The sequence below is a fragment of the Plecotus auritus genome (genome assembly GCF_963455305.1).
Source record: "Plecotus auritus genome assembly, chromosome: 2".
Lineage (NCBI taxonomy): Eukaryota > Metazoa > Chordata > Mammalia > Chiroptera > Vespertilionidae > Plecotus > Plecotus auritus.
In genome coordinates this window covers 120,235,595-120,307,683 of record NC_137771.1, presented here as the reverse complement: position 1 = coordinate 120,307,683, position 72,089 = coordinate 120,235,595, and positions in this window count along the sequence as shown.

Below are 72,089 nucleotides of genomic sequence, written 5' to 3'. Positions count from 1 at the left end.
CCTAATGATCCCTGGCTCTGGGTATTTATGCCCTATATAATCCCCTCCCATACTGTATCAGGATTGGTCTTGTGTGACATAAGAATATGGCAAAGGTGATGGTATGGCCTTACCTAAGCTAGATTTTTGTGGCTTTTGCCTCTCAATTTCTCTCTCTGATTATTACCTCTGAGGGACATTAGCTGTTGTGTTGTGAGGATGCTCAAGTAGACCTCTGAATCATCATGTGGCAAAGTACAGAGGCTTCCTGTGCAGAAAGATGAAAATAGACCACCAACTTATACCATACACAAGAATAAACTCAAAATGGATAAAAGACTTAAATGTAAGCCATGAAACCATAAAAAAAAAATTAGAAGGGGACATTGGCAGTAAAATCTCAGACACCTTATGCAGCAATATGTTTACAGATACTTCTCCTAGGACAAAGGAAACTAAGGAGAAAACAAACAAATGATACTACATCAAAATGAAAAGCTTCTGTACAGCAAAATAAACCATCAACAAAACAAAAAGGGAGCCCACTGCATGGGAGAAAATATTTGCTAATGATATACCTGATAAGGGGCTAATATCCAAAATATATAAAGTATTCATACAACTTAACAAAAGGAAGACAAACAATCTAATTAAAAAATAGGCAGAAGACCTGAGTAGACATTTCTCCAAAGAGGACATACAAGTGGCCAAGAGATATATGAAAAAATGCTCAAAGTCACTAATCATCAGAGAAATGTAAATTAAAATCACAATGAGTTATCACCTCACACCTGTCAGAATGGCCTCAGAGACTTATTTTAAAATTCTAACTCCAGAATATGTACAAAGACTTTGAAACCAATCTTTATGCTTAAGAGAGGTCAAATTCCAGAACTGCAAAATTCAAACTACAATCTTTCATTGTACGTTGGATGTAGTGATTATTGCTAAAAATGAAATAACAATACCTAATAATAAATCAAAGGACAAATTCTAACCATGCTGTGCCTCTCTGCATGATATGCCCCTCAAATTGAATAATTTTAAAGCTTGTGATGAGTGCAATCACTTGCTAGCTCTTGTCTTACCTTTTTTTTTTGTATTATTAATGCCAGGAACTGCCACTTCTTTCATTTGGCTGTATTCTGAGAACAGTGACTCAAACTACCCCCATTTGTCTCCAACCAGCCCTCCAAAACAACCATAACTAAACAGTATAATTATTAATGATTTATTTTTAAGAGTGGGTCACCTTGGTATAACAAGATTTTAAGAATCATGATAACATCAGCTAATGTTTTTTAGAGCTTGTGGTGTGACAGGCACTGTTCTAAATGTATTACCTGTATTAACTCATTCAGTCTACACAACAATTGGATCAGATTACAAAGATATAGATTGAATTGTGCCCTCTCTCCCCAAATGATATGTTTATGTCCTAATCTTTTAATGCCTCAAATATTTGGAGATAAAATCTTTTCAGAGGTAATCAAGTTAAAATGAGGTAATTGGGTGGGCTTTAATCCAATATGGCCAGTGTCCTTAAAAAGGGAAAATTTGGATATAGAAACAGACATACATAGAGAGAAGATGATGTGAAAAGACTCAGAAGACAACTACCTATAAGCCAAGGAGAAATGCTTGCAATAGATCTTTCCCTCACAGCCCTCAGAAGACACCAATCTTGCTTACACTTTGATTTTAGACTTCCAGCCTCCAGAGCTATTACACAATAAGTTTCTGTTGTTTAAGCCACCCAGTGTGTGGACTTTGTTTTGGCAGCTCTAGGATATTAACATAGTAGTACTGTTATTACTCCCGTTTTATGATTGAAAAAATTGAGAGACAGAGAGGTTAAACAACTTGTCCAAAGTTGTATAGCTAGTAAATGTGATAGGTACCCAGGCAGTCTGGCTCTAGAGTTTGTTCTTCAAAATAGCTAATAATTCATTTATTTCAGACAATGCCCTTGGTTCCAATTCACCTAAGAAGGGGAACATGCTCCTTCAGCAGGTGAGAAAGCCCCATTGGAGTGCACAAAGGAGAAATGAGTGCTTTGGGAGAGGCAAAGACCTCTATGGGAAATATACTATAGAGGAGATAATCTTTGAGTTGGGCTTTGAGAAGTCGAAAGAATTTTGGCAAGTGGCTAAATAGAGAGAGGTTTAGAAATACTTTTGCTTTGGCGAATGTAGTTGGACATGTAGGCGTTATCAGGTTTAATTTTAAGACTATATGAAAAGTGCTTTGAAAAATTTCTTGCATCAAATGTGAAAATACTAGTAGTTGTAGCTCATAGGCATTTTTTTCTGCTTTTCACAGTTATACTCCAATGGCCATTGGCTTAAAGTTTAATAAACCTGTGTGACCACTGGGGAGAAGTCTTGGCAACTTTACCTGAATTCTTAGGAACATTTGTATCTGTATCTCAGGTATCAGGGATCATAGGGGAGGCTGACTGAAGTCCCAGGATCAGTAAACCCACTGTAATACTGAGGCAGAGATGGCAAACTTGTAGTCTTTGAGATAGAGCTGGATCTTAGTCATGTTTGACTTTCACAGTATTGGCTAACACTGAAAATCAGGTTTTCTCATAATATTTAGGATTTCCATTTTATCTTTAAAAACAAAATGTTTGATAATATTCGGAATGAATGCCTTTGAAGGCTGCCTTTGTACATTGGTTAGGGCAGGTTATCCTAGACTGTGGTAACAATAGACCTGAGCATGTAATGAATCAACAGCTCTACTCTAAGCAGTGACCCAGGGACTCAGGATTCTTCTATCTCATGGCTTTGCCAGATTCACTGGGAAAAAGAGCTCCCTGGCATCTTCTTCACTTCAGTTGGGAGGGGAAAAAGAGTATAACTGAGAAGGAAATTTTTCATGGGTCAGGTCTGGATGCAGCATTAATTCCTCTGTCCATATTATACTGGCAAGAGCTCAGTCACATGGCCCACCTAATTATAAGGAAAACAGATATATAGTCTATTAGGAAGAAAATGAAATAGAGTTTGGTAACTACAGAGCAACCACATATGTGTTCTCTTGGTCACTGTAGTTCCCACCGAGCCTTCTTCACCAATTTGTTATCTATCTAGTGTCTGGCATTTGATTTTGTAATTCTCAGTTTAGGTATTGGGAGTTGCAGTGGAAATTACCTAAACTTTGAATCAGATAGGATTATGTTTAAAAATTGGTTGGCCACAACATTGTTTAAGATAATAGTACTTTAAAAGACATCAAAACACAGTGGCTTAAAGGAGATAGACATTTCTCTCTCACTTAAAAGTTCAAGTTGGTAGATGATCACAGGATGCAGGGGTGCTCTAATGCATGAGGTCATTCAGGGACCCAGGATCCTTCTATCTTTTTGCTCTGCCATCCCCTGAGGTGTTATCCTGTTCCATATGGTCGAAGATGGTTCACCATCACCAAGAAGGAAGAGGAATTGGAGGGAATGACTTGGAAACTAATCACATTCCTTCCTTCCATCCACATCTCATTAACCAAAATATAGTCATATAGCCAACAAATCTCCAAGAAAGGTTTGAAAATGTAGACCTTTTCCTGGGCATGTGTGTGCCTAGGTATAACTTGGGAACTTCGGTTATTAAGAGAAGAATAGGGAGGACAACTATCAGTAGGACACAGTCACTATTTGTAGACTTTGAAAAAAATACTTAATCTCTCTCTGTGATCCAAGTTATTTATTTATAAGAAGGTGGTAGATAATAAGACCTTCCTATATGAGTTAAGAATGTGTTTGGCTACAAAAACAGAAAACCTACCTACAGTGGATTAAACAAATAGAACTTCACTTTTCTTATATAACAGAAGATCTGAAGGTAGGTTGTTGTTTAGCAGGTTATTAATATTTGGGGAAATATTTTTGTGATCCTCCCTCTCTTCCATTCTTTGCCCCTCCCCTAGGGGCCAGTTACTCAAAGGCAGGAGGAAGGGGGAAGAGGACAGTATCATTTGCATCTTTCACTTTTATCAGGAAAAGAGAAAACCTTCCCAAGCTCCCAGACATCTGTTAGTGAAAAATACATATGTTCGAAAGAGTTAATCATTCTGAATCTCAGTTTCTCCATCTATTATATGGGATGCTTATACCTATCTTATGGGATTGTTGTGAGAATAAATGGCATAATATTGCTAATATGACACATGATAGATGCTCAACAAAGGGGAGGAATTATTATCTGAAGCAGTAGAACGAGCATCAGTTTTAGCAATGTGACTTTGATTAAGCTCTTTTCCCTCTTTGAATCTGTTTCCTCTCCTTGGAAAATGGAGATAATTCCTTCTTTACACGGATGTTGTGGAATTTTGTATTTTAAGAACCTAGCTCATAGAAGTAATTCTTTCAAAGTTTAAGTGGCAGCCATCCTGAAGTTACCTGAGGTAAGTAAGAGGCAACTGGAGATGCTGGGTACATATTGCTGAGCTAGCTTCTCCCAGCACACTAACCAAGGGTTGTGGCTGCATAACGATGATGAGAAGAGCAAAAACGCCAGTATGGAGACATGACAGGAAAGCCAATCATAGGTTAGATTAGTAAAGGAAGTGTAAATCTATGGGCATTTAGCTCTCTGCTCCTCTGGAGACAAGGACAGCTAGTTAGGTGAGGTTGAACAGGACTATGATTACCTACCTAGGCAGGAGGCTGTATCTTTCTCAACCACACAGGAGGTGAGCTTGGATAGACTAGGGGTGACAGCCAAATGCTGACAGTTTCTTGCAAGCAGAAAGCCCAGGGTAGGGCTCTGAAGGATGTCTTCCTTCTCAGGGAGGGCAAAAAGTGTGGTGGGCAGGAAGACGCGCGAAGTGGATGTAGGTGAGGAAAGCTTCATAAAGTACAAGGAGGCTGGAGGTCATTTCCTGGGGCAAAATTTGGGCAACTAGGGGAAGAGGAGGGGAGAGAGAAAATGGCAGCTGAATAGGCAGATGTGTTGTGTACCTCATCCTGGGGCCAGACTGGAAAAGCAACTAAATCGGAGAACATCCACCCAGAATTAACAAATTAGACATAGCTGAGGAGACAATTTAAACAAGGAAGGGCAGAGGACACCTGGAGAATGGTAGGAACGGGGATCTGGGCTGGAGAAGGCCAGCTGGCCAGCAGACCGAGTGGGCCGAGAGGGTCAGGAGGAAGCTGCAGTGCACCAAAGCCACATCCCTTGGCAACAGGTGTAACATCCAACTGTGGAAAGGTAAAGCCACAGGGCTGCTGGTGACTGGGGAATCTGGACATAAGACCACAGCAGTAAAAGGCTGAGGCAGCCCGAGCAGCGTGGTGCTGGGGGGAGAGAAACCCATTTCTGTGGTTGTTTCGGTGTTGTTTTGTCTTTGCTTTTATTTGCTAAACCTAGACAGTGGTCAGCAAACTGTGGCTCGCGAGCCACATACGGCTCGTGAGCCGCGGTTTGCCGCTCTGTTGACGAATGAGTTTGCCGACCACTGATCTAGAACATAGGACTTTTCAATTACAAACACTCACCCACGACTTCAGTGAAGGGAGAGGCTCAGACTTGAGGTGCCTGAAGGGAGGCTGGGGAGGGAAGCAGGGCAGGGAGCCCCTACCAGTAGCCACAAGGCAGGTAATACAGCCTGCCATACCCTGCCTGCATTTTGAGATATACAAAGGAAACAAAGGCAGAGGCCAACTTTATAAGTCTGAATAGGCCCAAAGAGCCCTCAGTAACTGGATTGGAAGAGGGTCCTGTCTGCCCTACAATTCTGGGAACCAGACTGATAAAAACTCCAGGTTTCTAGTCAACCTCATGGTCTCCATACAACAATCTCTGACCAACCAAGGGCAGAGTAATATTTTGGGCCACTGGCAGAGCAGTAGCTCTCGGTGAGGGAAAAAAACATCCATCTGATTCCCAGAAAGCGAAACAGCACCAACCCCACCTAAAGCCCTGCCAGTGATTAAGATTGACAGATGGCAGACAGGCAAAGGAGGCAGATTGGCCTCGCCTGCTTGCAGCCAAGGCTTGCTGAGACAGACACAAGCAGAGGAGCTGTGGATCACTTGAAGCTTCAACAGGGAGCTAAAAGCCAAAAGACAGTGCCTAACAGTGGTCAGCACCTAAATACTTAACAGGAAGCCCGGATTTGGCAGACAGAACAGAAGAGTGGGGTTCTAAACCAGCTCCCATGGGGCATCAAAACTCAGCTGAAGCAAATGACACTTCACATTTTTTAATTTTTATTTTAAAAACTTTTAATATTATTTTTTTACTTTTATTTTTTATTGTTATTTTATTTTATTTATTTATTATTTTTTTAAAATATATTTTTATTGATTACAGAGAGGAAGTGAATGGGAGAGATAGAAACATCAGTGATGAGAGAGAATCATTGATCAGCTGGCTCCTGAACACCCCCTACTGGGGATTGAGCCTGCAACCTGGGCATGTGCCCTTAACCGGAATCAAATCCAGGACCCTTCAGTCCACAGACCGACACTTAATCCACTGAGTGAAACCGGTTAGGGCTATTGTTATTTTATTTTATATGTTTGTTCACCTTTTTCTTCCTCACTTCTTTTTTCATCCTGTTTTTTTCTCCTTTCCCTATTTTACTTTTTCTCTTTCCTTTCTTTTTACCCCTTTTTAAAATTAGATCTTCTTTATTTGCTTTATTGATGTGTTATTATTATTGTAGTCTCTGTTGGCTAATTCATATATCTGATTTCCTCCCCTGCTTCTACTCCATTTCCCCTTCTCTTTTCTTTTTTTTAGCTACTCATTTTTTCCCCTTCTCCTCTCTTGCTCTTTTTTCTCCTAAATTTTAATTGGTTTCACTTTCTAAATTCAGGCCTATCTGCTCTCTCCTCTATTTTCCTTTTCAAAAAAATATTCTTCTTGTCCACTCATTCTCTTTATCCCTCCTCCATACTAAAACCTGATCCTTCCCCCTTCATCCAATTCCGTAACCTCATTTTCTGTATTTAAGCTCTTCCTCTACAGATTCTGCCCCATTTTTCTGGGTGTGCTTTGTTTGTGCTTTTTGGTTTATTTGTTTATTTTGTTGTGCTTTCTCCCAATATTGTTTCTTTCTTTTCTTTTTGTTTGTTTGTTTTTCTTGATATTATTTTTGCTCTCTTTTATTTTTCTTAATTCTCTTTTCTCTGGTGGCCACTTTTATTGGGGTTATAGGTGTCTTGTGTACATTCTTATTCTGTTCCTTCTGTGTTGTATCTTGTTGTGTTGTTGTTTTTTTGTGCTGTTTGGTCAGCACCTGCACAACAGCTGGCACAACATGGTAGAGAGCGAGCCACATAGTCAGACACCCTATAAATGGACAATAACTTCAAGACCAAATGATATCAGGAGAACCCAAATATCTCAAGTAGGGGGCCTTCCTAGAACACCCAGCCAAGAAGACCTGAGAGACTGCACCACTGGGTCCCACAAAACAACTACTACATAAGACAAATTCAAAAAATCTGGTTGCCATTGCAGCTTGATGTCTTACATAGAAACAATTACAAAGAAACAGCAAAAATGAGGAGGCAAAGAAACAACCCCCATATGAAAGAAAAGGAGAAATCACCAGAAAAAGAAATATCTGAAATGGATGCAAGCAATTTGTTAAAGAAAGAATTCAGAGTAATGGTTGTAAGGATGGATACAAATTCACCATGTGTAAGAATCAAGAGGAAATAAAGAATGACATAGCTGCATTAAAGAACACAATGGCAGGTTTTAACAGTAGACTAAGAAGAAGCTGAGGATTGAGTCAGCGAGTTAGAAGATAAGGTAGTGAAAAAGACCCAAGCAGATCAGCAACTGGAAAAAAAAACACACATGTAAAAAACAGTAAGAGAGTCTAAGGGAGATTTGGGTTAACACAAAACAAAACAACATTCACATAACAGGGGTGACAGAAGGAGAGGAAGTTGAGCAAGGAATAGACAACTAATTTGAAGAAATAATGAGAGAAAACTTCCCTGACTCTGGGAAGAAAAAAATCACACACATACAGGAAGCATACAGAGTCCCAAACAAGATGAACCCAAATAGATTGACACCAAGACACATTGTATTTAAATTTGCAAATGTCATCAACAAAGTAAGAATCTTAAAGGCTGCCAGAGAGAGACAGAAAATTACCTACAAGGGATCTCTTATTAGACTATCAATTGATTTCTCAACAGAAACACATCAGGTGAGAAGGGAATAGAATGAAGTATACAAAGTGATGAAAAGCAAGGATTGAATCCAAGAATACTCTATCCAGCAAGGCTATCATTCACAATTTAAGGGGAAATAAGGAGCTTTGCAGAGAAAAAAAGGCTAAGAGAGTTTCTTACCACCAAGCCAGAAATGCTAACAAGACTGTTGTAAAAAGAAGAAATAGAAAGGGAAGAAGGAACATAGTCATAAAGATGGAAAAAAACAAGTACCTATCAATAATAACCTTAAACTTAAATGGAATAAATGCTCTAATCAAAAGACACAGGGTAGCTGAATGGATAAGAAAACATGACCCATATATATGCTGTCTACAGGAGACCCACCTACAAACAAAGGACCCACACAGACTGAAAGTGAAGGAAAACAATTTTTCAGGCAAATGGAAATGAAAAAAAAAAAAAAAGCTGGGATAGCAACACTTATATCTGACAAAATTTACCTCAAAGTGAAGGCCATAAGAAGAAATAAGGAGGGTCACTTCATAATGTTAAAGGGAGCAATTCAACAAGAGGCTGTAATTCTGGTAAACATATATGCACCCAATGCAGGAGCACCCAAATACATAAAAACTACTTCTGGAAGATATCAACAAAGAGATCGACAGGAATACAATCATAATAGGGGATTTTAATACCACATTGACATCATTGGATATATCCTCTAGGTAAAAAATCAGCAAAGAAACAGCAACCCTAAATAATTCAGTAGATCAGATGGAATTAATAGACATTTTCAGAACATTTCACCTGAAAGCTACAAAATATACATTCTTCTCAAGTGCACATGGGACATTTTCAAAGAGGGAAAATATATTAGGACACAGGCTAAGTCTCTACAAATTCAAGAAGATTGAAATCATATCAAGCATATTCTCACATCACAATGGAATAAAATTAGATATCAACTATAATAAAAACAGTAAAAAACAATCAAATACCTGGAGGCTAAATAGCATGCTATTAAACAATGAATGGGTTACCAAAGAGATCAAAGGAGAAATAAAAAACATTCTGGAAACAAATGATAATGAAAACACAATAATACAAAATCTATGGGACACAATGAAAGCAGTCTTCAGAGGGACATTTATAGCACTACAGCCCTACCTCAAAAAACAAGAGAAATTGGTAATAAGTTATCTAACCCTACAACTTAAAGAACTAGAAAGACAGCAATAAGAAAAGCCCAGAGGAAGTAGAAGGAAGGAAATAATAAAGATCAGAGTGGAAATAAATGACATAGAGACCAAAAAAAAAAAAAAAAAAAAATCAATACCAAAGATAAATAGAACCAAGAGCTGGTTCTTTTAAAGGATATAAAAGATTGAAGAACCTCTAGCCATGCACACCAAGAAACAAAGAGAGAAGACCCAAATAAACAAATCAGAAATGAAAGAGGTGAATAACCGATCCCACAGAAATACAAAGATTTGTAAAAAACAAATGCTATGAACAACTTTATTCCAACAAACTGGACATCCTGAATGAAATGCACATATTCCTAGAAAAATACAATCTTCTAAAACTCAATAAGGAAGAGCCAGAATATCTGAATAGGCCCATAACTACCAATGAAATTGAAGCAGTAATAAAATAAACTTCCAGTAAACAAAAGCCCTGGTCTGGATGGCTTCACAGGGAAGTTTTACAAAACATACAAAGAAGAACTAATACCAATCCTCCTCAGATTACTCCAGAAAATCCAAGAGGAAGGAACACTTACAAGCCCTTTCTACAAAGCCAGCATTACCCTAATCCCAAAAGCAGATTACAGGCCAATATCCCTGATGAACATAGATGCTAAAATCCTCAACAAAATATTAGCAAATCACATCCAGCATCACATTAAAAAGATCATACACCATGACCAAGTGGGATTTATTCTGGGGATGCGAGGCTGGTACAATATTTGCAAATCAATAAACACAAAACATCACATAAACAAATTGAAAGACAAAAACCACATGGTCATACTAATTGATGGAGAAAAAGCATTTGACAAAATCCAACACCCTTTCTTAATAAAAACTTTCAGCAAAGTGGGAATAGAGGGATCATGCCTCAACATAATAAAAACCTTATATGACAAATCTACAGCCAACATCATACTTAATGGGCAAATACTAAAACCATTTCCCCTAAGATCAGGAACAAGATAGGGATGCCCACTTTCACCACTCCTGTTCAACATAGTACTGGAAGTGCTAGCCATAGCGATTAGATAAGAAGAAGAAATAAAAGCCATCCAAATTTAAAAAGAAGTAAAACTGTCATTATTCACAGATGACATGATATTGCATGTAGAAAACCCCAAAGACTCCATAAAAAACTACTAGATTTAATAAATGAATTCTGCAACACAGCAGGATACAAAATTAACACCCAGATATCTATGGCATTTTTAAACATCCATAATGAACTCACAGAAAGAGAAACTAAAAAAAACAATGCTATTTGCCATTTCAACTACTAGTAAAAAACTTAAGATGCCTAGGAATAAACTTAACTATGGAGATAAAAGATCTGTACTCTGAAAACTATCGGACATTGAAAAAAGAGATAGAGGAAGATATAAACAAATGGAAGAATATACCCTCTTCATGTATTGGTAGAATCAATATCATTAAAATGTGCATACTACCCAAAGCAATCTATAGATTCAACACAATCCCCATTAAAATAACAATGGCATATTTCACAGACCTAGAACAAACTCTTCAAAAATTTATTTGGAATGAAAATAGACCTCAAATAGCCTCAGCAATCCTGAGAAAGAAGAACAGAGTTGGAGGGATCACAATACCAGATATCAAGCTATATTACAGAGCCACTATTCTCAAAACTGCCTGGTACTAGCACAAGAACAGACATATAGACCAATGAAATAGAATAGAGAACCCAGAAATCAACCCAAACCACCATGCTCAATTAATATCTGACAAAGGAGGCAAGAGCATACATTGGAGCAGAGACAGTCTCTTCAATAAATGGTGTTGGGAAAATTGGACAGATACATGCAAAAAAATGAAACTAGACCACCAACTTACACCATACACAAAAATAAACTCAAAATGGATAAAGGACTTAAATGTAAGACAGGAAACCATAAAAATTGTAGAAGAACCCATAGGCAGCAAAATAGCAGACATATGTCATAGAAATATCTTTACTGATACAAATCCTAGGGCAATGGGAACTAAGGAGGAAATAAACAAATGGGACTACATCAAAATAAAAAGCTTCTGCACAGCAAAAGAAACCATCAACAAAACAAGAGAGTCCACTGCATGGGAGAACATATTTGCCAATGTTACATCCAATAAGGTTCAATCTCCAAAATTTTTAGGGAACTCATACAACTTAACAAAATGGGCAAAAGACATAAATAGACACTTTTCGAAAGTGCACATACAGAAGGCCCAGAGGCATATGAAAAAATGCTCAAAGTCATTAATCATCTGAGAGATGCAAATCAAAACCACAATGAAATACCATCTCACAGCTGTCAGAATGGCTATCATTAACAAATTAACAAATGACAAGTGCTGGTGAGGATGTGGAGAAAAAGGAACCCTAGTACACTGCTGGTGGGAATGCAGACTGGTGCAGCCTCTGTGGAAAACAATATGGAGTTTCCTAAAAAAGTTAAAAATGGAACTCCCATTTGACCCAGTAATCCCACTTCTAGGAATATACCCCAAGAAATCAGAAACACCAATCAGAAAGGATATATGCACCCCTATGTTCATTGCAGCACAATTTACCAAAGCTAAGATTTAGAAACAGCCTAAGTGCCCATCAGCAGATGAGTGGATTAAAAACTGTAGTACATCTACACAACGGAATACTATGCTGCTGTAAAAAGAAAGAACTCTTACCATTCGCAACAGCATGGATGGACCCAGAGAGCATTATGCTAAGTGAAATAAGCTAGATAGAAAAAGATAAGTATCAGAAGATCTCTCTCATTTGTGAAATATAATGAACAAACTATACTGATGAAGAAAAATAGATCCAGAGATATAGAAGCATTGAACATATCGTAAAACTGCATAGGGAAGGCAAGGGAGAGTAAAAGATCAACCAAAGGACTTGTATGCATGCATGTAAGCATAACCAATGGACACAGACAGTAGGGGGGTGAGGGCCTGTGCTGGGGGGCAGGAGCAGGCAGGGAGAGGTCAATGGGGGAAAAAGGAGACATATGTAATACTTTCAACAATAAAGAATTTTTAAAAAATCCTTGGAGGGGTTTGTTGTGAAAGAGATATTGATGGGGAAGATTAGACATAGTTCAGTGTTTACCCCAACTAGTCTGCTCCCCTCCCTCCCTTCTTCCCTCCCTCCCTCCCTCCCTCCCTCCCTCCCTCCCTCCCTCCCTCCCTCTCTTCCTTCCTTCCTTCCTTCCTTCCTTCCTTCCTTCCTTCCTTCCTTCCTTCCTTCCTTCCTTCCTTCCTCTTTCCTTCCCTTTTTTCTCCTTCTCTTTCCTTCTTTCAATAGCTTTACTAAGATAAAATTTATGTACCATAAAATTCACTCACTAAAGTGTAAATTTAACAGTTTGTAGTATATTTACAGAGTTGTGTAACCATTACCACTAATTCCAGAACACTTTCATCACTCCAAAAAGAAAACCTGTATCTGTCAGCAGTCATCCCCCCCTGCCCACCACCACCCTGACAACCATTAATCTACTTTCTGTCTCTACAGATTGGCCTATTCTGGACATTTATATAAATGAAATTATACAATATGTGGTCTTTTGTGATTGGCTTCTTCTTTCACTTAGCATAATTTTTTTAAGGTTCATCCATGTTGTAGCATTAATATTTCATTTCTTTTAATGGTTGAATATTTTCCCCTTGAATAGATATACCACATTATACTCATCCATTTATTCATTGGTGGACAGTTGGTTTTTTTCTACCTTTTAAATATTATGAATAATGCTTCTATGAACATTTGCCTAGAAGTTTTGTGTCAATATATGCTTTCATTTCTCTTACGTATATACCTAGGAATAGAACTATTGGGTTCTATGGTAACTCTCTCTAGGTTTAACCTTTTGAGGAATTGCCAGATTGTTTTTCACAGTGGCTGCACCATTTTATATTCCCACTACTATATATGAGAATTTCAATTTCTCTACATCCCTGATACCACTTGTTATTGTCTATTATTATTATTATTATTATTGTCCTATATAATAAAAGGCTAATATGCAAATTGTCCCCTCGACCTGGAGTTGGACCAGGGGGCAGGGCCGGCCGGCCAACCTCCCATGTCCCCTCCCCCTGGCTGGCCTGCCCAATCGGCCCAGATTGGGGCAGGCCAGCCAGACCCCACCCATACATGAATTTGTGCACTGGGCCTCTAGTTATTATTATATGCTAGTGGCATAGTCAGCAAACTGTGGCTCACAAGCCACATGCGGCTCTTTGGCCCCTTGAGTGTGGCTCTTCCACAAAATACCATGGGCTGGGTGAGTCTATTTTGAAGAAGTGGCGTTAGAAGAAGTTTAAGTTTAAAAAATTTGGCTCTCAAAAGAAATTTCAATCGTTGTACTGTTGATATTTGGCTCTGTTGACTAATGAGTTTGCCAACCACTGTGCTAGTGGGTATGAAATGGTACCTCCTTCTGGTTTTAGTTTCCAATTCTCTGATAGTTAATGATATTGAGCATCCTATCATTCTCATAAGAGCAAATTGAGTGACTCCTATAGGAAACACCATGGAGATCGTGCAGTTTTTGAGGGGAGGACAGGGGAAAAATCCTACTACATCCCAGAATGACTTCTGAGAGGAGACAAAGTTCATGTTCAGTTATTCAGAGAAGAACCAAGAAGAATCAGGAAGGGGGTGTTCTGAGTCCACTGCTTTCTCAGCTTGGGCTGGAGAGATTATTGTCTCTGCCAGGGCTGAAGGAGGGAGGCTCCTGCTCTAAGTGGAAAGTTGCTTTAAGAGGCAAGGTGGTTAATATAGTAAAGTATTCAATAGTGTTAAGGCTGCTCCATTTGACTTTGCTAGAAACAAGTTTTATGAACAAGGTCAAGAATTCATCAGGTGCCCTAGCAAGCCTTAGGCAGAATTAATTTAGTGTTTAAAGCTCTGGTTCCCTGCTTCTTGCTGAGTTCTCCTTTTCTATGAGCACAGATTGGTAATTAAAGACCCCAAATGGCTGGAAGTAAGCAAAGAGTTTCATGGCCATCTTCCTGGAACTAGATGGAACTGCTTCATGCTCCTGCTATGCCTGGGCCCCAAGGTCATTATAGGCTGCTTCATAGCAGGGGGGAGGAGAATTAGGGTGAGGGAGAGAAAATGAGCTATTTTAGCACTTGAGCTCTAGTTTTTTAAAGCACTGACTTCACCACTGCTTCTTCCCCCATGATTCCCACTTTTTTCCCTCCATAATCATGAAACAAGATAGTAGATGTGAGATCTTCATAAATCTTGCTTTAAGTGCAATTCACAAGGAATTGTCTGGGACAGTTCAGAGAAATAGGAAGAAAGAATAGGGAAAGTTTAAGACTGCCCTCTTACACTTCTGGCAGGGAGAACTCCCAAAGGAAAAGCAATAACTCACAGCTCTGCTGGCTGTTCTTTGAAGTGGGAGAGCCTGGTTTTTCCCCCCAAACCACCATCATCTCAACCAGCATTGTAATGATTCTAATGGGGAGGTTTTAGAAGGGGTGGGTGGTGAGTATAGAAGCTGGTTTGCACTGGGAACACCAGTTGTCTGAATGGTCTGCTCCTTTGAAATGTCTGCAGTTTTCTTCAAATAATTGCTAAGTGAAATATGCTTTCAGGTATTCTGAAAACCTCTTCAGACTTTGAGCAAATTTCCTAACTTGTGTGGTGACACCCATGTACTTAGAAAAATAAAAACCTGTAAGATCTATTATATTCTGTTCTGGGCAAATTCCCAGCCATGAAAGGCATGAATCATGTTCTATGGAGAAGGGAGTTGGCTGTATCTCTCACTTCGTGGGTTAAGGATGAGGAATGAGAAGGAATGATCTTAAAAGTCAGGAAGGAAAGTGGACACATGCATATGTTGCAATTTTGGACCATTCCTGATGTGCTGGGTATGACTTGAGATGAAAATGCTTGTGATATAAAAAAGAGGACAGGAGAAAATATTTTTTTTCTGAAGTGGTCTTTGATGGAAGGGAGGTGGGGTGGGGGAAAAGAACAAATGGTATGGGAATATATCTATATCTATATCTATATCTATATCTATATCTATATCTATATCTATCTATCACCTATCTTATCTATCTGAATGGTATTTTAACAGAGAAATGAATGGTTCAATCCCAAAACTAATTCCAAAGCTATAAATTTTCTTGGAACCAATAATTTATTTTCAATTTTAATTTTAAATAACTTCTTGTGCTTTTTTCCCCATTGTTTTCCCCAGACACCAACAGTTGACTATTAACTTGTCTTGTAGAGTAAAGGGATAGAAGGGAAGTAGGAGGCTGTGAAGAAGCTGCAACCAAGTTGTAATATTGGTGTGGTCCAAGAACCTAGAAATCAAAGACATTCCTGGTCATTTCTCTATTATAATTAATCCCTTTGGATTCTTAGAAAGATTAAAATAATTTACATGAAAAATTTTCTTCATCAAAGTCACTTTGTTAATCTACTTGCTGGAGGGAATCCATAGTTTCACTGAAAGTTAATGAGTTCTTAGATGGAAAATTGGAGTGTGCATAACATATTTGCAACATTTAGCAAAATTATGTGGGAGGTTAGAATGCTGTAACTATACTGACTATTTAAAAATGAAACTATTTATGTGCCAAAATAGATATGAAAGCATTCTTTCACATGAATAAGAAAATAAACACAATATTCTTAAAAGAGGTTGTAAAATCATGTTGCATTGAGGGTAAAGACAGTCATGTGTATATTATATATTCTAGTGAAATCCATGCTATTTTATTCTGCAAATGAGATTTGGAAAATTAAATACAGTTACACAATTGCCAATGTATACTTAAAAATCATAAAAAAATGTATGTTGAATTGCTTGTATATGTTTATTCTAAATATAGTCACTGACCATAGTTTTAAAACTCAAAGCAGGGCACACAGTATCATACACTAATTCATTTTGCATGCATTGCTTGAGTGCCTACTGTGTGCCAGGCACTGTACTAGTTTCTGGGTATATGATGATGAACTAGAGAATCATACAGACTAGTCACAGAGCAGGATATTGAAAATTGGAACTGCCTCAGAAAATCTAGATTGACTAATATAATTATGTAACACAACTTGTTGGATATTACAAATTTTCCTATATCCTTTGATTGAATTTAATGGGTAACTTTTTTCATGTGACAAAATATCAGCATTTGCACATATGTTTACACATGGGGTATAAAATAATGAGTGCATCTCATGGTTTATGAACTTTCATTAATGTTAATTCCCTGAAGCCTGCAATTTAGAAATGGCTTACATTCCAGAAGTTTATTTACAAGTCACTTGTTCGATGGTTGGCTTCCAAAGCCAATCTGCAAAAACCCATTTAACCTATAAAGTAGCTGAAATAAAGCACTGGTCTTATAATTAGAACTAACCACTATGTTTAACAATGTGTCAATTTGTGGTTCTAGAAGTGCATTTTTTTCTAAAAGCAGCATTGAGATGGGAGCAGGAACATTCCCCTGATTTCAAGATAATCAAGAGAGCTATCACCTAAGTAGGGGCAGGTCCAGGTTTTGTGGTGGCCTTGGGTTGCACCAAGTCTAGAAGGGCAGTGATGTAAGGGCCATATCTCTCTGTCAGAAGACATGAGTTAGGCACTGCCTGTAATTATGAGGAATGATAATCATACCAGGTCAAAAAGTGCCTTGGATACTCATGAATTGAGAAAACCCAATCATTTCAGATAAATTAAAACAATGTGTTAGGAAATCCACATGAACTTGTAATTCATCTATAGTAGTTAGGCTTAGGTTATACTTTAGTGAACACTTTGTGGTGACAAGGAATAGCCCTATGATCTTTAAATAAAGGCCACTAGCTTGGTCAATAATAATTGTCTTCTGTGGGGAACAAATGAAATGGGATTTTGATTTCTTACACTAGAACAGCTTGAAATAAAGTCAGTTGAGAAATGAAAGTGCATATCTGAGCTCTACACAGTAATTTCCCTCTAGAATCTCTGTCAAGGAGAGGCTCTGAATCTGACTTTTCCATAGCCTCCATGGCCCTAGGCCCTTATCCTGATGAATCTAACCAGAGGTGTTTTCACATTCAATGCTCTAAATGTTTTGGTTCTGAAAAGAATGCAAAGGCTATTATTTCTAAGTATGCATCTATAAATAGTGCTAATTAAAGAGCCATCTACCGCATTGGGCAATAAGAAAGAATGGTAGTTATGAAATATAGGGGTGGAGTGCAAAAAACTAACCAAATGCTGTGTGTTTGGAGTTCTGCAATCTGAATCTAAGATAATGCATGATAAGAAAAAGTCCTAAGGTGTCTTTTCTTATTCATGGTCCGGGGTATTTCAAAGCAAGAAATAGAAAATGTGGACTTATGAAGTATATCAGTAGGCTCTGTGATCAGAAAAATAGAAGCCAAAGGAGGAAAACTGATCTAGAGAATTAGTTACTTAGGAAGTGGAAGACCTGAGTAGCCAAATATAAAATCCAGAGAGAAGTTCCAACAGAAATTAGCAACAATAGGAAGCTTAAAACTGGAGAGACACCTTAAGACTGGAAAGGCAATAAGATGAAATTGGGTCACCTACCCCTGGCTTGTATGGCTCAGTGGTTAAAGCACTGGCCTGGCCTGGGCATGGAAGGGTCATGGGCTCAATTCCCAGTCAAGGGCATGCACCTGGGTTGCAAGTTCCATCCCTGGCCCATCAGGGTGCTTGAGGAAAGCAACCAATTGGTGTGTCTCTCACATTGAAGTTTCTCTCCCCTTCTCTCCCTCCCTCCCTCCCTCCCTCCCTCCCTCCCTCCCTCCCTCCCTCCCTCCCTCCTTCCCTCCCTTCCTCCCTCCCTCATTCCCACTCTCTCTAAAAATCAATGGAAAAAATAGCCTCAGGTGAGGATTAACAAAACAAAACAAAACAAAACAAAACAAAACAAAACAAAAACAAACAAACCAAACCCAGGGTCATATAGTGGGAAGTAGAACCTCAGTGGAGGCTTCCCAGTTGGAGATGAGACCACATAACTGGTGCTAGAAATAACACAAGAAATATAGAAAATACCCTGGTTTCTTTCTTCCTTCCACCTTCATCTAGTGGCAATGCCTTTTATTGGCTGACCTAATATGGAAACCAGATGTCAAAGGAACCTGGGAAATGTCGTTCCCTACCAAAACAGAGTACTGGATTCTATGAGGAAAACTGGATGTGGACTGTAGATCACAAATTATTTAAGTTTAATATAATGCAAAATGTTAGCAAATCATCTTGGAATTAGTAACCCTTTATATTATCAACCCTGCATTATTTCCATAAGGTGACTATAAAATGTTACTGTATCACCAATGAAATTCCTGAACTTAAATTTTAATATTTTAAATATGGTAGTTATTTGTTAATACAGGCACATGAAACAAAATTCAAAAGTTACATAAAGAGGAGAGATGTTGGTCAAGATACAAAGTAGGTAAACTCTGTGCTTAACCTACTCCCAAAACCACATCAAAGTTATAACTAAATTATAGAAAAACCATCATTGAAAACCACCTGAAGACTATCTGAACAGATTACCTATAACTAGGGGTATAAACAAGAAGCTGTAACAAGACTGGCAAGAGGGGCGGAGACCAGGAAGAAACATGTCCCACACTGACAATGTGGCAATTAAGAATTGGGAGAGAGATCTCAGCTGCAGGGGTCCCCCTAAAAAGTAAGGTGCCCTAGCCCTACACCTGGGTCCCCAGCTCAGGGTACCTGTGCCAGGAAGAGGAGTCTATGACATCTGGCTGTGAAAACCAGTGGGGATTGCATCTGAAGGACAGGGGGCTACTGGGGCCTGAGACAAACCTCTTAAGAGGCCTACGCAGAGACTCGCTGGCTCACAAACTCACTCACTCTAAGCTCCAGCACAGGGACAGCAGCATGAAAAGCACCAGGGGACATCTGAGGAGAAATAACTTCAGGGCAGGAGCTGGAGGAGCAGGAGTTGGAGCAACACTCTCTGGGGATGGAAAGGCTGACAGGCACCATTGTTTCTCTCTAGAACTCCCCTCCCACCCACCTGACCCAGTGCAGGTGGGTGCCAAATGTAAACTCTCCACTAACCTAGCTAACACCACTGCCATTGCCCTGATGATTCCCTGAAACCCTGTGCCACCCAGTTCATCTGCCTGGCCCAAGTCTCTTCCAGAGATTCCTCCACGCAAGCAGCTTGCCTCGGCTTATGCTGTGGACTTTCCCCAATCTCTCAGAGGTTCACAAACTCCAAACAAGCATCACTGACCTCAGTATATCTTGTAGCTCTTGTGAAATGACCAAGCCCAGTACAAGTGGTAACCAGTCTCAACTTAAATTATAACACCCATCGTTGTCTCCAAGTGGGGTATAAGTGGCAGCCAGTCTGGGCCCAGAGCATAGCTTAACCTAAGTGGCCACAAATCCTGGCTGGTGTGGCTCAGTTGGTTGGGCATCATCCTGTGCACCAAAAGGTTGCTAGTTTGATTCCAAGTCAAGGCACATGCCGGGATTGTGGGCTGGATTCCCCATGGGGGTTGTGCAGGAGGCAGTAGATTGATGTTTCACACTCACATTGATGTTTCTCTCTCTCTCTCCCTCTCCCTTCCTCTCTCTTTAAATATAAATAAAAAATTCATTAGAAAACAAAACTAAGTGACCACAAGCTCAGCACAAGTTGCTGCTGGCCTGAGCTCACATGGTGGTGACCCCCAAATGGGCCCAAACCACAGCACAAGTGGCAGCCAATCTAATTTTGCAGTGTAGCCTCTCCCAGACACCTCCAGGCCCAGCACAAGTGGCAATCAACTGGAGATAATTTTGTAGCTCTCACCAAGAGGCCCCAATCCCAGTGCAAGTGGTGTCTGATCTTGGCTACATGGAAGCACCTCCCAAGAGGCCTTGGACCCACACTTCTTGTGGCCAGCTGACGACCACATCAGAGCACCATCCAACCAGTTTCACAAATGAAACACTTGAAGGGTAGACTCAGCTGGCACCAAAGCCCTGATACAGCAACTCCTACTCCATGAGGTCAGCCCCTGCACAACAGCTCATCAGCTGTGGTCATGGCAAGCCATCACAGCCAGTCAGCCTGAGGGTCAACTCCACCCACTTGAGGGTCAGCAATTGAGGATCACCCAATTGAGGGTCAGCAATTGAGGCTCAACTACAACAGGAGAACACATACAATCCACACAGGCAACACCTCTGGAGCACTTGGCTCAGGTAACCAGGAAGACAGTGCCACTGGGCTCCATAGGACACCTTTTACATAAGGCCATTCTGTCAAGACTGAGAGATGTAGCAGATCTACCTAATACATAGAATCAAACATAGGGAGACAGCTAAAATGGGGAGATAAAGAAACTTTTCGCAAATAAAAGAACAGGACAAAACTTCAGAGAAAGAACTAAATGAAATAGAGATAAGAAATCTACCAGATACAAGTTCAAAACATTGGTTATAAGGATGTTCAATGAATTTAGGGGAAGACTTGATGAACTCAGTGAGAACTTTAACAAAGAGATATAAAACATAAGACAAACCCCACTCAGAAATGAATAGAATAACTGAAATGAAGAATACATTAGAGGTAATCAATGGCAGATTAGATAAAGCAGATGATTAAATCAGCAATGTGGTAGACAAGGTAGAAGAAAACATCCAGTTTGAAGAGCAAAAAGTAAAAGGAATTTTAAAAAATGAAGGTAGTTTAAGGAACTTCTAGGACAACTTCAAGCATACCAACATTCACAGCATAAGGGTACTGAAAGGAAAAGAGAGAGAAAAAGGGATTGAAAATCTATATGAAAAAATAATGGCAAAAAGCTTATTTAACCTGGTGAAATAAATAGATATACATGTCCAAAAAGTCAAGAAGTTCCAAACAAAATGAACCCAAAGAGGCCCACAACAAGACATCATAATTAAAATGCAAAATATTAAGGCTAAAGAAAGAATCTTAAAAGTGGCAAGAGAAAAACAGTTAGTAGCATACAAGGCTGATCCCATAAGACTGTAAGCTGATTTTTTGACACAAACTTTGCAGATCAGAGGGATTGGCATGAAATATTCAAAGTGATGAAAAACAAGAACCTACAACAAAGATTTCTCAATTTAGCAAGGCTATCATTTAGAAACTAGAGACCCAGTGCATGAAATTCATGCATGGGGGGGTCCCCTCAGCTTGGCCTGCACCCTCTCCAATCTGGGAACCCTGGGGGATGTCCAACTGCTGGTTTAGGCTCTATCCTGGAAGTTGGACATCCCTCTAGCAATCTGGGACTGCTGGTTCCTAACTGCTCACCTGCCTGCCTGCCTGATCACCCCTAACTGCCTCTGCTTGCTGGCCTGATTGCCCCCTAACTGTCCCCCTGCTGTCCTGGTCACCCCCTAATTGCCCCCCTGCCAACCTGGTCGCCCCTTAACTGTCCAGAAGGAAGTTGAACATCTGGAAGATGTCTGGTCGACCCAGTCTAATTAGCATATTACCTTTTTATTAGTATAGATGAAGCAGACAAGACAAAGCTAAAAAAGTTAATCACCAAACCAGTATTATAATAAATGTTAAAGGGACTTCCTTAAGAAGAAAAGATAAAAAATCTGAATAAGAAAATGTAGGAAATAATGAACTTCTCACTGCCAAAGGCAAACACTTAGTAAAAGCAGTGTATCAAACAACTATAAAATTAGTACAAAGGTTAAAAGACAAAAGTAGGAAGATCATGTATAATTACAACAATACACTAAGGGATACACACACACACAACACACACACAAACACATGAAGTAAAAAAGAATTATAAGACATAAGCATGAGGGGGAAGTAAAAATTATAGTGACTCTATTTTTAACTTTTTAAATTTTTATTTAAAAAATTCTTTATTGTTTAAAGTATTACATATAGTATTTCATATGTCTCCTTTCCCCCCCATTGATCTCTCCCCGGCCACTCCCATCCCCCCACATGCCCTCACTCCTCTAGTGTCTGTGTCCATTGGTTATGCTTATATGCATGCATACAAGTCCTTTGCTTGATCTCTTACCACCCGCCCCCCCCCCCCCCCGGCCTTCCCTCTGAAGTTTGATGGTCTGTTCCATGCATCTCTGTCTCTGGATCTATTTTTGTTCATCAGTTTATGTTGTTCATTATATTCCACAAATGAGTGAGATCATGTGATATTTATCTTTCTCAGACTGGCTTATTTCACTCAGCATAATGCTCTCCAGTTCCATGTATGCTGCTGTGTCAGATTTAAGTGAGAATAAGGTTAAGATAGACTGCTTAAAACATAGTGTGGTATATATAAAGCATGTGGTAACCACAAACTAAAAACTGTAAGAGATATATGAAACAAACAAACAAACAAAAAACAAAGAAAAAGAGACCCAAACATAACACTATAGAAAGTCATCAATATACAAAAGGAGAGCAAGAGAATAGAACAGAGGAGAATTACAAGGACAATCAGAAAATAACTAATTAAATTGTAATAACTACATACATATCCATACTTTAAATGTAAATGGATTGTAAATGTAAATGTTCCAATCAAAAGACATAGGGTATCTAAATTAATAAAAATAACCTGACCCACTTCAGATGGAAAGATACAGACAGATGAAAAGTAAAGGGATGAAAAAAGATATTTCATGCAAACGGAAATTTTAAAAAGCAGAAGTAGCAATACTTATATCAGACAAAATAGACTTTGAAATTAAGGCTGTGTAACCAGAGACAGAGAGGCATTTTATAATGATAAATGGATTAGTCTAACAAAAGGTTATAACTCTCATAAATATCTATCCAATGTAGGAGAACCTAAATATTTAAAGCAAATATTAACAGATATAAAAGGAGATAACAGCAAAACAGTAATAGTAGGGGACTTTAACACTACATTCATCATGATCAAGTGAGATTTATTCCTGGGATGCAAGGTTGGTTTAATATCCACAAAACAATTAACATGACATGCACATAAACAAAATGAAGGATAAAAATCATATGATAATAGCAATAGATGCAGAAAAAGCATTTGACAAAATCCAACACTTATTCTTAATAAAATCTCTCAGCAAAGTGGTGATACAGGGAACATAACTCAACATAATAAAGGCTATATATAACAAATTTATAGGTAACATCATACTCAAAGGTGATAGATGAAAGCTTTTTCTTTAAGATCTGGAACAAGTCAAGAATGTACATACACTTTCACTACTTTTATTCAACACTAGGGGCCCAGTGCACGAATTTGTGCACCTTGAAAGGAACTGTGAGCTGCGAGGCTGTGATGGGCACAGGGGTGGGTCTCAGCTCATCCTCTGCACCCCCACCCAGACCCTCCCACCGTGGCACCCAGTCTTCTGCCTGCTGGCAGGCCCACTCCCGCTGCTGCTGCCCCCACACGCTGATGGCACCAGCCCGCTCACACCTGCTGATGGTGTGGAGCGATTGGGGCCAGCACCAGCAGTGGTGTGAGTGGCAGCTGCTGCCCCAATAGCCCCTCAGGAGCAGGGAAGTGGAGAAGCCCTCAGGGGCAATCGGGGCCAGCAGCCACTGCTTGCACCCGCTGACAGCACTGAACAATCGGGATCTGTGCTGGGTGCCAGCAGCTGGTGCAAGTGGTGGCTCTGGCACTGGCCGCGGGTGCAAGTGGGGCTGGTGTTGGCAGTAGGTGCGAGTGTTGGGTGGGACTGTGGCGTGCAGGAGCAAAGAATTTTCAGTAACCACCAGAGGCTCGCTCCAATGACAGCGACTGGTGCCCGCCTTGGTCTGGCACCCCCGCTCACCTGCTCCACTATCCCGCCATGGCTGACACCTGCCATGTTCCACACTCTGCTGCCTGCTGCCAAGGCCCACCATCTTTCGTGAGCTCCCCTGGTGGTCAGCGCACATCATAGGTTGTTCAATTGATTGGTTGTTCCGCTGTTCAGTCTATTTGCATATTAGGGTTTATATATATAGATAGAATTGAAAGTTCTAGACAAGCAATCAAACAAACAAAAAGAAAAGGAAATAAAAAAATATCCAAATAGGAAAGAAGTGAGGGAGGGAAAAATGGCGGCGGAATAGACAGACATGTTCCGAGCCTTGTCCCGGAGCAGAAAGAAAGAACAGCTGAGGGTCACACGAGGAGTGTTTGTTGGCAAGTTGGGGTACAGCTGAACTCCAGAAGAAGGTGGGGGACTGCTAGACGGGGTTCCCCTGACCGGGCAGCCCCCACTGCGGCTGGGTCCCCTCCCGGCGCTGCGGGCTTGGATGCGGAGTCTGCACCATCTTGAACCGGAAAGCGGAGCTTATCGGAAGCCTGAGAATCCACAACTGTGGCACCCACCAAACAGCTGCGAGCCCCAGAACAACGCTCCCCAATTGGCGCAAACACACAGGTTCAGAGGAGCTCTACACTCCACCACAGAAAGGTCAGATTTCGCCTGGGATAAGGTGAGGTCTCTGGTCCCAGCGGGAGAGAGGAACGTGCGTTTGGTGGGAGCTGGAGGACCAGGGAAGTCTGTGCCTAGAAAAATCCATGGCTGCTGGGGCTGGTGTGATCTGTGAATGTGGAAGGGGGTCCTCAGAGCTGCTAACAGAAGGGCTCTCTAAAAAGCAACCCATTTTGATCTGACATGCAGGGACACCCTAAGAATTTCAGGGGTGTGCCGGCTGCTTAGACTTACGTGCAGCGCCGGAGTTCACACACTTGGGCTTTTTCCTCTTCAAATCCTTGCTTCTGATTACTAAGCCCAATACATAGGATCACCCAGTTGGGGACACCCTGGGAGACTGCAGGGGAAAGTTGTTTTTCTGGAACCTGGGGATCGGAGCGGGGAGTGACCATTGGAGAGCCAGCTCTGAGGCAGCCCACTCCCACAAACCGGTAGTGAGTGCCACAGGGAAAGAAGGCTCTAACACTGCCTAGAGAGACCATAGATAGACCTGGAAGTCAATCCAGAAACACTGCCACCCAGGGGCTGAATCACAAATTGACTCTTGTGTAATCAAAAATAAAGGAATATGAGAAATTAAGACACACCGCCTGCTTAAAATCAGGACTGGCTACAACACTGAAGAGCAGTGGAACGCAGGGAACTGCAATACTGTCCAGACTGAGAAACAGGTGTGCCAAACAGAACAACAGAGGAAGTGAATGACCTTCACTACTCCACATTTTATTTTTATTTTTTTATTTTTTTATTTTCATTTTTTGCATCTTTTACTCAAGAAACTATTTTTGTTTCTTTTTTCCTCACTTGATTTTACCTTTTTAATTATTACATTTTTATTTTCAATCTGTATTATTACTACTGCTATTTTATCTTTTTTTTAAGTGTCATTTTATTTTCTCTTCATTTTATTTTGGGATTAGTGTTCTACATTCTATTTTTATCTTTCCTTTAGCATTGTTTTACTCTATCTCAACTCTACCTTTAGGCCATCACTCTCTTCCTAACCTTCCCCTTTTTGGTGTCCTGTTTATCTTACCCCTTTCCTGCTTTAGATTTTCCCTATTCTTTCTGTTTACCCCTTGTTAAAATTTTACCCTACTTACAAATCTAATCTCCAATCCCCTGCTCCAAGTCCATACACACCTCTCTCCTCGCTGTCTTAACTATCCAAAAAATTGTTTTTCTCTCTGTCCTTTTGTTGTTGTTTGCTTGAATGTAGATTATATCGAATTTTTATGCTTTTTTGTCAGATTGTTTTGCTTATTCTTCTTTTGTTTATTTTTTTGTTTGTTTTGTGCTTCTGTTTTCCCTTGCCTCACTCAATATTAGTTGGAGTTGGAGTTTGTATTAATCCCCAGGTACTTGTTGCTGGCATTTGCTGGGATTAGTGATTGTTCTATTGGAGTTTAATCCCCAATATATATAGTCTGTTCCCCTTTCTCTCTTAGTCTCTTAGTCTCTCTTAGTCTCTCTCTTGTCTCTCTTACTATTTTTTCCTTTTTTTGTTCTTTTTCTTTCCCTTTTCCCAATTTCATTTTGACACTCCTTTTTTTTTCTTTTTCCTCTTCTTTCTCTCCTATCCCCTAATTTGCCTTTCTCTGGTGGTCACCTTTATTGGAGGTTATTAATATCGTGAATACATTTCTGTTCAGTGCCTTGTGTTTGGTACCTGGTAGTGCTGTATTTTGTGCCTTTAAATCAACGCAAAAGAGAGAGAACTACATAACCAGACACCCAGAGAAGAGAGACCAGGGGGAGACAAAGAAACAGCCTGCATATGAAAGAAAAGCAGGCATCACCAGAAAAGGAAGTAAACGAAATGGAGGCAAGCAACCTTCCAGAGAAAGAATTCAGAGAAATGGTCATAAGGTGGCTGAAAAGAATGGAAGACAAATTCGACAATATGAGCAAGAAACAAGAGGAAATGAAGAAGAACCAAGAAGAAATGAAAAATGACATCGCTGCTGTAAAGAACTCAATAGAAAGCATCAAGAATAGACTATAAGAAGCAGAGGACCGCATCAGTGAGCTAGAAGACAAGATGGGAAAAAATACCCAAATAGAGCAACTTCTAGAAAAAAAAATTAAAAGGCAGGAGGAGAGCCTAAGGGAACTTTGGGACAAAACGAAACAAAACAACATCCGCATAATAGGGGTTCCAGAAGGAAAAGAAGCTGAGCAAGGAATAGAAAACCACTTTGAAGAAATAATGACAGAAAATTTCCCTGATATAGGGAAGAAAAAACCCACACAAATCCAAGAAGCTCACAGAGTCCCAAGCAAAATGAACCCCAAAAGACCGACGCCAAGGCACATTATAATTAAATTGGCAAACACCAACGACAAAGTAAGAATCTTAAAAGCGGCAAGAGAGATACAGAAAGTTAGATGCAAAGGAACCCCCATCAGACTAGCAACTGATTTCTCAACAGAAACTCATCAGGCCAGAAGGGAATGGAATAAAATATACAAAGTCATGCAAAGGAAGGGTCTGAATCCAAGAATACTATACCCAGCAAGGCTGTCAATCAAAATTGAAGGTGAAATCAGGAGCTTCACAGACAAAAAAGGACTAAGGGAATTTATTACCACCAAACCAGCAATGCAAGAAATGCTAAAGGGTCTGCTGTAAAAAAAAAAAAAAAAAGAAATAGGAAGTGAAGAAGGAACACAGGGGTAAAGAATAGGAATGGTGACAAGTACCTATCAATAATAACTTTAAATGTAAATGGATTAAATGCCCCAATCAAAAGACATAGGGTAACGGATTTGATAAGAAAACACGACCCACCTCAGAAAAAAAGACGCACGCAGACTGAGGGTGAAGGGATGGAAAAAGGTTTTCTAGGCAAATGGAACTGAAAAAAAAGCTGGGGTAGCAATACTTATATCTGACAAATTAGATCTCAAAGTGAAGGACATAACAAGAGATAAGGAAGGCCACTTCTTAATACTAAAGGGAGCAATCCAACAAGAAGAAATAACTCTGGTAAACATATATGCACCCAATACAGGAGCACCCAAATACATAAGAAAACTCCTGGAGGATATCAAGGGAAAGATTGACAGCAATACAATCATAGTAGGAGACTTTAATACCCCACTATCACCATTGGACAAATCCTCTAAACAAAAAATCAGCAAAGAAACATCAATCCTAAATGACTCACTAGACCAGATGGAATTAATTGACATCTTCAGAACATTTCACCCCAAAGCCACAGAATACAGATTCTTAACAAGTGCACATGGGTCATTTTCAAAGATAGACCATATGTTGGGACACAGGCAAAGTCTCTTCAAATTCAAGAAGATAGAAATCATATCAAGCATCTTCTCAGACCACAGTGGCATAAAACTGGAAATCAACTACAATAAAAACAACCCAAAGAAATCAAACACATGGAGACTAAACAGCATGCTATTAAACCATGACTGGGTTACCAGAGGGATCAAAGAAGAAATAAAAAACATCATGGCAACAAATGACAATGAAAACACAACAATCCAAAATCTATGGGACACAGCAAAAGCAGTCTTGAGAGGGAAGTTCATAGCTCTACAAGCCTACTGCAAAAAACAAGAAACAATGGTAATAAATTACCTAACCCTACAACTCAAAGAGTTAGAAAAAGTGCAACAAGAAAAGCCCAGTGTAAGCAGAAGGAAGGAAATAATAAAGATCAGAGTGGAGATAAACGACATAGAGACCAAAGAAACAATACAAAAGATCAACAAAACCAAGAGCTGGTTCTTTGAAAGGATAAACAAGATTGATGAACCTTTAGCCAGGCTCACCAAGAAGCAAAGAGAGAGGACCCAAATAAACAAAATCAGAAATGAAAGAGGTGAAATAACAACAGACCCCACCGAAATACAAAAGATTGTTAAAAAATACTACGAACAACTCTATTCCAACAACCTGGACAACCTGGAGGAAATGGACATATTCCTAGAAAAATATAACCTTCCAAAACTCAATCAGGAAGAATCTAAATAGCTCAACATGCCAGTAACTATGGAAGAAATTGAAGCAGTCATCAAAGAGCTTCCGGCAAACAAAAGCCCGGGGCCAGACGGCTTCACAGGAGAGTTTTACCAAACATTCAAGGAAGAACTAAAACATATCCTCCTCATACTATTCCAAAAAATTCAAGAGGAAGGAACACTTCCAAGCTCCTTCTATGAAGCCAGCATCACCCTAATACCAAAACCAGATAAAGACAACACAATGAAGGAGAATTACAGGCCCATATCCCTCATGAATGTAGATGCCAAAATCCTCAACAAAATTCTAGCAAATCGGATCCAGCAGTACATCAGAAAGATCATACACCGTGACCAAGTAGGGTTTATCCCAGGAATGCAAGGATGGTACAATATCCGCAAGTCAATAAATGTGATACATCACATAAACAAATTGAGAGATAAAAATCACATAGTCATATCAATTGATTCAGAAAAAGCATTTGACAAAATCCAACACCCTTTCTTGATAAAAACTCTCAACAAGGTGGGAATAGCAGGACCATACCTCAACATAATAAAAGCCATATATAATAAACCCACAGCCAACATCATACTCAATGGACAAAAACTAAAACCATTTCCCCTAAGAACAGGAACAAGACAGGGATGCCCACTCTCACCACTCCTGTTTGACATAGTACTGGAAGTATTAGCCATTGCAATTAGACAAGAAGAAGAAATAAAAGGCATCCAAATTGGAAAAGAAGAAGTAAAGCTGTCCTATTTGCAGATGACATGATATTGTACATAAAAAACCCGAAAGACTCCATCAAAAAACTAACAGACTTAGTAAATGAATTCGGCAATGTAGCAGGATACAAAATTAACGCCAAGAAATCTATGGCATTTCTATACACCAACAGTGAACTTACAGAAAGAGAGACTAAAAAAGCAATCCCATTTTCCATCGCACCAAAAAAATTAAGATACTTAGGAATAAACCTAACCAAGGAGGTAAAAGACCTATACGCGGAAAACTACAGGACACTGAAAAAAGAGATAGAGGAAGATGTAAACAGATGGAAGAACATACCATGTTCATGGATTGGTAGAATCAACATCATTAAAATGTCCATACTACCCAAAGCAATCTATAGATTCAATGCACTCCCCATTAAAATACCAATGGTATATTTCACAGACCTAGAAAGAACTCTCCAAAAATTCATCTGGAATAAAAAAAGACCCCGAATAGCCACAGCAATCCTGAGAAAGAAGAATAAAATAGGAGGGATCTCAATACCAGATTTCAAGCTGTATTAAAAAGCCACTGTCCTCAAAACAGCCTGGTACTGGCACAAGAACAGACATATAGATCAATGGAATAGAATAGAGAATCCAGATATCGACCCAAACCAATATGCGCAATTAATATTTGACAAAGGAGGCATGAGCATACAATGGAGTCAAGACAGTCTCTTCAATAAATGGTGTTGGGAAAATTGGACAGATACATGCAAAAAAATGAAACTAGATCACCAACTTACACCATACACAAAAATAAACTCAAAATGGATACAGGACTTAAATATAAGACGGGAAACCATAAAAATACTAGAGGAATCCACAGGCAGCAAAATCTCAGACATATGCCAAAAGAACTTTTTCACTGATACTGCCCCTAGGGCAAGGGAAGCCAAAGAGAAAATAAACAAATGGGACTACATCAAAATAAAAAGCTTTTGCACAGCAAAAGAAACCATCAACAAAACAACAAGAAACCCCACTGTATGGGAGAACATATTTGCAAATATCACTGAGAAAGGTTTAATCTCCAACATCTACAGGCAGCTTATACAACTTAATAAAAGGAAGAGAAATGATGCAATAAAAAAATGGGCAACGGACCTAAATAGAATCTTTTCGAAAGAAGACAGAAGGAAGGCCAAGAGACACATGAAAACATGCTCAAAGTCACTAATTATCCGAGAGATGCAAATCAAAACAACAATGCGATACCATCTCACACCTGTGAGAATGGCTATCATCAACAAATCAACCAACAACAAGTGTTGGCAAGGATGTGGAGAAAAAGGAACCCTCGTGCACTGCTGGTGGGAATGCAGACTGGTGCAGCCACTGTGGAGAACAGTATGGAGTTTCCTCAAAAAACTGAAAATGGGACTCCCATTTGACCCAGTAATCCCACTCCTAAGAATATATCCTAAGAAACTAGAAACACCAATCAGAAAGGATATATGCACCCCTATGTTCATAGCAGCACAATTTACAATAGCTAAGATTTGGAAACAGCCTAGGTGCCCGTCAGCAGATGACTGGTTCAGAAAACTATGGTACATCTACACAATGGAATACTATGCTGCCATAAAAAAGAAGGAATTACTACCATTTGAAGGCACCTGGATGGAATTAGAGAACATTATGCTAAGCAAAATAAGCCAGTCAATGAAAGAAAAATACCACATGATCTCACTCATTTGGGGATAATGAAAAACAGTATAAACTGATGAACAAAAAGATAGATACAGAGGCAGTAAAGCATCAAACAGACTGTCAAATTACAGTGGGAAGGTTAGGGAGGTGGGGGGAATAAGAGATCAACTGAAGGACTTATATGCATGCATATAAGAGTAACCAATGGATGCAAAACATTGGGGGGTGAGGGCATGTATGGGAGTGGGGTGGGGGGCAATGGTAAGATATATACACATATAATACCTTAATAAAAAAATTAAGTGAAAATCTAAGTAATATTGAAGCCCTTTACAATGAGGTGCTATTATGGAATAAAGACATTGTCTTGTAATTTATTAAAACTGAGCACTCTTTCCTCTCATTTATAGCATTTACAAATACTTGCTGAGTTGAAAGTAATTTCAGTGAATTAGAACAGTATTGGAAAAGCATCAAAACAGCTTGCAAGTATGTAAAGGGATATTAGAGAAGCATTTAACAAAATTAGAACCAAATATTATTAAAATAACAGATATATCAAGGTTTTGATCACATTTTATTATTGACAAGTGCTTAAAACTATTCCTGTCACCATTCTATAAGATATATTAAAATTTTGAAATCTAAAAAAAAACCAAAACCAAAATAACAAAAAAACAACAAATAGGAAAGAAGTAAAACTGTCATTATTTGTAGAGGACATGATACTATATATAAAAGATCTCTAAAGAGTCCACCAAAACTACTATTAGAAGTAATAAATGAATTCAGTAAAGTAATAAGGTACAAAATTAATATTCAGGAATCAGTTGCATTTTAATACACTAACTAGTAGCCCGGTGCACGAAATTTGTGCATGGGGGGGGGGGGGAGTTGTCCCTCAGCCCGGCCTGCACCCTCTTCAATCTGGGACCCCTCGAAGGATGTCCTACTGCCGGTTTACAGGGATCAGACCTAAAACGCCAGTCGGACATCCCTCTCGCAATCCGGGACTGCTGGCTCCTAACTGCTCACCTGCCTGCCTCCCAGACTGATTGCCCCTAACCACTGTGCCTGCTGGCCTGCTCTCCTCCAAATGCCCCCCCCCGCCTGCCTGATTACCCCCAACTGCCCCCCGTGCCAGTGTGTTCGCCCCCAACTGTCCCCCCTGCTGTCCTGCTCGCCCCCACTTTTCCTCCCCACTGGCCTGCTCGCCCCCAACTGCCCTGCCGCTGTCCTGACCACCTCCAACTGACCCCCACTGACATCCTCCTCTCTCCCAACTGGCCCCCCTGCTGGTCTGCTTACCCCCAACGGCCCTGCCCCCCACTAGCCTGATCACTCACAACTGCCGTCCCATCCTGGCTTGATCACCCACAACTGCCATCCCCTCTTGGCCTCTAATTTTCTCTACTTCAGCCCCGTGACCATGGCTTTGTCCAGAAGAACGTCTGGAAGGTCTCCTGGAAGGTCTCCCAGTCTAATTAGCATATTACCGTTTTATTAGTATAGATAGAGGCCTGGTGCACAGGTGGGGGCCAGCTGGTTTGCCCTGAAGGGTGTCCTGGATCAGGGTGGGGGTTCTCTTGGGGTGTGGGGTGGCCTGGGTGAGGGGCCTGTGGTGGTTTGCAGGCCGGCCATGCCCCCATGGGGTGAGGGTCCCCACTGGGGGGGCGTGGCCATCCTGGGTGAGGGGCTGAGGGCTGTTTTCAAGCTGGCCATACCCCCTTCAGGGTGGGGGTCCCCACTGGGTTGCCTGGCCAGGTTGGGTGAAGCGCTGAGGGCCGTTTTCAGGCTGGTCATGCCCCCCAGTGGGGACCTTCACCCCATGGGCATGTGGCCAGCCTGGGTGAGGGGCTAAGGGCTGTTTTCAGGCTGGCCACACCCCCTTCAGGGTGGGGGTCTCCATTGGAGTCCTTGGCCAGCCTGGGTGAGGGGCTGATGGCTGTTTACAGGCTGGCTATGCCCCCCAGCGGGGACTCTTACTCCATGGGTAGGGGGGGGGGTGGCCAGCCTGGGTAAGGGGCTGAGGGCTGTTTTCAGGCTGGCCACACCCTCTTCAGGGTGGGGGTCTCCACTGGGGTGCCTGTCCAGCCTGGGTGAGGGGCTGATGGCTCCAAACCCCTCCTTTTTTTCTTTTTCTTTTTTTTTTCAGCGCCTCCTTGAGCGGAGGCCAGGGTCGGTTGGAAGCAGGTATCTGGGATTTATTTATCTTCTATAATTGAAACTTTGTAGCCTTGAGTGGAGGCCAGGGCCAGCCAGGGTGGGTGGGAAGCTTGGCTTCCTCCATTGCCAGGGGCAACCGAAGCCTCGTGCTGGCTACAGCTCCGTGGCCACCGCCATCTTTGTTGGGTTAATTTGCATATCACTCCTGATTGGCTGGTGGGCATAGTGGAGGTACGGTAAATTTGCATCTTTCTTATTTATTAGTGTAGATAATGAACTACCAGAAAGGTAAATTAAGAAAACAATCTCATTTTCAATTGCATCAAAAAGAATGAAATACCTAGGAATAAATTTATCCAAGAAAGTAAAAGATTTGTGTGCTCAAAAATCCATAACACATTGAAGAAATTAATTGAAGAAGATACAATATGCTGCACTAAAAAAGAAGGAATTCCTGCCATTTGCAACAACATGGATGGAACTGGAGAGCATTATGCTAAGTGAAATAAGCCAGTCAGAGAAAGATAAATATCACATGATCTCCTCATCTATGGGAAATAATGAACAACATAAACTGATGAACAAAAGCAGATCCAGAGACAGGGAAGCATTGATCAGACTGTCAAACCTCAGGGGGAAGGTAGAGGAGGGTGGGGGTAATGGGGAGAGATCAACCAAAGGACTTGTATGCATGCATATAAGCCTAACCAGTGGACACAGACAACAGGGGGGTGAGGGCATGAGTGGGGGCGGGGGGTGGGAAGGTAATGGGGAGATGAGGACAAATATGTAATACCTCAATCAATAAAGAAATTAAAATGAAAAAATAAGAAGATACAATATACCACAACCTTTTTATCCACTCATCAGTAGGACTGATGGACACTTGGGCTACTTCTAAATCTTGACTATCTATAATAATAAAAGTGTAATATGCTAATTAGACCAAACAGATGAACAACCTTCCAGACGACCTTCTGGACGAAGCCAGGGCTGCGAGGGTCAAGGCAGCCACTGTGGCTGCGAGGGCTGAGACCGTTGCACGGATTTTGTGCATCGGGCCTCTAGTTGTAAATAATGCTGCAATGAACATAGGGGTACATATATTCTTTTAAATTAGTGTTTCAGGTTTCTTTGGATAAATTCTCAGAAGTGGAATCACTGGGCCATAAGGCAGTTCCATTTTTAATTTTTTGAGGTAATTCCTTACTGTTTTCCACAGTGGCTGTACCAATCTTCATTCCCACCAATAGTGCACAAGGGTTCCTTTTTCTACACATCCTCACCAACACTTGTTTGTTGATTTATTGATGATAGCCATTCTGACAAGCTGTGGTACATTTACGCAATGGAATACTACTCTGCTATAAAGAGGAAGAAAATTTTACCCCTTCCAACAACATGGTTGGTCCTGGAGAACATTTTGCTAAGTGAAATAAGCCAGTCAGAGAAAGACAAGTACCATATGTTTTTACTCATATGTGGAATTTAATGAAGAAACTGAACTACTAAGCAAAATAGAGACAGACTCCTACATAGAAAGCAGACAGATGCTCTGGTGTGGGGTGATGGTGTTGGGGGTAGATGGAGGGATTTAGCAAAAAAGAAAAAAAAAAGAGCAAGAACAAATGGACATGGGCAACAACCAGTGTGGTGATTTGGGGTGAGCGGGTGGAGGTGGAAGAAGGCTTAATGGGGATAAATGGTAATGGAAAAAAAAAATTTTGTTTTAAAAAGAAGATACAAGTAAATAAAAGGCTACACTGTGCTCACAGACAGGAAAAATTAACACAGTTAAAATGTTGGTACCACCCAAAACAATCCATAGATTTAATTCCTTTTAAAATACCAATGGCATTTTTTTTTTTAAAGAACTAGAACAATTAATCCTAAAGTTTATATGGAACCACAAAAGACCCCAAATAGCCAAGGTGATCTTGAAAAGAACAAAGTTGAAGGTATCACACTACCTGATAGCAAACTATACCACAAGACTACAGTAATCAAAATAGTGTGTAGTGGCATAAAAACAAACACATAAATCAATGGAACAGAATAGGGAGCCCAGAAATAAATCTACGACTTTATCTGTGACAATTTATTTGTGACAAAGGAAGCAATAACATACAATGGGGTAAAGACAGTCTATTAAATTAATGGTGGTGGAAAAACTGAAAACATGCAATAAAATTAAACTAAACCACTTTCTTATCCATAAATAAACTCAAAATGGATCAAAGACTTAAATGTAAGACCTAAAACCACAGAACTCCTAGAAGAAAACATAGGCAGTAAACTCTTTGATATATATCACTATTAGCAATATTTTTGGGGGGTGTATGTCTCCCTAGGCCAGGGAAACAAACGAACAAACAAACAAACAAAAATAAACAAATGGAACTATATCAAACCAAAATGTTTTTGCACAGTGAAGGAAATCATCAATAAAAAAAAGACAACCTACTGAATGGGAGAAGTTATTCACCAATGATACATCAGATAAAATGTTAAAATTAAAAAATATGAAGGGTTTATACAACTTAACTCCAAAAAACAAACAATCCAATTAAAAAATAGGCAAAGGACCTGAATAGACATTTCTCCCAAGAGGACATACAGATGGCCAATAGATTTATGAAAAGATGCTTAACTTCACTAATAATTAGAGAATGCAAATTAAAACCACAAGACATCACCTCACACTTGTCAGAATGGCTAGCTAGCATCAATAAATCAATAAATAACAAATGTTGGTGAGGATGTGTAGAAAAAGGAACCCTTGTGCACTGTTGGTGTAATTGTAAATTTATGCAGCCGATTCCTCAAAAAAAAAATAAACTAGATCTACCATATGACCCAGCAATTCCACTTCTAGGTATTTATCCAAAGAAATCCAAAACTCTAATTCAAAAAGATATGTGTATCCCTATGTTCAATGCAGCATTATTTATAACTAGTGGCCTGGTGCATGAAATTTGTGCACGGGGTGGGGGGGGGAAGGGGTTCCCTCAGCCCAGCCTGCACCCTCTCCAATCAGGGACCCCTTGGGGGATGTCCAACTGCCGGTTTAGGCCCGATCCCACAGGCCTGATCCTAAACCAGCCATCAGACATCCCTCTTGCAATCTGGACCGCTGGATCCTAATTGCTCGCTTACCTGCCTGCCTGCCTGATTGCACCTAACTGCCTCTGCCTGCCTGCCTGATTGCCCCTAACCCCTCTGCCTGCTTGCCCGATTGCCCCTAAATCAGTGGTTCTCAACCTTCCTAATGCCGTGACCCCTTAATACAGTTCCTCATGTTGTGGTGACCCCCAACCATAAAATTATTTTCGTTGCTACTTCATAACTGTAATTTTGCTACTGTTAATGAATTGTAATGTAAATATCTGTGTTTTCTGATGGTCTTAGGCTCTACAGCAGTGGTTCTCAACCTGTGGTCATGACAGACCTCCCCTGCTGGCCTGATCTCGCCCCAAACTGCCCTCCCCTGCTGGCCTGGTTGCCCCCAACTGCCCTCCCCTGCCAGCCTAATCTTGCCCCCAACGGACCTCCCCTGCTGGCCTGATCTCACCCCCACCTTCCCTCCCCTGCTGGCCTGGTTGCCCCCAACTGCCTTCCCCTGCTGGCCTGATCTTGCCCCCAATGGCCCACACCTGTAGGCCTGATCTCACCCCCAACTGTCCTCCCCTGCTGGCCTGATCTCACCCCCACCTTCCCTCCCCTGCTGGCCTGATCTTGCCCCCAACTGCCTTCCCCTGCCAGCCTGATTGTCCCAAACTGCCTCTGCCTCGGCCTGCACCACCATGGCTTTATCCAGAAGGAAGTCGGACGTCTGGAAGATGGCCGGTCAACCCAGTCTAATTAGTATATTACCCTTTTATTAGTATAGATTATTAGTATAGATAGCTTATATACGATAGGATTGCTTAAATGGGGGTGGGGAGAGCCTTTTTCAGCAGGAGGAGATGCTGTTGGCAGACAAAAATACATAATCCCTGTATCTGGACTGATAGCCAGCCATATGCACTATACTGCCAAACCAGTCATTAAAAAATTGAACCACTTTCTTACACCTTACACCAAACAGCTGTTGCCCTTAAAACCCCTCCTCAGCCTCCACCTTAGGTTGTGCCTTTGCAGTTCACCCAGATTAGGTTCTGATTGGTCGGTTTCTATGCCAGTCAGTGTCTCTGGGCCTATCTCTGGGCCTGAGCAGCCCTTGTGGAGACCCGGAGAGAAAGAGAGGCATGGCTGCTGGTGAAGCCCAGAGAGAAAGAGATAAAGAGAGAAAGAGAGAGGCAAGGGCTGATCAACAGCTGCCATGGAGGCTGTGGATAAGACTCTGCCTCTTTCTCTGGGCCTCTCTCTGGGCCTGACCAGCAGCCCTCTCGGCAGTCAGTGCTGGGTCACCTGCAGCAGTGGCAGTCAGTGCTGGGTCACCACGGCAACCCAGCACTGACTGCAGGACTGACTTCCAGTGTTCGGTTGAGCCTTCAGTCGTTATGGATCCTGGGTTTTTATATATTAGGATAGCCAAGATATGGAAGCAACCCAAGTGTCCATTGTTAGACAAATGGATAAAGAAGAGATGGTACATAAATATAATAGAATGTTACTCAGCCATAAAAAATTAAATATTGCCATTTGTGACAATATGGATGGACCCAGAAGGTACTATTCTAAGTAAATTAACTCAGACAGAAAAAGACAAATACAATGTGATTTCACTTACATGTGAAATCTATAAAAACAAAATAAATAAATAAACAAAACAGAAATAAATCCTTACAGAGAACCAAATTGGTCATCAAATGGGAGAGGGTCTTGGAGGCTGGATGAAAAAGCTGAAAGGGATTAAGACGTACAAATTGGCAGGTATTAAAATAGTTACAGGGATGTAAAGTACAGCATAGGAAATATAGTCAATAGATTATAACTATGTACTAGAGGCTCAGTGCACAAATTTGTTCATGGGTGGGGTCTGGCTGGGCTGGCTGGGAACGGGCCATGGGCGGTTGGCTGGCTAGCCCCACCCCTGGTTAGGGTGTTGGGAGCTGATCAGGGGCCGGGCTGGCCTGGGGGCAGGGGTGCGATCAGGGCCCAGATCAGGTTGGTTGGCTGCCACAGTGTGCGTCATAGCCACTGGTCATTCTGGTCATTCCACTGTTCCGGTCACTGGGCTTTATATATATAGATGGTTTTAGATGGGTACTAAAATTATTGGGGTAACTTCTTAAGGCATATAAATATTTAATCACTATGCTGTATACCTAAAACTAATATAATTTTGTATGTCAACTATAATTGAAAAATAATTTTTAAAAAATCTTTAAAAAGTCTTACATAAGGATAAGTAGTGATAAATCTCAGTCACTCCTTACCACCATTAGCTACCCAGAGGCAACTTCTCTGATCAGTTTTTTTGTGTGTGTATACTTCTATATATCTATCTCTATTTATGCCTATGTCTATGTTTATATTCATGTCAGTATCTGTCTATCTTTTTCCATATATGTGGACAATATATATTTCCCTCCACCAAAAGGTAGGATATTATATGCAGTGCTCTACTAACCTACACTTTAGAACCAATTGGGATGTACCGATTTAATACCTAAGATATTTCTTCTCTTTGGTAATGAAATGGGTGAGCCCACTGGGTCAGACACATACCTAGATGATGAAGAGCTATAAATAATTAGGCTTGCAGACATCCATGTTCAATCAGTAATGCAAAGAATACTTCATGGCAGTAATTCAGCAGAAGTTTTGTCAGGTCTGTCAGAATGATTCAAGAGTTTTGAATGACTCATTGGGACTTGGGTTACATAACTTGGCTTAATCATATCACTTGGAGCAAAATTAAGTCAAAGATTTAAAACCTGGTGGCTCAGTATGTCATCTGGATACTGTCAGAGTAATTCTCTGCCTAGCAGCAGTGTCAGGGTCAGAAAAAAGTTGCAAATGCCTCATATTGTATACCAAGATAATGTCCACATGAGTTAAAACATTTGTGTATATGAATATGTTTATGTATATGTATGTATACATACATATTCAATACAAAAACATATATATTCACACATATTACACATAAACAGTGAAAGGAAATGAATTTGAAAATTTCTAACATCTCTGGAGCAGGGATACCTTTATAAGCTTAGAAATGATGGAAGAAATTACAAAGATAAAAACAAATTGAGTTGATTATAAAAACATTGATGTATTCTGCACATAAAAGCAAAGAACAAAATACAACACACTAGGAAAATACTTTGAACAAATATGACAGATAAAGGGATGATATCTTAATTTTAACATGTTCTTATGAGGACATGTGGTGTGGTCAAAACAAGATTTCAGCTCTGATGTTAGGCTTCCTATAATGTAAATATATCTGGGTATCTGTTTCTTTATTTGTAAAATGGTGGCAATAATAATACTTAGTGGAGTTTTGCGAGGTTAAAATGTGATGGCCAATTAATATTTGACAAAGGAGGAAGGAGCATACAATGGATCAAAGACAGTCTCTTCAGTAAATGGTATTGGGAAAATTGGACAGGCACATGCAATACAATGAAACTAGACCACAAACTTACACCATACACAAGAATAAACTCAAAATGGATAAAAGACTTAAAGGTAAGTTATGAAACCATAAAAATCCTAGAGGAAAACATAGGCAATACAATCTGAGACATCACATGTAGTAGGATTTTCACCCATACATCTCCTAGAACAAGGGAAACAAAAGAAAAAAGAAACAAATGGGACTACATCAAATTAAAAAGTTTCTGTACAGCAAAAGAAACCATCAACAAAATGAAAAGGAAACTCACTGTATGGGAGAACATATTCCCCAATGATACATCTGATAAGAGGTTAATTTCCAAAATATATAAAGAACTTATACCAAAGGACTTGTACACATGCATATAAGCATAACCAATGGATAAAAGACACTGGGAGGGGGCGGGGAGGGCAGGTAAAGGCATGTACTGGGGGAAAGGGGAGGCCGGGGAGAGGTCAATGGGGGAAAAAAAAAAAGGAGACATATGTACTACTATTTGTAATACTTCAAACAATTAAAAATAAATAAATAAAAAAAAGAACTTATACAACTCAACATCAGGAAGACAAACAATCCAATTAATAAATAGTCAAATAATCTGAACAGACACTTCTTCAAAGAGACATACAGTCCTAGCTGATTTGGCTCAGTGGTTAGAGTGTCAGCCTACAGACTGAAGAGTCCTGGGTTTGAATCCAGTCAAGGCCACATACCTCAGACACAGGCTGGATCCCTGACCCCGGTCAGGGCATGTCCGGAGGCAACCAATCGATGTGTCCCTCTCACGTCTATGTTTCTCTCTCTGTGTCTGTCTCCCACCCTTCCACTCTCTTTAAAAATCAATAGAGCCCTAGCTGTTTTGGCTCAGTGGATAGAGCATCGGCTGGTGGACTGAAGGGTCCTGGGTTCCATTCCAGTCAAGGGCACATGCCTGGGTTGTGGGCTCAATCCCCAGTGGGGGGGCGTGCAGGAGGGAGAGAAAGATAGAAACATCAATGATGAGAGAGAATTGGCAATCAGCTGCCTTCTGAACGGCCCCCATTGGGGATTGAGCCTGCAACCCGGGCATGTGCCCTCATTGGGAATAGAACCAAGACCTCCTGGTTCATAGATTGACACTCAACCATTGAGCCACACTAGGCACAACTATTATTTTTGTAAAGAAAATTAGCAAAGTATATTTAGAACCACAAAATGTTTAAGTACTTATTTTAATTTAATTATTTTGATACTTAGAATTTTCCTTAAAGATATAATCCAAAGAGATTAACATGTCATAAATTTATTTTTCTGCATTATTTATGAGAACTGTATAAAATTCAAAGTATCCAATATGTGTACCTATAAAATATTTAATTACATTCTGGTATGATGGTTGGCTGTATTATGTATCCGTGCTAGAATGCCAGATGATAGTTATTTGCAACAAAATGGCAATTCATATACAATGGTTATATAGTTTATTCTAAAATATAAAATTCAAAATTATGATTATCATGTAACAACATTCTATTCATAAAATTTTGAAATTTTGTATGTTTTCTTCCTAATTATGTGCCTATTAAGAGCTGGGAAAACACACAAAAATAAAAATAGTTGAGTTCAATGGTACAATTTTAAAGAAATCATTTTTTTTTCTTTTTTAGTTCTTTAAAATTTCTTTAGAGTGACTTTTAAATTACAAAAGTAATACATGCTTACTGTTTAAAAAAGGTAAACATTGCAGAGATTAGTAAAAGTGCTCCTGGAATCTGCTCGCCCATTTTCTACTTCCATCTCTAAGAAGGCGTCCTCCCAGACACCTCTAAACATTCACATACGTATGCATCTCTATGTGCACTACACACATTTTCTTATGTTATTGGCATTCCTACTATTCTGCAACTTGCTTATATAATTCCTTGTCAGTTCACACAGAATTGTATCGCTATTTTTAATGAATGGCTATCACAATTTGTTAACTGGCCCAGTAATAATGACTTTTTGTGTAGTTTCCACTTTTTTTGTTATTGGAGAAACTGCTGCAATTTCTTCATAGGTATCTGTGAGTATTTCTTTAAGATAGATTCCTAGAATGAAATTGCTGGGTCAAAGCTTTGCCCTTTCAATTTTCTGATAGCCATTAATAAAACACTTGGTGACTTTATCAATTTATATCTCCATAAAGAAAAATTGTTAAGAAAGTGGTCAAGAACAGGAGTCCTGAGATAAAAAAAATGGTGGCAGAGTAAGTGGATGCTGCACAGACATGCTCCCAGGAACAAACTAGAATTACTACTAAAATACAGAAACACTTCTTGAATAATCAACAGAAGACTGGCAGGAGAGACCTCTGATACCCGAGGACTGAAAGTAGAGACCACATTGAGACTAATAGGATGGGTGGAGGTGTGAAAGGGCTGGCCTGGTGTCCACAGCAACTGAAGTTCTGGAGAGATACCTCAGCTGTGGGGTTTGCCACTGAGAACTCTGGGATCTAATCCACAAGCTGGGCCCCCAGCAGAGAGCACCACAACTGAGAAGAGTACCCACATAACATCTGGCTGTGAAAAGCAGTGGGATTACTATCTGCCAGGTAGAGACGGCTGAAAATTCAGGCACCCTCTTAAAGGGCCAAGGCACAAAATTCCCTGTGGAGCCATTCACCTTGTGCTCTGGTAGAGGGAGGGCTGAGTGGACTGGAGCTGTGTGAACAGAAGCCAGGATAGGGGAATCAGGGGTTAGAGCTCAGAAGACAGACACCTCCAGTTTACTGTGCTGAGTCACTCCCTCATGCACCAGACATCTTTCCCACACAGACATTTGCCTTGCCTGGGGGGAAGACAGTTGATTCACCTTATTGGAAAACATCTTGCCCTGAGGCCACTTAAGAGACTAAAAATTATAATTAGCCTCCAGGCAGAAGCAACTGCCCCACCCTGTTGAAAAACACTCTTGCCACACCTGAGGACAATTGCCTGAGGCCATTCAAGTCAGAATCCTATCAGTCTGTAGGCTGAGGCAGTCTCTGGAGGCTTTGAGTCTTTGCCTGATCAAATTATTCAAAACAGCATTTGACATTGTTGTGCACTAGAGATTGAGAGGCACAGAGGATCTAATACATAGTCAGAAGCCCAATGAGAGCCAAAATGAGGAGACAAAGAAACAACCCCCAAATGAAAAAACAAGAGAATTCTCTGGAAGCAGAGCTAAATGAAGTAGAGATAAGAAATTTATCTGAAACACAGTTTAGAGTAATGATGGCAAAGATGCTCCATAGCATGAAAAAAGATGTAGTAACCATGAAAAAAGAACAGTCTGAGATAAAGACTGACATAACACAAATAAAGAACACATTGGAAGGAATACACAGCAGATAAGGGGAAGCTGAGGATCGAATCAGTGAATTAGAAGACAGAGTTGAAAATATCACTCAATCAGAGAACCAAAAAGAAAAAAAACAATTAAAAATCAGGAGCACAGCTTAAGAGAGCTGTGGGACAATGTGAAATGTAACAATATTAGAATAGCAGGTATGTCAGGAGAGGCAGAAAGGAATAGAGAACATGTTTGAAGAAATAATGGCAGAAAACTTCCCTAACCTGGTAAAGGAAAAAGTCATATAAGTTCAGGAGGCACAGAGAACCACAAGCAATAAGAATCCAAACAGGCCCATGCCCAGACACATCATAATTAAAATGCCAAAAATTAAAGACAAAGAGAGAATATTAAAGGCAGCAAGAGAAAAGCAGTTTGTTACCTAGAAAGGAGTTTCCATAAGGCTGACACCTGTTTTCTCATCAGAAACTCTACGGCCTGAAGGGAATGGCATGAAGTACTCAAGGTAATGGAAAGCAAGGATCTGAAACCAAGATTACTATATCCAGCAAGGCTATTATTCAAAACTAGTGGCCTGGTGCACGAAATTTGTGCACCGGGGGGGGGGGGGTGTCCCTCAGCCTGGCCTGCACCTTTTCCAATCTAGGACCCCTTGAAGAATGTACTACTGCTGGTTTACAGGGAATGGGCCTAAACCGGCAGTCGGACATCCCTCTTGCAATCCGGGACTGCTGGCTCCTAACTGCTCACCTGCCTGCCTGCCTGCCTGATTGCCCCTAACCACTCTGCCTGCTCGCCCCCAACTGCCCACCGCCGCCAGACTGCTTGCCCCCAACTGCACCCCCAGCCAGCCTTCTTGCCCCCAACTGCCCCCCCTGCTGGCCTGCTCACTCCAAAATGTGCCCCCACGCTGTCCTGATCACCCCCAACTGACCCCCACTGATGGCCTGCTTGCCCCCAACTGGCCTGCCTGCCAGTCTGCTCACCCCCAACTGCCCCCCACACTGGCCTGATCACCTCAATGCCCACCCCCCACTGGCCTGATCACCCACAACTGCTGTCCCATCCTGGCTTGATCACCCACAACTGCCATCCCCTCTTGGCCACTAACTGCCTTTACCTCAGCCCCGCCACCATGGCTTTGTCCAGAAGAATGTCTGGAAGGTCTCCTGGAAGGTCTCCCAGTCTAATTAGCATATTATCCTTTTATTAGTATAGATAGAGGCCTGGTACATGGGTGGGGGCCAGCTGGTTTTCCCTGAAGGGTGTCCTGGATTAGGGTGGGGGTTCCCTTGGGGTGTGGGGTGGCCTGGGTGAGGGGCCTGTGGTGGTTTGCAGGCTGGCCACGCCCCCATGGGGTGAGGGACCCCACTGGGGGGGCGTGGCCAGCCTGGGTGAGGGGCTGAGGGCTGTTTTCAGGCTGGCCATGCCCCCCCAGTGACCCATGTCCCCAGCCACTCCTTGAGCAGAGGCCAGGGTGGGGGGAAGCTTGATTTTCTCCATCTCCTGGGGCAACCCAAGCTTCCTGCTTGCTCCAGCTCCGTGGCCGCTACCATCTTCGATTGGTTAATTTGCATACTTGCTCTTGATTGGCTGGTGGGTGTAGCAGAGGGATTGTCAATTTGCATGTTTCTCTTTTATTAGTGTAGATAGAAGGTCAAATAAAGAATTTCCCAGACAAAAAAAGGCTAGAGGATTACCTCACCACCAAGCCAGCATTACAACAAATGCTAAAGGGACTGCTGTAATGAGAAGAAGTAATACAGAAAGAGAAACTTAGCCATACAGAAGTAAAATGGCAATAAAAAAGTACCTATCAATAATAACCCTAAATGTAAATGGATTAAGTGCTCCAATCAAAAGACATAGGGTAGCTGAATGGATACAAAACCATGACACAACTATATGCTGTGTACAAGTGATCCACCTCAAAACAAAAGACACACATAGGATGAGAGCAGAGGGATGGAAAAAAATTTCTATACAAATGAAAAAAAAGCTGGAGTAGCAATACTCATATCTGACAAAATAGACTTCAAAATGAAGGCCATCACAAGAGACAACAAAGGTCACTACATAATACTAAAGGGATATAACCCTGGTAAACATATATGCACCCAATATAAGAGCATCTATATATATATATATATATATATATATATATATATATATGTATGTATATATATATTTTTTTTTCTAGAGGACTTTAATGGAGAAATTGACAACAATACCATCATCGTAGAGGACTTTAACACCCCTCTGACTTCACTAGATAGATCTTCCAGACAAAAACTTAACAAGGAAATAGAGACTCTAAAGGAAACACTGGGTCAGATGGATTTAATTGAAATTTATAGAACATTTCACCCCAACACAGAAGAATATACAATCTTCTCAAGTGCACATGGATCATTCACAAAGATAGACCACTTATTAGGACACAAAACAAGTCTTTACAAGTTGTAGAAGACTGAAATCATATCAAGCATCTTCTCGGATCACAGTAGAATGAAATTATAAATCAACTACAGTAAAAAATACCCAAAAACATTCAAATATATGGAGGCTAAATAGCATGTAATTAAACAATGAACTGGTTACCAAGTAGATCAAGAAAGAAATAAAAAACTTCCTGGAAAAAAATGAAAATGAACACACAACAACCCCAAATCTCTGGGACACAGCAAAAGTAGTCCTGTGAGGGAAGTTCATATCACTACAGGCCTACTTTAAAAAACAAGAAAAATCAGCAATAAATTATTTAATCCTACAACTTAAAGAACTAGAAAAAGAATAACAAGAAAAGCCCAGAGTAAGTAGAAGGAAGGAAATAATAAAGATTAGAGCAGAAATAAATAACATAGAGACTAAAAAAACAAGAGCTGGTTCTTTGAAAAGATAAACAAAATTGATAAATCCTTAGCCAGACTCATTAAGAAACAAAGAAAGAGGACCCAAATAAATAAAATCAGAATCAAAAGTGGAGAAGTAACCACTGATACCACAGAAATACAAAAGGTTGTAAGAAAATGCTATGAACAACTATATGCGAACAAGCTGAACAATGTAAATGAAATGGACAAATTTCTAGAAATATACAATCTCCCAAAACTGAATCAGGAGGAATCAGAAAACCTGAATAGGCCAATAACAACTGATGAAACAGAAGCAGTAATCAAAAATCTCCCAGCAAATACTGGTAAAAGCCCAGGTCTGGACAGCTTCACAGGGGAGTTTTACCAAACATTCAAAAGAACTAACACCTATACTCTTCTAACTATTTCAGAAAATCCAAGAGGAAGAAACACTTCCAAACTCTTTTTATGAGGCCAGCACTATCCTAATTACAAAATCAGATACAGACAAAGAAAGAAAGAGAATTACAAGCCAATATCTCCGATGAGCATAGATGCTAAAATCCTCAACAAAATATTAGCAAATTGCATCCAGCATTACATTAAAAAGATCATACACCATGACCAAGTGGGATTATTCCAGGGATGCAAGGCTGATGCAGTATTCCCAAATCAATAAACGTGATACATCACATAAACAAATTAAAAGACAAAAATCACATCATTGTAATAATAGATGCAGAAAAAAACATTAGACAAAATCCAACACCCTTTCTTGTTAAAAACTCTCAGCAAGTGGGAACAGAGGGAGCATATCTCAACATGATAAAGGCCATAGATGGCATACTCACAGACAACATCATACTTAATGGGCAAAAACTAAAAGCATTTCCCCTAAGAATAGGAACAAGACAGGGATGTCCGCTCTCACCACTCTTATTCAACATAGTACTGGAAGTCCTAGCCACAGTGATCAAACAAGAAGAAGAAATAAAAGGCTCTGAAATTGGAAAGGAGGAAGTAAAACTGTCATTTTTTGTAGATGACATGTTATTATACATAGAAAACCCTAAAGACTCCTCCAAAAAACTACTAAATTTAATAAATGAATTTGGCAATGTAGCAGGATACAAAATCAGCACTCAAAATTCGATGTCTTTTATATACACCAATAATAAATTCTAAGAAAGAGGAACTAAACAAACAATCACATTTATCACTGCAACAAAAAAAATTAAGATACTTAGGAATACACTTAACTAAGGAGGCAAAAGACATGTACTCAGAAAACTACCAGGACGTTGAAAAAAGAGATAAAAGAAGATATAAACAAGTGGAAGAATATCCCATATTCATGGATTAGTAGAAACAACATAATTAAAATGTCCATACTACCCAAGGCAATCTATAGATTCAAAGGCATATTTCACAGAGCTAGAACAAATACTCCAAAAATTTATATGGAATAAAAAACAACAACCCTGAATAGCTGCAGCAATTTTGAGAAAGAAAACAAAGTTGGAGAAATCACAATACTAGATTTCAAGTTATACTACAAAGCCACCGTAATCAATGCAGCCTAGTACTGGCACAAGAACAGGCATATAAGTCAATGGAACAGAACAGAGAACCAAGAAATCAACTCAAGCCATTATGCTCAATTAATATTTGACAGAGGAGGCAAGAACATACAATGGAGTCAAGACAGTCTCTTCAGTAAATGGTGTTGGGAAAACTGGACAGATACATGCAAAGAAAAAAAAATGAAACTAGAGCATTAACTTACACCATACAAAAGAATAAACACAAAATGGACAAAAGATTTAAATGTAAGTTGTGAAACCATAAAAATCATAGAAGAATCCACAGGCAGGAAAATCTCAAACATCTCTCATAGCAATATGTTTGCAAATACATCTCCTAAGGCAAAGGAAACTAAGGATAAAATAAACAAATGGGACTATGTAGGGAAGCAAGGGACTTGGTTGGAATATCTGTAAGGAGGATTCTCCAAAAGGTCAGGGGCCTCTACAGGGACCTTGTCCAAGGCAGCAGCTCCTACCTTGACTTTTCCAAACAAGTCTGAACCCCCAGGTGTTTACTTAGACATATCCTTGCTTAAAGGACGCATGTGCTTTCTCAAGGATACTTACCCTGCTAATTGTATCCAGAGGTTAATTTTAGTTCAAGGTGTTGTGACAATAAAAGCCTAAGAAGGCAGGCAAACAGGACTGCTTTTTACTTCTAAAGTTTATGTTTAGTTTTTATTTGTGTTTAGCTTTAGGGATGGCAAGTAAGAAAGTTTGGAAGAGAGTGAAAGCAACTAGCTCTTGATAAGAGATTCTAAAATTCTAGCAATTAATTCCTGACTTTGACAGTTGGCAGGTATATTCTTGATGAGTTCCAGTAAAGGTAGTGATCAGTGTTTAATAAGCAGAATGATGCTTGCTTTGCTTTCTGTGACTTTGAATCCACCAAGTGGGAAAGTGAGGATTGAATGCATATGGACCACAGCTCTCAGATTTCTTCTGGCAGCTCCAAGAACTTCAGAGTCTATGCAGACTCCTATTCTTGGCTGCCCACTTACAGTTTGGATCTAGTATCACAAAGTTGCCAAGCCACAATGACACTGAGATCAGCCTGGGTCCATGAACATCTGAGGCAAAAGGAGAAGTTGTAGGGTAGGTATGAACAGAGTGTCAGGTGGGTGAACCACATTGGACCCATGAGCTACAAGGTGGATGAGGGAGGAGGAACATGCCAGCAATAACTATGCCAAATTTCCATCTCTGCTGTTGATGGCCGTAGCTTTGGGAAAAGCCATTCTGAGTTACTGGGGCAACATAAAGTGGTAAACCCACCAGAAGCCATGGATAGTTCTGAAAAGCCATTCTGAGTTACTGGGGCAACATAAAGTGGTAAACCAACCAGAAGCCATGGATAGTTCTTAAATCATGTTTAAGCCTCAGAATCTAGCATTATTGTAAAACTACTAAACTAAATCAGTTGACGAGTAACATTGCACTGATCTCAATTACCTCATCAGTTCTTTTTTTTTCCTTTTCTTTTAGCAAAGGTACTTCATTGGAACTAGTTTCTTCCTCCCACTCTGTTTTATAAAAATGGAAGTACAGAAAAAAAGTACGGTATGAGATTCCCTGGTTAAATGAGTGTAATATACATATTTTTATCTAAAAGGTGTAGAGCCTGAGGTAAAACCCCAGATCACAGACACCTATCATTTACCATTATACAAGACAAGTAGCTCAATTGCAATGATAGTAAAATTATTTAACATTCATGGAGTGATTATGGTGAACAGGCCATTGTGCTAAGTGCTTGGGCATATTCCATGATGCAATCTGGACATACCCCCTTTTAAATAGAATGTAGACTTGTATAGTCATGCATCACATAATGATATTTCAGTCAATGGTGAACACATAGATGACAGTGGTCCCATAAGATTATAATGGAGATGAATTTCCTGTAAGAAATCTAAAGATAAGTGGTTCAAGAGGATTTTTTTCTCTGATGAGAGCAATATCTGTGGAGCTTGGCAACAAATTCTCTCTCACTCACAGCACCTCAATTTTGAGTACACAGATAACATCCCAGTCAGTCAGCCACTGACTTGTTTCAGCACAGAGGAACTTGTCCCCAAAGTGCTACATAGTCAGAGGGACACTATGGCCCTTCCAGATCTAGTTGGAATGTCTTCAAAGAACATTTCTGTAGACTCTTTGTTGAGGACCTATGACCCTGTACAAGGACACAGATCCACAGGAGCTATCTTCACAAGTAGTAAGTGCCACTGCTGCTTGAGTAAAAGCTTTCTGTGGTAGTGTGGAGCCAGCCTGTCCCTGTCCTTTGGAAATATTTTTAGCTTGTAATGATGTAAAGCATAGATCACTTTTATTTCTTCTATTAATTCAGTGCCAGAGAGAGTCCTTTGTTCTCCATAGGTTCAAAGGGACCAAAAACAAATTTCCAAAGTCAAAATATTGAGTCCTCAGTTCTACACCCTCTCCATGTTAAACACCCTTTATTTTAATGAATACCACAAAGTTCCTTAATCTGACCACTGCTTTAACATGCAGTAGCCAAAAACACATTATCATGACAACCCCCATGTTCCTTTATCTCTCATCTTGATTTTTATTTCTACTGATCCTCAGGCCACCTTCCACTCCCCTCCTGACAAATCATATAATAATGATCTATGCCTTACCCAACTAGTGTCTCCTCAGTATTTCCAACCAATCCAGCCCACATTCTTGTTCATAGAACAGCACTGACTGCTTACTTGTTCTATTTCTGACCCTGTCATAAGGAAGCAGGGGGAGGACTTGTGGGACAGTGTTTATGGAGTCTATAGTTATGTACAGTAATGTCCTGGGCCTTCACATTCACTCACCATGCACTCACTGACTCACCCAGAGCAATTTCCAGTCCTGTAAGCTCCATTCATGCTAAATGCCCTATACATAGTGTATTTTTACCATGCCTTTTCTATGTTTAGGTATGTTTAGATATACAAATGCTTACCATTGAGTTATACTTGCCTACACTATTCAGTACAGTCACACGCTGTGCATGTTTGTAGTCTAGGAGCAACAGGCTATACCATGTAACCTAGGTGTGTAGGAGGCTCCATTATCCAGGTTTGTGTCAGTGCATGACAAAATCGCCTAATGACCCATTTCTCAGAACACATTGTCATCATTAAGCAATGCATGACTGTATTTATTATCCTATTATAGAGTTGAGGAGCCTGAATATTAGAGAGGATAAGGAATTTTCCCATGATCACCTAGCTAGTAAATGTCAGTACCAAGACATTTTGATTCTCATTCAGAATTATTACATTGCATTACCAACTTAAGGAAATCCTAACCTAAATATACTGAAGAAGCAAGCTGGATCCACTTAACTTATTGTAGCTTCCTTTGGAAATTAAACTATTTTTAAACTGAATTTAAACGTTTTTAAACATTGTCTTGGAAGGATAGCTTTGAGTTGCACTCTTTCTGAGGGTATGGAATAGACATTAAACCATATACCTAATACATAACGACATGAAAGACTAAATCCAGCCACCTGCTTGGCACATTTGCCATCTCTGAGTCCCATTGCAGGATCTCCAAAGCAGAGATAGTGCTCCTGGTGAAGAATCCCCCTCAATCACAGAGTTCAGTTGAAACACTGTGAGTCATAATTCATGACACACTCTGAAGGAGGAAACCACTTTATCTATGGGGGTTGGGCCCAGTGATAAGGGGCAGTATGAGTGAGGTTTTTTTTCTTTCCTCATGGTTGGCAGAAGCCCAATCAGCAGCCATCAGCTCCTCCCTTGGCCAGAGGCTTCAAGGAACTTGTGTGGCTGAAAAAAAAAAAAAAAAAAGCAAAAACTATGTTACCCAGCAGGTAGAGCATGCCAGGTGACAGGTTATACACCCTCTGCCACAGCCTGGCTCCAGAAGTCCCTTTGCTGGGGCTGTGCCTTTTAAGCTTAATGTTTTTGGATGGGACGAAAAAGTGTTAATGTAGTGTAATGCCAACTACATGGAGAAGGGATTAATTCAGAACCGTATCTCTGCCTCCCTCAGGCTACGTTGCCTGTGGGTCAGCATTTGAGATACAGTTAGACTTGAGCCAGCTAAACAAGGGAATACCTTGTGACTAGCTAGTGATCTGGAAAATGTTCATGACACCTGTTAAGTGAAAACAGCAGTTTATAAAACAGCAAGACACTCAAAATATGCACAGAAAAAGACTAGAAGAATAGATACCATAGAGTTAATAGTGGTTACTTCTAGATGGTTGAAATATGATTGGTTTCTTTTTCCATTTTTTCTTTATTCAAACATTATATATTGAGTGGCTACCATCATTGGGGCATAATAAGACCTCAATAAGTATTTTCTTTTATGTTTTAAAATGCACATGATGTATTAACATCTGTTTCTTTTGCAATAAGAAATTAGCTATTTTTCAAAGGCTTCTTCATACCTATTAAGAAAAGTTTATCTCCTTGAAAAAAATTCCAATGCAAAAAAATCCCAAATTCATAAAAAACAAAAAACAAAACAAACAAACTAGGAAGTGACTATTCATTTTACAAATGGATCCACTACATGGTGCTTTTACATAGAATGCTCCATAACCTTCAATAGCTATTTCAATTTGCAATAATTTGCCCCAAAAATGAGGAAAATGTAAATTTAAACTTTGTAAATTAGGCTAAAATTATTTACAGGCCTTTTTGATTAGCTTTTTAATCCAAGTTGGAACTAATAAATGAGAAAAGTAAACTATGCTGATGAAATGTTCTTTATTTCATCAAAGAATCACAGACACTGTGTTTGTAGCAGGGGTATACTCTCCTGCCCACTAACATCTCTAACAGGCTTGGCAAGCTGAGCTGGCTGTGGGCATTCTGCTTCTGCCCCCACCCCGGCCCTCTCCCACTCCTGTAAGCCTTGCTGGTTCCCCTCATTGTTAGGTACAGTACAATGGAGGCAAGGGGACTGTGAGGGGTGTGAGGGGGGAGGAATGATGCTACATAGCCTGGTGTCCTGCCTAATGTTAGTGCTCAAAGAACAGAATGAAATAGACCTTACCATGCTCAGAGTTAACCACAGACTTGAGCATCAATCAGAGGGGGTTTTATGTAGTCCATGAGGGAGTGCATGGTACTCAGGCTCCATACTCTGCTGCTATGGAGAGGGAAACAGTAAGGGGTCCAGGGATAGAAATAAGGATCTACCCATTGCTAGGGGCAGTAGGAAGGAGAGTTAAGCCAGGCCTAGTGTGCTCAGAAGAATGGCTTTGTATGCCTGTCTGACTCCATTTCTACTCAGTTCTTATCATGTGGCAGGGACTGGGCTACGATGGGAGATACAGGTGTGCTTCTCAAGTGGTGTACAGGACAAGGCAAGGTAAAGCTTATATAAGTACACAATGCCTTAATTTTGGAGGGACTTTGCTGAGGGCTGACAGAAGGAAGTGTCAACAGAAAATTTGAGCATACAGAAGAGCCTTCTAATAGGTGAAAAAATGTTTCCTGGAGTTGTTGACATTAAAATAGGTCAAGGATTTTTTAGTTTTGTTTTGTTAATCCTCACCAGAGGATATTTTTTTTCCATTGATTTTTAGAGAGAGTGGAAGGGAGGGGGAGAGACGGAGAGAGAGAAACATGGATGTGAGAGAAATGATACATTGATTGGTTGCCTCCCGCAGGTGCCTCAACCCAGCAGGGATCAAGCCTGCAACTGAGGTACCTGCCCTTGACAGAAATCCAACCCACGACCCTTCAGTCCAAAGTCCAACGCTCTAACCACTGAACAAAACAGCTGGGGTGGGTCAAGGATTTTGACAGGCAGAAAAGGGGAGAGGATATCAGTGGATGTACCCACCTGAGCAAAGGCATGGAGCCAGGAAACATGGCTATGGTCTGGTTGCAGTGTAGAGTAGAGATGAGCACAGAGTAGAGATGTGCCCATGCAGGGCAAGTGCCAGCTATAGAACTCACAGAAAGAGATATATATCCCATGGGTATCTTCTTTTTGTTTATTTTTTAAATATACAATTCAGTGGTTTTTAGTATGTTCACTAGTTGTGCAACCATCACCACTATCTAATTCCAGAGCACTTCCATCATTCCAAAAGGAAACTCTGTACTTACTAGCCATCTCTCCTTTTGCCCCAGGCCCTAGCAATCACTAATCTACTTTCTGTCTTTATGCATTCGTCTATTCTGGACATTTTACATTAATGGAATTATACAATATATGGTCTTTTTATATGGCTTCTTTCATTTAGTATAATATTTTAATGGTGCATCCATTTTTAATTTATTGGGGTGACACTGGTTAATAAAATATGTAGATTTCAGGTGTACAATTCTACAACACACCATCTGTATATGGTATTGTGTGTTCACCACCCTAAGTCAAGTCTCCTTCCATTGTCATTTATCCATCTTTACCCTCCCAACCTCTCCCCACTCCCACCCCTTTCCCTCTGACAATCACCATATTGTTCAACAATGGGGATGGAACTGATTCTGGAAGAGAAGAGCCAGGGTGTTTTTTGTTTTGCTTGTTTAATCCCTTCACCTTTTTCACCCAGTCCCCAAAACCCTCCCCTCTGACACCTGTCAGTGTGTTCTCTATGAGTCTGTTTCTATTTGTTGTTGTTGTTAGTTCATTTTGCTCCTTATAACCCAAATATGAGTGAAATCATGTGATACTTATCTTTCTCCGACTGGCTTATCTCATTTAGCATAATGGTCTCCAGGTTCATCTACGCTGTTGCAAAGGGTAAAATTTTCTTCTTTTTTTACGGCTGAGTATATTACATTGTGTAAATGTACCACAGCTTTTTTGTTCACTCATCTACTGATGGGCACTTGAGCTGTTTCCAAATCTTGCCTATTGTAAGTAACACTGCAATGGACATAGGCATGCATATATTCTTTTGAATTAGCGTTTCAGGTTTCTTCGAATATATTCCCAGAAGTGGAATCACTGGGTCATAGGCAGTTCCACTTTTAATCTTTTTAGGTAACTCCATACTGCTTTCCACAGTGGCTGCACTAATCTGCATTCCCACCATCATTGAACGAGGGTTCCCTTTTCTCCATATCCTTGCCAACACTTGTTGTTTATTTATTGATGATAGTCATTCTGACAGGTATGAGGTAATATCTCATTGTGGTTTTAATTTGCATTTCTCTGATGATTAGTGACCTTGAGTGCTGCCTGATATTCATAATTGTACTTTTTTTATATTGATTACAATTTTGAAATGTATCTAATATGTGAATTTGAGTCTAAGATTAGCAAATCTTGGCCTGAATCTACAGATAACTTTGTCTTCTTTTTTCTTAAAATATATTTTTACTGATTTCAGAGAGGAAGGGAGAGGGAGAGAAAGAGAGAGAAACATCAATAATGAGAGAGAATCGCTGATTGGCTGCCTCTTGCACATCCCCCGCTGGGGATTGAGCCCAAATCCCTGAACGGGAATCGAACTGTGAACTCCTGGTTCATAGGTCGACACTCAACATTTAGCCACACTGACCTGACTCACAGATCACTTCTTAAAACTACTCTTTCTCCTAATTTATCTTTTAACCCCCTTGTCCCAAACCATAGCTCTCATCATCGCCCTAGTCCCCTCTCAATAACTATAAAATCTCCTTGCAATAATTTCCTAAATCATTACTTCTCTTCCTAAAACTCTATATTTAAACCACAATCACTGGCCTTTTCTTTCTAGTTACCTCATTCCCCAAACTACGGCATCCTTTTAAAAAGTTCTCTTTAAACTATTTCAAACAGTCTTTCCCCCAAAATGTGCATTCCTGAGCTGCAATCCACTCCCTAAAACCAAAAGACATGCATGTCCTATCATTCACCAATGGGGATGGGACTGATTGGGAGAGAAGGGCTAGGGTGCTATGTATGACCTGTGGAAGATGTGGAAAAATGTGAGAACGTTGCTGTTGAGAGATGTGAGAACTGATTCAGTGCCCCCTGGATAAGCCCTTGACTGTAGGCAGCTCCCTCCATTTGGCTGAGCTTTGCTTTTCTCATCTGGCATTGGAGGTTCTTAAGCAATAACATTTGATGGCTTATAGTCAGATAAAGCACTACAATGAGGTGACCTCCAAATTCCTTTTAGCTCTATGTAAAGCACTAATATCCATGTAGTCAAGATGAAGAGTATCAGCAGAACTTTGGAAGTTTGAATTTTCCAACCAATTACCTAAATTTTGTTCTTCACTTTGCTTGTGTAGATAAAGGTGTGTTGTGGGTTTTTTGCTTTTTTGTCTTTGTTTTGTTTGTTTATTTATTTGTGTTTTTTTTTTTTGTCAATGAGAGAAATAAATGAAGTTTTATTGGGAAAAATATAAGACAAATATACTTTATTTTCTCTTTTGGATTCCAAATTTCTTGATTGTATATCTGTCAGTGGGCTGCTAATGAAAATAGCTCTGGTTCCATGGGAATAACTGTGAGGACAATGAAATCCAGAGATGTGAACTAGGGGTACAGGGTATCTAACCAGAACTATTCTAAATTGCTCAGAAGGCACTAATGAAAGTGAAATATGATGGTTAATAAATATTTGTTGATTGAGTAAAGAGCATGAATACCAGGTATACGCTGATAAATATACCTTGGGCCGGCCAGTGTGGTTCAGTGGTTGAGTGTTGACCTATAAACCAGGAGGTCACAGTTTGATTCCCAGTCAGGGCACATGCCAGGGTTGTGGGCTCAATCCCCATAGAGAGCATGCATGAGACAGCCGATTGATAATTCTCTCTCATCATTGATGTTTCTATTTCTCCCTTTTCCTTCCTCTCTGAAATCAATAAAAAAATATTTTTTTAAAGATATCTTGGTAGCTCTAAGCTTACATACCAGGGACAAAATGTAAATGGACATGCTGATTTCAAATAACAAGTGGCCTCTTCCAAAAAGTTCTAAAAAAGTGTTAACTCAAAATGGATCACAGATAGATACATAAAAAGTTAAACCATACAACTTTTAGAAGAAAACATGAGAAAATTTTTATGACTGTGGGTTAGGTAAGGAATTCCCAGATAAAACACACAAAAAAAAGCACCTTCCACAAAAAATGGATATTGTTCTCAATAAAATTGAAAATTTTGCTCTGTAAAGGACACACACTCTAAAGAGAATGAAAAAACAAGTTACACACAAACAAAAATTTCAGAAATCGCATATCCATCAAAGAACTTGTATTTAGAATACATGAATAACTTTTAAAACAAACAAGCAAATAAAACTAGGCAAAATATTTGAACTGATATTTTACCAAAAAAATAAAAATAAAAAAGACATACCAGTATAGATAGAAAATAGTACAAGAAAATATTGCTCAAAAGTGTATCAATCATTAGGGACCAGAAGATAAGTTAAATTTGTGGTAAATTAAAAACACAAGATACTACTACACACTTATTAGATTGACTAGAAATAAAAACAAAACAGACACTTCCAAGTTTAGACAAGGATGTAGAACAACAAGAACTTTCATACATTGCTGGTAGGAATGCAATATGGTATAGCTACTCTGGAAAAGAGTTTGACAATTTCTTATGAATAAACATTCACAAACCACATGACTCAGGATTCCCACTCTTAGGTATTTACCTTAGAGGAATGAAAACACAGGTTCACCCAAAAACCTATATAAAAATGTTTAAGACAGCATCCTATATAATAAAAGAGTAATATGCAAATTAACCATCACTCCACTACACCCACAAGCCACGCCCACAAGCCACGCCCACCATCCAATCAGGAGCGAATATACAAATAAACCCAACCAAGATGGCTACGGCCACAGAGAGCAGGAGGGAGGCTTGGGTTTCCCCGGCAATGGAGGAAGCCAAGCTTTCTGCCTGCCCTTGCCCTCCTAGGCCTCCACTCAAGGCTACAAAGTTTCAATGATAGAAGACACATAAACCCAAACAGAAATGGCGGCAGCCACGGAGCTGGAAAGAGCAGGAGGCTAGGGTTGCCCCCGGCGATGGAGGAAGCCAAGCTTTCCGCACACCCTGGCCGGCCCAGGCCTCCGCTTAAGGCTACAAAGTTTCAATTATAGAAGATATATAAACCCCAACAGAAATGGCTGCCACCACAGAGCAAGCAGAAGGCTTGGCTCCGCTCTAAGCTACAAAGTTTCAATTGTAGAAGATAAATAAACACCAGATACCAAGGCCTCCACTTGGGTCACCAGGGGGCGTGGCCGGCCTGCAAACCACCACAGGCCACCCGCCCAGGCCACCTCACACCCCAAGGGAACCCCCACCCTGATCTGGGACACCCTTCAGGGCAAACCAGCTGGCCCCCACCCGTGCACCAGGCCTCTATCCTATCTAATAAAAGAGTAATATGCAGATTGACCATCACTTCAACACACAAGATGGCTGCTCGCATGTGGTCAAAGATCCTGCCCCCAGGTGGACACAAGATGGCCACCACAAGATGGCCAGCAAGGGAGGGCAGTTGGGAGGGACCAGGCCTGCAAGGGAGGGCAGTTGGGGGCGACCAGGCCTGCAGTTGGGAGGAAGTTGGGAGGGACCCAGGCCTGCACAGGAGGGCAGTTGGGGGGGACCCAGGCCTGCAGGGGAGGGCAGTTAGGGGTGACCAGGCCTGCAGGGGAGGGCAGTTAGGGGTGACCAGGCCTGCAGGGGAGGGCAGTTAGGGGAAAACAGGCTGGCAGGGGAGGGCAGTTAGGGGAAAACAGGCTGGCAGGGGAGCAATTAGGCATTAATCAGGCTGGCAGGGGAGTGGTTAGGGGGTGATCAGGCTGGCAGGCAGAAGCGGTTAGGGGCAATCAGGAAGGCAGGAGGGACGAGCAGGTGGGAGCCAGCAGTCCTGGATTGTGAGAGGGATGTCCGACTGCCCGTTTAGGCCCGGTCCCACTTGGATGGGGCCTAAACGGGCAGTCGGACATCCCTCATGGGGTCCCAGATTGGAGAGGGTGCAGGCTGGGCTGAGGGACACACACCCCCATGCACGAATTTCGTGCACTGGGCCTCTAGTTATTTATAATTGCCAAGAACTGAAAACTACCAACATGTTTTTCAATGGGTAGATGGATAAATAAACTGTGGGCCATCTATACAATGGAATACTGTTAAAGAATAAAAAGGGCCTGGCTGGTGTAGCTCAGTGGTTGAGCTTTGGTCCATGAACAAAGAGGTCACTCGTTTGGTTCCTGGTCAGGGCATATGCCTGGGTTTTGGGCTGGATCCCCAGCAGGGGGTGTGCAGGAGTTAGCCAATTGATAATGTTTTTCTCTCATTGATGTTTTATCTCTCTCCCTTCCTCTCTCTAAAAAAAAAATAAGGCAATAAAAAATATAAAGACACCTGTCATTAAAATAAATAAATCTATACTAATAAAAGGGTAATATGCTAATTAGACCAAATAGACCAGACGTCTTCTGGATGTCCTTCTGGACGTCCTTCTGGACAAAGCCATGGTGGCAGGGGCCAAGGCAGAGTGGTTAGGAGCAATCAGGCTGGCAGGGGAGAGCAGTTAGGGGCATCAGGCATGCAGGGGAGCAGTTAGAGGCATGAGGCAGGCATAGTGGTTAGGGGTGATCAGGCAGGAAGAGTGGTTAGGGGTGATCAGGCAGGCTGGAAGGTGAGCAGTTAGGAGCCAGCAGTCCTGGATTGTGAGAGGGATGTCCTGGATTGAAGAGGGTGCAGGCTGGGCTGAGGGAACACTCCCACCCCCATGCATGAATTTTGTGCACTGGGCCTCTAGTAAATAAATAAAAGGAAAGGATTAAAGCCCTAGCCAGTTTGGCTCTGTGGCCAGCGGACTGAAGAGTCCTGGGTTTAAATCCAGTCAAGGGCTTTGTACCTAGGTTGAAGGCTTGATCCCCAGCCCTGGTTGGGGTGCGTGCAGGAGGCAAAGCATTCGATGTGTCTTTCTCACATTGATGTTTCTCTTCTCAGTCTCTCCCCTTCCTTCCACTCTCTAAAAATCAATGGAATAAATATCCTTGGGTGAGGATTAAAGAAAAAAAAAAGAGGAAGGACTAAAGATACACATAGTAATATCAATGATTTTCAAATGCATTATGCTAAGTGAAATAAGCAGACTCAAAAGGTTACATACTATATAATTCTATAATTCAATGTGTATGACATTTGGAAAAGCCAAAACTATAGGACAGAGTTGTCAGAGCATGAAGGTCAGTAGAGGGTTTGACTGCAAAGGGGAATGCTAGGGACATTTTGGGGATGAGGGAATTATTCTGTATCTTGATTATGGTGATAGTTATATGACTATGCATTTATTTAAACATACAGCATTGTACCCCAAAAAGGGGAATGGTAATTTATTGTATGTAAGCTGAAAAAAAAAAAAAAGGTTTTCCAAGTAATGAAGGTGAAAAAAAGTTAAGTCTCCAGGGACTACACTACGTTAGTCATGAGGCTTTAATTTTTATTCAGGATAATCCTGCTTTTGATGTTTAACTCATAGCACAATGAGGACAAATGAAACTTTTGCTGATACTACATTTACATAGCAGCTAGCGTGAACCTTAAAGACATTTCCAAACATGGGGCTGCTGTATCCCCTTGCCTTTCCAAACCAAGCTATCTGACACGCAAGATCCAGTGACCTCAGAAGAATTATGACTGCCCAGCCAAACAAAGTTTTGATAACACCACACCCTGCGCTTTTCACCTGAGCAAATGTCAGCAGACCTCATGCACGTCATGCCTTGGTGAGTATGCTGGCCTGAATGCAGAGTCGACAGGAGGCTTCCACTACCTCCTGACAAAACCTTCCTGACCTTGCCCCACTGACTAGCCCCTATGGTGATGACAGGCGAGAAAAGCCAAAACTATAGGACAGAATTGCCAGAGGGTGAGGGTGGGTAGAAGGTTTGACGGCAAAGGGGAAATATTAGGGTGCACCTGGGTGTTGCCTCTGGGCTGGGCTCACCTGGGACAAGCCAGATTTAGCACTCCATTTCCTTCCCTTACAAATTCTATCTGAAACCCCGTGATCATTCATTGTTTAGGAATTAAAGGTCTCCTTGAGTGTTTTGTGTCCTTGCCAGGTAGCTACAGCTGTTCCTTTGCTAGCCCAAGGCTTCATTCTGAGGCTCCTGGGCAAGTGAGAGAAAATTTCAATGCTCACTCACATATCATACTCAACTTCTTAGTTCTTGAATCACCACCTTGGAAAAATCATCCAAGTCCCTGAGGAACTCCATGAAGTCCTGGCTGGCCAGGAGAGTTTCTGTGTTTTGGTGGTCTTCCATATTTAATTGCATGAAGCATTAGTGCTTCACTGGATTCTGTCATATGTCGGGATAAAGTTCCAAAATGTAACTAACAGAAGTTCCAGTTGGATTTCCAAGGCTAATAGAATTCAAGCACGCACACACACACACACACACACACACACACACACACCCCTTTAGGTGAATTTAGGTGAATTTTCAACTAACATCTACTTTTATAGAAGCATTTTGTTTTTTGTTTTTCATTATTATTATTTTTATTATTAATCTTCACTTGGAATCGAACCTGCAACCTAGGTATGTGCCCTGACTGGGAAAGGAATCGCAACCTTTTGGTGTACAAGATGACTCTCTAACCAACTAAGCCACACCAGCCAGGACCAGAAGTATTTTAGAGGATTGAAAGTTTAGAATCTAGAAAGGCAGGTAAAGCACTTGGCGCAATGCCTGACTATCACCGCTGAATCCCCATTACTTGTCACCTTTAGGCTTTTGCACACTGCTCTTGGAACAATATAAGAAATTATTTTATCACAGGAAGATGTTTTTGCAATTATTGTAAAACTGTTTTTGAATATACTGTTTGTTTTGCCTTTCAATGTCCCTTATGGAAAATACTCTCTTGTTAAATTCATGTTAGATCATTCAAGCTAGAAAAACAAAAAGACACATATCTCTCCTTAGAACTTACAAACTTCCATTGATGAGGTGAATGCAGACGAATACCTGATTTTTAATTCCTATTTTATTGTTCTGCTATAGTTGTCAGGCAGTCACTGTTTATGTTCAGTTGCAGTAGCAACCTGGAGTTTAATAATAATAGTTAAATATTAGCTCTCATTTTAAAAAAAGCTAATGTTTAAGAGCTTTTGGGGTGTCATTGTCCGATTTTTGTATTGGGTCCAAAATGTAAACTAAAGAAGGGCTATTACTACTGATAAATGCACCTGAAATTAATAGACTGGGTTATTTGAACCACTTGCTTTATTCCTGCCCTATTACCTATGTTATATTCTCCTGGCATAAACTGGATAAAAGTATATCCTACTGTTACAGATTTTAGCAGCTGTTAAAATTTCACAGTAATTATCCATTCACACTGTGTCGAGTTACACTGTAAATTTGCTGCTGGTGCACAAAGCAGCATCTAGACACTGATGGGCACTCATTAAATCTGAGGCACACACAACACTCTGATTCACCCTTCCTGTCTGCCTATCCAGTGCTGCCTATCCATAGCCAAGGCTTCCTCAGAATGTTTCCGATTCTCTATTTCCTCATGGACATGCACATGAGTATAAAGCAGATGAATGGACAGAATTCCAGATTGTACCCCAGGTACCTCAGGCAGAGGAGAGACAAGGAAGAGCCACACTGGGATTATAGCTCCTAGAGATTTCAGGTGAGCTTTATTTATAATTTGTCACCTGAAATGAGGTATCTTTGAGAAAGAATGGGGGCATGATTAATAGGACTACAAACAGGTGTAAACATATCTTAGACAAATCAGGATGTATGATTGTCATACCTAACGGGACCAGATCAGTGGAAGAATGGTTCCTGGGTCACCAGGAAGGCCTTTAAGTCAAAATGTTTCTCTATCTCCCCTTTCTCATTGATGACTTAAATTTCATCAATACTGATTTATTCCTTTGGATTAGAAGTTATAAATCAGAGGTGATTTTTCTGTCTTGACTCCCAGCAGGGGACATTTGCCAATGTCTGATGATATTTTTCATTGTCACAACTGGGAGTGGTGTTGCTACTGGCTTCTAGTGGGAGAGGCCAGGCATACCGCTAAACATCTTACCATGTTATAATGCACAAGATAGGCTTTTACAAAAAAGAATCATTTAGCCCAAAATTCCAGTAGTTCCAAGGTTGAAAAACTCTGCTTTACATTAAGCACTGTCTTTCCTTTGGCTCCCATTTGAAGATACAGGAGGGTTAAGAAAATGATAAGACAAGCCATAGACTTGGAGGAAATATTGCAAAAAACATCTGAGAAAGGACTGTTATCCAAAATATTACACAAAACAAAACAAAGCCTCTTAAAACTCAACAATAAGAAAAGCAATCTGATTTAAAAATGGGCAAAAGACTTGGACACCTCATTCAATTAGATTTACAGATGTCAAATAAGCACATGAAAAGATGCTCACATTTCATATGTCATCAAGGAAATGCAGTTTATAACAACAATGATATCACTACACACCTATTAGAATTTCAAAAATCCAAAGTACTGACAGAAGATGTGGAGCAATAGAAACCCTCATTCATTGGTGGTGGGAATGCAAAATGATACAGACACTTTGAAAGACAGTTTGGCAGTTTCTAACAAAATTAAACATACTCTTACCCTACAATCTAGCAATCACATCTCTTGGTACTTACTCAAATGAGTTGAAAACTTATATCACAGAAAAATTTAGACATAAATATTTATTGAAGCTTTATTCATAATTGCCAAAGCTTGGAAGAATCAAGATGTCTTTTAGTAGCTGAATGGGTCAATAAACTGTGATACATCTACACAATGGAATATTATTCAGTGCTAAAATAAATGAGTTATCAAGCCATGAGAAGACATGGAGTGATTTGGACTGCATAGAGCAAACTGAATGAAGTCAATCTGAAAAGTCAAGCTGCTGCATATTGTACGATTCTAACTACATGATATTCTGGAAAAGGCAAAATTTTGAAGACTATGAAAAATCAGTGATTGCTAGGAATTAGGGAGGAGGCAGTGATGAATAGGCAGAGATCAGAGGATTTTTAGGGCAGTGAAACTATTCTGTATGATTCTGTATAGATACAGATACATGTCATTATACATTTGTCAAAACCCATAGAATGTATGACACCAAGAGTGAACCATAGTGTAAACCATGGACTTTAGGTGATACTGATGTGTCAATGTGTCATCAATGATAAGAAATATACCATTCATGTGGGAGATGATGATGAGAGTAGGAGAGGCTGTGCATACTATGTGAGGACAAGGTTATAGGGGAAATCTCTGTATCTTCTGCTCAATATTGCTGTGAACTTAAAACTGCTCTAAAAGTAAAGTTTATTAAAATAAAAAGATTCATGAGGGGAAACAGGTATGTTCTTCATACTTTGCACTGAATGATTTTTATCAAATGGTAAGAGAAACTGACAGATGAAGGAGCTGCCAAAGTAAAAATAGAACTAGTTTTAGAGTTTTGCTTATTTGATTCTATTATAGTGAACTGGGAGGTATCAGAATATGAGGGTAGTGACTGAAACTCCCTGATTCTTTGTGAGAAGTTAAAGAAAAATAATTTATTAATTTCACCAACCAAATTTTATTAAATATTTGCTATTGGCTGAAGCCTTAGGCAGTTTCCCATGGACTTTCATGCAAAGGTGCATAATGTAAAACAGATCATTGAAGCTTATTTTCAGTCCAGGCCCCTGCCTCCAGAGACCATCATTTAGCATGCATTTTCTGGGTCTATGCCAGTATCATTTAAAAGTTGACTATGAACCTTAAACTCTGACTACTGCTTCTTTCTATGTGACATGATTGGTTTTACTCAATGATTATACATTCCAGTCTTCTATCTTGTGGGTAAATCCAAAATTATAGCAGTGCTTTGAGTTTCTGAGAGCATATAGAATGGGGAAGTCACAGATGTTCTACACCCCACATCTTGAAATGAGTGGGAGAGAAGAAAGGCACTTGTCTAGAGGAATGTTTCTCTTAGTGTTTTATGCATGCCAATTATGGACTTCCGTATTTTATTGTCCCAACCTAAGCTACACATCTTCTGAGTTTTCTCCCAGGGTTTGTCCTTTCTCCATGACTTCAGACCTCAGAAATACAGAGTGTATCTAAGCAACATCCAGTAGTACCAACTAGTTAACTTATGACACCAAGTCCCTATACAGATGCCTCATAGTAGATAGTATATGTGTGTGTGTATGTGTGTGTGTGAGAGAGAGGGAGAGAGAATATCTAAATTGATGGTGGAACTAACATGTGCTGAATCTTGTTGAGAGAGATTTATATTCATCTTATTTGAGGCAGCTGTGGTGAATTTTTCCTCATCCCACCCCTAAAGTCGAGAATCCTTGATTTTCCCCAAAGCAGCATAATTTTCCTGATGTAAACAGCAAAAACCACCACAATCTTGTCTCAAAGATTGAGTTCAGAAAGAATACTTTTTTTGTGGAATTTCATTTAAAGCAGCTGACTGAATATCCAGACATTTAGGATTATAAATACCTGAACATTTCTATGTAAAATATTATTTTTTTCTATTTATAATTTTGGGGTAGGTGAAATTAAGGATCATTTGTCTTTAAAATTTCTTCACATTATGTTCTCTTCTCCTGAGTTTCTATATTTTAAAGTTTTAGATTATTTTTTTTCCTACTTGTTTTTGTTTTTTCATAGATCTCCTTTCACTGCCTTTTTTTCTGGTTCAATCTGAAGCCTTTTTAATTTCCTTCCCTTTACTAGAGCATTTTCTCTGTACTTTTCTACCTATTTCCACCACCTTTCACTCCTACTATCCTAATTTCCTTTATGCATGTCTGTGGTTTGTTCTTTGCCACCCATGACATTTCTTCTTACCTCTGAAGACTTCTTTCTTTCAGGAAAATAGAGTATGAACATATTATGCACTTTCATTTGTGGTGTCTTTGGTCATTTCTTGAGTCCTCCAGTATGGGACTCAGCATCTCTCTCCTTGTCATTGATCCTGTCTGTCCTTCTGGGATTGTTTTTCAATCTGCCAAGGTGTTGTGGACAAACTCTGTAAGGATAAACGTGTATCACTTATCCAGGGCCTTCAGCAGCTATGCTGGGCACTCAGAACAGCCTTTGCTAAGTAACCATACAGGCAAGACAGCACAGGGAGGCAAATAAAATCAAATATGAGGAGATCAAAATCATACTTTGGGCCCAGCTGGCGTGGCTCAGTGGTTGAACATCCGCCTATGAACTGGGAGGTCATGGTTCAATTCTAGTTGGGCCATATGCTTGGGTTGCAGGCTTGATCCCCAGTGTTGGCAGCGGATCAGTAATTCTCTCTCATCATTGCTGTTTCTCTCTCTCTCTCTCCCTCTCTGAAATCAATAAAAAAATATTTAAAAAAAATCACACTTTGGGGGAATTTATATTACCAAATTGGCATATAGATCTGATTGAACACAAAGCCATTCCTTTTCCCACAAAGTCAGGGAATAGAAGGCTAACCCAAAAAAATTTCTCATTTAATGCTTGGACAACTTTGGAGTTGTCAAATATGAAGAGGACAAAATGGAAATACTCCACAACACAAGCATGGTTAGAGAATTGGAGGCATGACTGGGCAGTTCGTTTCCCTTTGACTTCTATAGCCTGGGAATGGTGACAGGTCTGTGACTAAGCAAGCACAGAACAACTGTAAGGAAATGATGATTATTTCTTATCAGCAGCGATAATCATATCAGTTTATTAGTAATTAAATGTGCCATATGTTGGCACAACTCTAATTGAAAGTAGTATTTCTACAATATGGACCTTGGGATTGCTTTTAGCTTATTTGTCACCTATAGCAAGACTTTGGCCCTCTTCATTGCACAAATATTTACTACTGGGCAATGCCATGTACCATGCATAGTTCCTGGAGATAAATAAGTCAAGGACGAAGAAACTGTCTTACCAAAGGAGGATTTCATGATGCAAACACAACCCAGGGGAAGCTGAGAAATTCAATCTTACAATGGCTTTTTTGTTTTTCCCTGAAAGCATAACACATATATTGGTTGGTCAGCTTGACTTCCAGGCCCCACCCCTGACCTTCCACCACAGCCTCTGAATAGATGTGTCATTCAAATGTGATGATGTCATGGCCTCCAACAGGATGGTGGTTTTTATTTTTGTTTAAAGATTCTTAAATGATGTAAGCCACAAGGCTTAAGTTTGCTATAAGTCTGTATGTTGGAAACTGCAATTTCATATGCATTTTCTTGATAAATTTTGGCTATTTACTTAAGCATAGTAATCCCTAATAGCTATACGGTATTTATAATACCTCCTATTGAACCTTATAGAAAAATTGAAGTCTCTAACATAGTATGTTGTAGTTAGATTTGGATATTATTACTGAGACAGAGCACTGATTTGTTTAGCAAACACTGTGAAATAGATTGTCTTATTTATTCTCAATATCACACTATTGTTTTACTTCTTTCTATCCTAGTTGTTTAAAAATAACGTTTATTTTAAATATTAGAAGTAACACATACAGCAGAAAACTTAGAAAACCAAGAAAAAAAAAATCCAAGGAAGCAGGTATATGAGTCATCTAAACCCCGCCACACACACAGCTCCTGTTATGATTGGCGATGCCTTAATATACTTAAAAAATGTATATTTATCTTATGTTGCTTGATGAAAATTGTATCACATTATACTTGAAACTTTGCACTTGTTTTCCTCCCTTAACAATATATCAGGGCCATTTTCTCACATCAACAAAGATTCTGTTTAATGAAGGTGTGTACTTCTTAAACAGCCACATGTATGCATATTGCCATGGTCCTGTGGAGGAGTAGCCCCCCCCCCCCATCAGGGGTTCCACCCAGACCAAGGAGCCACTGTTTGCATTCCCAGTAGAGGGTCCTCCCTTTAGGAATGCAGAGCTGGTGATGCCAAGTGTGTCCTTGACCTTCTGGGCCGGATGGAGAGCTCTTCTATTTTCTTAGGCTTTTGCCTGATAAGGGTGATTAAACAGCAAGATTCAAGATTTATTACTCAGGAATCTAGTTAATTTGCAGTTGCTTAGAGCTTTCATTCGTGTCCTGATCCCCTTATCCAGTTGCTGCCTTATTTTAGAAACTCACTAACTGAAGACAATACCAATCAACAAATCCCAAACGGCTTCAGGCTGCACCTTCTTTCAATTCTCTTTCTTTTCTTTTTTTATTGTTTCTCTTTTCATGGGTACCAGAATGATAAATATCAACATTTAACAGTTGCTTAGCACTTTATTTCTTCAAAATGCATCTAAAGCATGTCCATTAGTTGTTAAAAAATGTAAAGGAAAGAGAAAATTAATCTAAAAATGGGAGTGTGATGTGTGCATGAATGGATATACATATATATATATATCCTATATAATAAAGAGGTAATATGCAAATTAACCCTCAAACTGTCACAAGATGGCTGCAACCACAGTAGAGGTGGGGTTCCCATAACATAAGATGGCTGTGCCCACAGCGGAGGCGGGGTTCCCGTAACGAGTGATCAGCAGGGACCTGAGGCTGTGTGGCACCGGGCTGGGGCAGGGGACCTGAGGCTGAGCCCCCCCACACAGCAGGGCTTGACTGGGGACCTGAGGCCGTGTCCCCTGTCTGGCAGGGCTTGAAGGGGGACCTCAAGGTGCATCCCCACCTCGGTGCCGGGCTGGGGGACCTCAGGCCATGCCCTTCGCCTTGGGCCAGGGGACCTCAGGCCACACCCCCCACCCTGGCACCAGGCTGGGGGACCTAAGGGTGTGCTGGGGAATCTGAGGCTGCACCTCCCACCCGGCGCTGGGCCAGGGGACCTGAGGCTGTGCCCCGCACCCAGTGCCAGGCCAGGGGACCTGAGGCTGCACCCCCCACCTGGCAGGGCTTGACGGGGTTGGGGCCGGCGGGGTCTATATCTCGCCCAATGGGGGTGGGGCCGGAGGGGTCTGGGTCTTGCACAATTTTTAGGTGTGCGTGGGTGGGCAGGGACTTGACTCTGGGTCCCGTGGCATGCCTCAGATTCTGACAGGAGGAAGATTTTCATATACATTTTACTAATTTTCTTTCATCTCTGACACTTCTATTATAGAGAAAGGGCAAATAGCAATATTAAAATATTTCCTCTAATTAATTCCCTTTCAATGTGCACAAATTTTGTGCACCAGACCACTAGTATATATATAATATTTTATAATGTAATTTTTAATCATGCAAGTCCAGTTTTTAAACATTTGTTGTCAAATATATCAGTTAATAATTCTTGAAGTTTTTAGTCCCTGAAGCTATTAGCAAGGTGATTTGACACCTTGCTTTATTCTTTGAGTGTAGGCTTTAGCAATCCTAGAAAATCCTAGGAAACTGGAAACAATAAATTATTTCCAAGACATGGCATGAAGTAATGGTAACAACAATAGCAACAACAGTTATCACATTCATACCAGGCCTCTTCTGTCTAAGCACTTTTCATATTTTATTTCATGAACTTCTCAAAACCCACTCTGAAATATAGATACTATTACTGCGGATGAAGAAAATGCAAGTGAGAGTTACTTTTAAAGCCTAATTTTTACCTATTTTTCACTGCCTTGCTCCCTAAGACACTGAGTATGCATCCCAGTGCTCATGCTCCCCTCTCAGTTACCAGTCCTACTATTAATAGTGATATGAGTTATCTTTCACTGAGTGCATGCCTTGAGTCAGGCACTTCATAAAAATTATTACTGATTAACATGTGGTAGATTGCATTTGTCGTCACAATAATATCCCCCTTCCTTCCACATGCTTCTCCGCATTGTGACCTTGCCATTTCCCCATCCAGAAAAGGCCACATCTCCCCGCTTCTATCTCCAGGAGGACCCCAGGACTGAGTTGACCCTATGGCAGAAGTGACATTGTGCTAGTTCCAGGACCCAGGCTGTGAGTGCCTAGCTGCTCTACTTCCTCTCTCAAAAAAATTGCTGTTGGAAGCCAGCACTTGTGTAAGACATGTGCTCACCCTCGGACTACCAGACTATGAGAAGGCTGCCATCAGCAAACCACAGCCCAAGGGCCAAATCTAATCCACCGCCTGTTTTGAATGGGCTTCAAGCTAAGAATGGTTTTGACATTTTTTTAAATTGCTGTGGGAAAACCAAAATAATAATATTTTGTGATATGTGACAAATATATGAAATTTATATTTTAGTGTCATAATAAAGTTTTATTGAAACATGGCCACATCCATTTGTTTATATTATCTATGGCTGTTTTCATTACAATGGCAGGATTGAATAGTTGTGACAAAAATCACATGGCCCTCAAAGCCTAACATATTCCCTGGCTTTTTACATGGAACCCTTGCCCCCCTTCTCCACTCCCTCACCTCCATCCCAACAACCAACCACCACCAGAGGATGAGAGGAAGAGATCAGAAAACACTTAGGCACTAACACAGTTGAGTGTATACCTATGCATCTCAGACCTCCAGCCCCAACCAACTCAACTGAGGCCACACGGAACAGAGACAAATTGCCCAGCTGAGCCCTCCTCAAATGCCTGACCCAAAATATGAAAAGCAAAATAAATGGCAGTTTTAAGACAATACATTTTGGAAGTTTTGTTACACAGCAATAGATAACTGAAACTCCTCACAATCTCACTCTATAAAAATAGAGATTATCCAAATATTTAGATGGGGAAACAGAGACACAGAAAGATTAAATTACTCATTCAAGGTCCCACAGCTAGTGGAGAACTAGAATTTTAATCTAGGTCCTTTCACTTCTTAAGCTTTGTTTATGACACAACTAACCCCATAATATTCAACCTTTTCTCTAGCGTTATATAGTTTATGTCAGTCTTCATTCATTCAACAAATATTTGTTGAGAATTGTCATCACACATTGAACACTGCGCTAAGCTTTGTGGGGAAACAAAAAATAAATTCAGATGGAACCTGAAATTTATAGTTAATTGTCTATTTAGCTAAGAACATCAGGGGATTTAATATGAAGATGCATGAAACATTCCCATTCAAACTCAGTACATTTCTCCTGAAGCTTGTGGCCCAGAGAATCCCATTCTAGGTGTACTCACTCTCAGAAAAGCTTTGCATTAGATGCTAATCTCAGTTTTGAGACTTTTTAAAGGAACAAGACAGCAGTCAGTGAATATATGACTTGAAAGCTAATTCCACCGACCCACAAAGTTAGATGCATGTTAGCTTTTTTAAAAAAAGTAAATTCAGATTAACTGTCTTTTTCCATGTTCAAAACATATGTAACTACACCTAAAAGGAAGTTACACAGCTGGAAACCATTAGGGCAGAAAGCAATGAAAAGCAGGAAGCAGAGGCCTCAGGAAAAGTGATTGTGAGGGAGCAGGGTAAGGAATGTGAGGAAAGATATTGAAAGATATTCTGGAGTCTTTGCCCATCTTTTGCTGAGGTCCTAGCAGAGACGGTCACTCAGTGAAATGAAGCTTATCATCTAGATGAAATACACAAAGAAGACTGAGGCAGCCAGGAGTGGAACAGCCATTTCCCTGCTTATCACGGGCCTCTTTGCCACTCTACTTAGGTGTTGGCTTCCTGATGGTAGAAATGTGACACTCAATCAGTGGCTGGAACTGGCTCATACCAGCTTACAAGAGCTATTGTCAAATTTTCCAGAATTTTTGTAAGCCAATTGTTAAATCTTTGGTAGCCTGAAATCAGCCACAGGAGGAGTATTTGCACCATAGAATGTCAACTATTGTATGTCAACTATAACTACAAATAAATTTTAAAATTAAAAAAATAAATTTCATTCTAGTCAAGATGTTTTGCACAGCCTTCAGGGTAGGTGTAGGGCAGCAAGCAGCTCACCTGATGAAGGGAAGGTAGTGCCAAGAGTCTGTGAAGATGAATGTTTGGTGAAGGGAAGAAGGAAATGAATTTTGGCAAGGAGGCAGAGGGAGGTATATTTAGATGTGGTGCTAGAAGAAAACATTTTACTAATTAAAAAACTCAAAGGTATTATAAAAAAGATGTTTGGGGGCAAAAATTAGATTCTAGTTTTATTTTATACATAGATGAAGAACTCTTGCTTGCACCGGTACATTTCTTTCTTAAAAAATGTATTGATTTCAGAGAGAGCTAAGGAGAGAGAGAGATAGAAACCTCAGTGATGATAGAGAACCATTGATTGGCTGCTTCCTGCACCTCCCACACTGGGGATCGAGCCCAAAACCTGAACATGTGCCTTGACTGGGAATCAAACTGTGACCTCCCGGTTCAACCACTGACCCACACTGGCCAGGCCACAGTTACATTTCTAACATCTACCAAGGAATTTCTGAATGTGGTCCACATGACAAGACTCTTGATTATATATTTTAATG